Source organism: Carassius auratus, chromosome 42, assembly GCF_003368295.1.
Source record: "Carassius auratus strain Wakin chromosome 42, ASM336829v1, whole genome shotgun sequence".
Taxonomy (NCBI): Eukaryota; Metazoa; Chordata; class Actinopteri; order Cypriniformes; family Cyprinidae; genus Carassius; species Carassius auratus.
In genome coordinates this window covers 12,731,781-12,803,869 of record NC_039284.1, presented here as the reverse complement: position 1 = coordinate 12,803,869, position 72,089 = coordinate 12,731,781, and the positions used below count along the sequence as shown (strand labels likewise).

Sequence of the window (72,089 nt, the reverse complement as noted above, 5' to 3'; positions counted from 1 at the left end):
TTCCAAACCCAGCTGTCCAATACTCACGTTCTAAATTAAACTCTGTGCTATATGTTTCCATTGTTTCTAGAGATTTCAATAGTCAACCATTATTCCATGAAAGTTTTAAGACTGTCCCTTGCAGTCCTGTTTTTTAAACCATTAATCAAATCAATGAAAATAGCAATATGGAGAGTGTATTGTTCTCAGAGAGAGGCAGAAAGTGTGGAAAAATAGAAAGAAACATTTCAAGAGTACCTAGAAACGACAAAGCATTCAACATTAACTCTATTTTGGACATTAAGTCTAAGAAAGAATGGAAAGGGGTTCACAGTAACTCTATATCCAGGACACATCCGGTCGATCCTATTTTGATGGTGAGAATATTTCTTTCTGAACACACATGTAATCAGTATCCATCTCCAGTCTCTTTCCATCACCGGCTCTGTCTTCATGTGTATATTTTGTCCGCCGCATTTCTCAAAGGTCACCTGGAACGAATACACCTTAAATCAATGAAACCGAAAACGAATTGAATGCAGGTTACTGAGGACATGGCTTTCAGGAGCAGAAAATATCTGTAAGATTGGACAAAGATTTGTTTATAGTGGTGACAAACAACAATTGCATTTCTTGGAAACGCTTTTCAGTCTTAGGAACACAGCACAGACAAATAAAACATCTGAACACTATCTTTTTGTTCTTCTTAAAGACAATTTGAGAAACCACAACATTTGCATTCATAGACGGGTGGATGCAAAAATCTCAATTCATGATAATCCGCATCCTGTATTTGCAGTTGGGACCTAGAGGGCGCATATGCAGGGACTTATTCTGTCTACACTGCCCGAGGCACAGATCACACACACAATAAAGACACTGTAAGAAAGCAGCAGAAAACATTCTAGGAAGGTATTAGAAATAGTCTTAACCCTGCTTTTCTTTTTCTGGCTCCATCTGTAAGAATCCTTAAAATTAAATTAAACTTTAAAAGTGTTCTACAGAGATACTGACAAAAAAGATATGGAAATAATCATGCATTTGATTCAGTTCAGTACGAATAAAATAAAATAAGAAGGTTTAAAGGTGTGCCAGAGAGATATTGTCAATAAAGACGTCTGAAAATAAACATACATTTGTTTCAGTTACATTCAGAAATAAATAAAATAAATAAAGATACTTTTTTTTGTTTCAGTTCAGTCAAGATCAGTAAAAATATAATAACAACAATAAAAATACATAAACATAAAGATGGTTGTGGCAAATATATTTTATATTCATTTCAGTTCAGTTCAATAAAATTGTGGTGTTTGGTAAAGCAATCATCACTAGTAATATTGCATATAGTTAGTACTAATGACATGAACAGACACACTAAATTGTGAGTCATTGTTTCAGTTAAACTAGCAAGCAACCATAGCAACGAAGTACAAACACTTTAAGCATTTTAGCAACTGTTTTTCTATGATGCTTTGATATGGGGGTTGAGGATAAAAGCTGTCTTGGCATGCATGTCATCTCTGGCTCTGAGGGTCAACAACTGCACTCAAAGCAAACATCTGGAGACATCTGCTTCCCTCAACTTTTTCATCATACAAAATAAAATGGAAATCAGTGCCTTTAATGATGCCAACATAGACATAAAAAAAAAAAAAAAAATAAGACAGCTTATTGAACACTATGTATTTGCACATCTTCAGGCGCTTCGGCAGCAACAATCCTGTTTGCATTTCAGCTCCCAGAAGGAATATGTTTACATGTCTAAACCATTCATGACTGCATAATTGATAATGGAGCATCATCTCCTAAGGTCATCTACAGAAAAACGCAACATTCTCGCTCCACTCCTGATTCTTTATTATGGATATTCCCTGATTCCACCATTACCACAAATCAATGCTTTCTAACTCGCTTGTATTCCTATGGCTGGAACAATGCGGCCATCCTAGACTCGATCTGAGCCAAGGAAACTGTATGTCCATCCATCATCTGATCTGGCAGTGTGAACGCAGCCTGATTTCCATAAACACACACAGACAGCTTCCATCTGGAGCCCTCGACTGGACGCCAAACCTTACGCTGCATAATTAATCTCAGGCCAAGTAAGGAGCCATTAGCAAACACATTGTATTTGCAGTGCAAAAACAACAGAAGAGAATGGATGTCTTAAGAGACTTTTTTTTTTTATGTCTTCACAACCTGATGGAGAATCACTTGGCCAGTGTCCAGAACCCATCCTCCCCAGCGGTTCTCTTATCCATTGAGGCTCCATTAAAACCCCAGAGCGAGATAATCAAACCCCTGCCAGACACCAATTAACATGCATTCAGCCCTGCGGCGCTGGGTGCCCAAACAAACTCTCACATTTGACTAGAAGTTAATAGTCTCATTAAATAAGCCCAACTCCCCATCGGTTCTGAGACACTTGAGCTGTGGAAAATAATGCAATCAGCTTAATGCAATAATATGACTATTTACAAAGGCATTCTTCTAAGTTGCAAATAATTATTCCAGCAATTGACACTAAATAGTTGTGGTAAAACTTTACAAAAAGGCTTGAATCATCAACTTAAATTTCAGAGAATCGTTGAAGTAGGTCAATAGTAGGGGGAGTGAATGTACAGCGCTCTCTATCACATTCAACACCATGACTGAGGTGAGATCCTTGAGCAAGGGACCGATCACCCAACTGCTCCCCGGGTGCACTTGGATGGGTTTCATGCAGAGCACAAATTCTGAGCATTAGACAGAATACTTGGCCACATGTTACTTAACCCACTCATTAAAATACATATAAATTAACATTTATCATAAACGAACATGGAATTTACAAATGAAAAACATTATCTATTTATAAATTAAAATTAACCTAGATTAAGAAATACCATAACAAATGTCCACTGAGAGTTTTTTATACCAAGTGCATTAATATTAACAATCTTAACTTCACCGTTCAAACAAAAATGCATGATGCTAGACTAAACTAAAATTTAGACTTCATAAAAAAAATTATGAGAAATTTAGAGTTCATAACGAAAAACTAAAATACAAATCCTACAATAAAATACCAAGACATAACCAATAGCAGTTCATTTCCACTAGTCAATTTATAAAATAAAATATGACGAAATATAATAAAATGCAATTAAATACATAATCAATTGCAGTTAAATCCCACAAGTAAAATTAGATCGAGCTCATATTAATACTGAAACATATTGCACTCTAAACAGAGGTTATTTATTGGCATCTATGAAGTGGAACCAGTTTGTAGGTGCACACTGAATTCTGAATTCCAACCATCCATCCATCATCTTCCGCTTATCTGGGGCCGGGTTGCGGGGGCAACAGTCTAAGCAGAGACGCCCAGACTTCCCTCTCTTGTCCTTTCGGTCATGACCCACAGCTCATGACCATAGGTGAGAGTAGGAACGTAGATTGACCGGTAAATCGAGAGCTTTGCCTTACAGCTCAGCTCCTTCTTCACCACGACAGACCGGTACAGCGACCGCATTACTGCAGAAGCTGCACTGATCCGTCTGTCAATCTCACGTTCCATCCTTCCCTCAGTCGTGAACAAGACCCCAAGATACCTGAACTCCTCCACTTGAGGCAGGAACTCTTCACCAACCTGAAGTGGGCAATCCACCCTTTTCCGACTGAGAACCATGGCCTCGGACTTGGAGGTGCTGATTCTCATCCCAGCCGATTCACACTCAGCTGCAAACCGTCCCAGTGCACGCTGAAGGTCCTGGTCTGAGGAGGCCAACACGACAACATCATCCGCAAAAAGCAGCGACAAAATCGTATGGTCCCCAAACCGGACACTCTCCAGCCCTTGGCTGTGCCTAGAAATTCTGTCCATAAAAATTATGAACAGAACCGGTGACAAAGGGCAGCCCTGCCGGAGTCCAACATGCACCGGGAACAGGTCTGACTTACTGCCGGCAATGCGAACCAAGCTCTTGCTCCGGTCGTACAGGGACCGAACAGCCCTAAGTAGGGAGCCGCCGACCCCATACTCCCGGAGCACCCTCCACAGGATGTAGCGAGGAACACGGTCGAATGCCTTCTCCAAGTCCACAAAACACATGTGGACTGGTTGGGCAAACTCCCATGAACCCTCCAGCACCCTGGAAAGGGTATAGAGCTGGTCCAGTGTACCACGACCGGGACGAAAACCACACTGTTCCTCCTGAATCCGAGGTTCCACTATCGGCCGAATTCTCCTCTCCAGTACCTTGGCATAGACTTTCCCAGGGAGGCTGAGAAGTGTGATCCCCCTATAGTTGGAACACACTCTCCGGTCCCCCTTCTTGAAAAGAGGGACCACCACCCCGGTCTGCCAGTCCAGATGTACTGTCCCCAACCGCCATGCGATGTTGCAGAAGCGTGTCAGCCAAGACAGCCCCACAACATCCAGAGACAATTCCAACCAAACAAGCCAAACTCTGCCATCAAACAGATGACTATTGTAACGTGATTCTTTATAGAGAAGCCAATTTAAAAATATTAGGAACAAGAAAGAGGTGGACATGACAGTGGGGAGTGTCTCAGCAGGTGGAGGCTTGGAGGTCAGACGTGAAGGAGTGATCTGTTTGGCAGGTGTTCAGTACCGAGGGTCACTGGGGTACAATCCCCACCATCCTGAAGCTTAATAGCAGTAATTCATCACCAGAGGGACCGCAACAAAGCGGTGACACACTCAACTGACCTAAATCTTCCAAGTAATTTATCTTTTAAAACTCCCTGGTCTGAGAGGGCAAGGAGGTTCTTTGTGCTTCTTATCATGACCCCAAACATCATTACTCAAAGCTACCTTGCTCTCATAGTGGAACAAAGCAGGACATTTTTACCAAAGCTGGTCAATGTCACTGATCGCCTATGTCACTGTCACCTACTTTCATCCAGATATGTATCGTTACACTTTTCATTCTACAACTTTAAAGCATCTGTGCTAATGTAACATTCAAATGCTGAGGACTTCAGCTCATTTAAGTCTAGCTTTGAGGCCATATGCATGCTAACGCACTTCTAAAAGGTGAACTTTTACAGCAGTTTCTTTTCCAGCAAATATATTGATAACTCTACCCATTAAAATACTCTGAATGAGAACATTGCCAGTAAACATTATCAATCCATTGTACACTTTGTCATCTGAGGTTAGTTTTTCAATATGTGCACTCACTAGATCCTGTTAAGGTTGCATACATCAACATATGGAGGAAACATGTCTCAAAGTAAAATATAAAAATAAAATGAAATAAAATTCATATGAGTGTCTAAGTGGTATCTCAGAATCAATTAGCTATTCATTTCCCCCACACATAAAACACAAGCATTAGGAGCTCAACATGGAATAAAGAGCCTTGATATATGTGCATAACTGTAATTTATTTTATTATCCCACCCTCAAAATTTCCCAATAAATGCTTTGGAGAACCACACTGCAGCTCTGCATCCTTAATGTGCTCAATAAACTGCTCTTTGAAGGAAAGCGATTACATCTGAAACTGTATCAGGAGCTGGATCACATGAGCTTCACTTCCTGCACTCATACTGGTAATCGTCAAATCTAATTACTGTGCATTAGTATAAAGTTTATCTCTTACTTTAGTCACCTCAATCATAACCTCACTGGTGCTTTGTCGCTGCAAATCACTGTCAGTATGAACAACCCTATAATAGTTTTGACTTTCTTCCTCAGGATATCCTTTACTTCCAAGTGGAATAGTTCGGAAAAATGCAAACAATTCCCGAAAGCATCATCCATCTAAACCCACCATGAATAAATGCACAAAGTGTCACACAAAGCTACTGCATCCAATCACAATTCACAACAGAACTAGCTATTGACATTCCAAACAAATCAGACACTTCGACGTGTGCCGATTTCCACGAGGTTTAAGCATTAGTCTCTGATGGAAACGGTCACTTGATAGATGTAGAGGTGAGGGAAGGAATTTACATGAGTTTTCTCTGTGTTACAGGACATTTCAAGAGGAGAGCGGACAAGGCCATGGTTAATTTCCAGTGGCTTCCTGCCCAACACATCTGGCTTTGATAAACAGCTGGCTAACGGGGGCTTAAAGAGGATTTTTTTGGGGTGGGAGATGTGGGGGTCGGGACTGATATGAGCTGACTGCAAAGTTTGGCCCACAAACCTAATCTTTAGAAATCGCTGGTTTCTGAGGCCTTTACCTCTTTTCTGTGCAATTGGGTCCAGTTGAGCTGGCGGTTCTCTAGCGTATTCATTATAATGCAATCAAACTGACCTCAGCTCTCGGATGCATTAGAGTGAGGTCGATCATTTAGTGTTTGGACACACACAGCTGCTTATTTAGTTAGTACAGAAGCTACATATCATTAGCTCAACTGAAAGATTAAATCACAAGAGCAATAATATACATGTAATAATGTTTTATACAGTGCCAGCCACTAATATTGGCAGTGATATATTTACAGTGATTGTACTACGCTTGCTGTTTCTTTAGTATCAAAAATAAAATGTATGTTCAAGAAATCTTGGTAACGTTTTTTTTCGTTTATTAATTCAAAGTCAAGTCAAGTCAAATTTTAAGTCAGTTTAATATAATTTAATTTTTAATTATGAGTTTAGCCAATTTGATTATTCTTAAAAATTTAAGGCAGAAACTGAACTTTTTTAAGCTGAAGTAGTTGATTTTTTTAGTTCATGCAAATGAGCACAAAAGAGCACATTCCACTTAATACTCTATTTCATAAATAATTTTTTTTTACCTTTTCATTTTACCATCAGCCATTTAAAAAAAAAGTAACTAAAAACGAACAATCTGCCACCATAACTAGATGCCAATTACATGCAATCTGATGAGGTAATTTTGCATAATAATGCTTGAAAAACTAATTATTGAATATATGCTATTTAAAAAAAAAAGACTTCATAGTACAGTGTATACTTATATTTAATAATAAGCTAGTATTCTATTCTGACAATGCCAATTTCAGCAAATACCTTCTGCAAAAGTTACACAAATATATGATTTAGATAATTAATTTAAAGAATTACATTTTTTTTATAATTATAATAATAATACATTTTAAATTAAATAATTTATGCCTATTTTAACTGTAATGGACAGCATGCCACAAATGCATATACAGTATACATGAATTGCAACTAACCACGAGTAACTGAAAAACTACTTATCGTCTCTGGTCAGCATCACATCTTACCACTAGCTTCTTCTTTCCAGCCCTGCTCTGGCTGCTCTTATCATCTGCACATATCACTCCATTAGCTGCTCTAAAGCTAACATTTTCACAGATGAGCTCTTTATATATAGATTCCAGTCCTTCTTACAAGGTTCCTCTTCTTATACCTGCAGAAAAACCAGAGAAAAGTGGATTATTTGGTACCTTAGTGCTCAGACACGAGCCTGAAAACAATATTTTCAACTATCTTTTTTTTCTTGCACACAATCTGTTGGGAGTTCTTCCACCAAGGTCAAGCTGGATTAAGATTCATCCATTAAAATCTCAGATTGTATGCTGGCAGACCACATACAGTCTGTCTGATGCATACTGTAGACAAAACTGAAACGGTTTTGTAAAATTTCTCATCTTCAATCCGATTGGCTGGATTTATGCAATTTTGCAGGATTTTATTGAACTGTTGGGAAACAAAATGACATTTACAAGTTACCAGGCTGCTGCATGGAATACATCTTATGATTATTATTAAGTCACTTATGATTATCATAGAAAATAAATCATCTCTACATTGGTAAAAACAATATAATTACAGTACTTTCAATGGTAGTCTATGGAGTACTGAACCAGAATAAACATTAAACAGCAGCAAGATGTAAACATTATTATAAGTGTTATTATGAGACAAGTTTAAGAAAATGGCTTACTTACCTTGTCTGTGCAAAAATTATATCCACATTTTCAACTCAGGATCATGGAAAGCTGATAAACCCTGTAACATTCACACAACACACAAATAAACCAGAGAGACAGTGTGCATGGAGCAAACTATAGGAATTAAAGCTGCAAGTCAGCAATGTACAATGTATGTTTATTTTATTTTTATATTTGAATATTGGCCTGTTGTTAACCAAAACTGTAGGTGACTCTAGACCAGAATGAGCTGTTAAATGGACCAGACTTTATGGCAATAGAAGTCTAGTTCTGCGAGACTGCCTTGATTCATTCTCTCAGACTTTATCATGTCTTGAGAACTGAAAAGGAAACAGGATGCTTATTAGACAGGCATCATCAGTGCAAAGCAGCATCTGATAGCGGCTATCTCTCTCTATCTCCCCCTGTAATGGGAGAAACAGCAGTCTGAGACTAATGATGTGAAAACCCTCTCTTCATGAAGTAATGCACTGCGCTGCCATTACCATGACAGAGAACAGCCCCGTTTGGACAGAAAGAACCCGACAAACGAAAACTGATGAAAAAATGAAATGTTTAAAATTATGGAAAGGTGTAAAAACAAAGAAAGATATTTATATTTATATTTTATTTATTTGTATAAAAATGTACCATTATAGTCGCACAGCATACAACAGCACATATGGATTTAATTAACAGCAATGCAAGAAACATTAGAGAGAGTTCATTATATATCTTACACTGACTCTCATCCAAAAATGTAGTTTCTGTGATGTGAATAATTTAAGGCTGAGAACATCTCCTTCCTTTCGGGCACTTAGCAGTTTCCTGTCAGAGGTTTCACAGGGTCATCACTGTTAAAACACTTCATTAGCAGAAGACTCTGTATCTCCTTCAACAGAGCTCAGGCTGACAGACTCTTGATCTTGTTTGACAGAGCGCAGCCTCGCTGACATCACTCTGACATCACTTCCTCCTCCTTCTGTGTGCAGAAAAACATCTTCAACTGTGGGAAAACAGATGAGTCAACATTTGAATAGTGGCAGATGAAACAACAAGCTTATAACAATGCAAAAACATGAACAAGATATTGATTATATAACTTATTTGGGGTAAAGTTTAGGGCGTTTTTGAATGAAATGAATATTTATATAATATATATATATATGTGTGTGTCATATGTCAGAATATATATATATATATATATATATATATACAGTATATATATTGTGTAAATATACATTAATTTATACATTTTATATATCTATTAAAAAAATTACACTTGCATATTAAGTTATTTAGTAAATATAAGTCATATTTTGGAAAGAACACATTCCAAATGCTACATTTGTAAAAAAAATATTAAAAAATAATAATGTGACACTTCAATGCAGTTAAGTCCTATTAAGCCCAAATAATGAAGGCTTTGAATTGGACCGTGAACTCATCATCAGAACACACTGGCATCAGCTGCTTATTAGGATGTTTTTTTATAACGGTCACACTGGCCTGGCGGTGACACACTTACACACACAAACAAACATTCATCAGTCATTTCCTCTGCAGGCAGAATGCAGAGGCTGGGTGGGCATTTACCCAGATCAATGGGGCGTGTAGGGGAGGAAGTGTGTGTGAACAGAGACCCTCTAGGGACCACCAGGCACACACTGATGGAGATCAGTAGGGAGCTGCGATTCAGGCTCACACACACATACAAAAGAGGAAGATGCTCTTTCTTGTGTGTTTTCTCAAGCTGTTCGACAATTGTCACTGGGGAGGAAAATCAAGCATGGCATAAGGGGATATGTTCTACACAACAGAGTTTCTTACTTTCTTAGTCAAGCTTTCTTGCGCTGTTGTACCTTTAAAACAAATGTGTAAATATATTATATATAGACTGTATTGATATATTTGTTATTATTTAAAATTACGTTTCCTAATACTACTTTCACATACTCTTGTTTCACATTTTCACAATTATCTGTCAAGAATGAGAATGTAAGACATGCTTTAGTAGCATATATATGTGTGTGTTTACATGTCATATGTCAAATGTGTTATTCTAAACAATATATATTTATATTATTATATTCATATTTAAATTATATGTATTTTATCTTTGTCATTTTTTTTTTTTTTACAATTTTATCTTTAATAAATCATTGCATTTTAATTTATCTACATACCGAAAATATTTTTTAAGCCTTTTGCATACTTTTGGCTACAGACAAGAGGCTGAAATAAAAAAAAGATTTTAAAATATATTTAAAATGTCTAATACATTTTTATGACACACAAACACGCATCCTACATACAAATGAACAAAAAACATTTTTATTGTGGTTCATAATATCATTACCTTTTTGTTGTTATGACCAGATTGCATGAAGGCCGTTTTTATAGCTTAGTATATATAAACATTGTGGAGGAAGCATGCTGAAGTACATCTATATAGTAAAAAAAAGGAAAAGAAAGAAAAGATTACGATGTTTTCCATGGAATGTCTCCTTTAAAAATTCCTTCCAGTATGCTTTGATCCACAAGACATCAATTTGAACTGCAAAACATTAGGAGACCTAAAGAGATTTTCTTTTTACATGAACCTCTCCCAAAATTTCCCTCCTAAATGTTGAGCTTCATTGGCTTGGACAGACTTAACAGCCTGCACATGGTTTTACTGGAGTTTGTTCAAAGCAAACTGACACAATCAGATTCATTCAATAGATTAATAAAAGCCACTTCACGCCCAACACCCAATCACATACAACATGAATAGAAAACCCCTTCAGATCTAAACTTTTGATATGGATCAAGTATAATGACAAGACCATGTGGTGATGCACTTTCACATGGAAAATATGGATTCATAATTTGGACTATGAATTGTATATTGTTTATTTCTAGGACTGGCAAAATAACCTGAACAAGACAATAAAAAGTCAACAAGCATATATATATATATATATATATATATATATATATATATATATATATATATATATATATATATATAAAACACAATATAGACTTTTTAAAGAACGTTCATCATATTTAAATTCTTTTGAAGCCATACAACAGCTTTGTGTAAGGAAAAGACTAAAATGTAATTTGTTATTTATAGATAACCTTGCTCAACAAACATGGCCAGCATTCACTGCGTGGCAAAAAGCAGCTTGGACATTTTGATATGAACATCCAAAGCTATCTCACAACCAATTCGTACGTATTTTACGAGGTGGATTATTCGTACGAATTTGTACGACCTCACTCGTACGATTTTATACGATTTGTCTAAACCCCAGTGATGGTTAGGTTTAGGCGCGGGGTTAGGTGTAGGTCATTCGTACAAATTCATACGAATTGTGCAACTCGTAAAATACGTACGATTTGGCAACAATCGTATGAATTTGTACGAGTGTGGTCGTACGAATTCGTACGAATAAGTCACCTTGTGATAAATGTACGAATTGCGTGAGATCGGGTTGGAACATCTACTTTTGTGTTTAGAAATTTTGAAAAACATGACGGACTGCTTCATTTTTGGATAAACTGTCCCTTTAAGATGTTGTGAAGTGTCTGAAACTCATTCACATTTGATGTGATGACCTTCATCTTGTACTGTAATGAGAAAGAGGACTGAATAAGTAATGTTATTTCACACAAATATTCAAAGGTTTGCATGCTGTAGTGTGTCTTTATGGCCGTCTGCAGTGAACACAGCCTCTGTGGAGCAGATGGGCTAGGTTTGGCACAGATTCTAGTTGGAAAACCCTGTGGCCTACAAACACTACAGACTGACTACAACACCTCAGGGTGGAGGAAAAGAGAAAATAAAGGCAGTGAAAGGGAAAGAATGAAAACAGAGGAATTGATAGATGAAGAGAGTGGGAGTTTATCCGCCAACATAAACAAAAACTAAGTACATGTAAGCCACTCAGAGCTATTCAGACCCAAGTGAGCGCGATAGTGGATGTCATGAATCAGTAAATAGCATTCAATGAACACCTACTTTTTTTTATAAGCCCTCAAAGAAAATCTAAAAGACTACAGAGACATCAGCGTATTGGGAAAGTCTCGGATTGGTACAATATCGTTGAACAGATATCTTTACAAATCTTCACAAACAACTATGTTCTTTAAACACATAACCTCAAGAAGATAAAAATGTCTTCTAGCGACATTTACATAACTGTTCTCTGCGGCTGGGAGTTTAAAATGGTTTGAGACCAAGCAAATCAAATAATACATTTGCCTAAAATGTTTGCATATCCTTTGAGAATTTAGGATTGGAACAAAAATCAAACCATCACAACAATGGGATAATTGTCTTACTTCAACGCTGACTTTTTGAACGGTGCTGTTGGTCACTGGGATGTCTTTTTGAAATATTTTCTAAGATCTGGGTGTTCCAAGGGTCATATGGGGACATGATTAAAAAAAGAGAAGTTTTTAAGTTTTTAAAGGAGAAGTTCACCCATAAATGAAAGCTGAAAGTAAAGGTTCTTTATTGACATCTACAGTTCCATGGAGAACATTGAGCATCCATGGATCCTTTCCATTCTACAAAATGTTCTTTATAGTGAAAAAGGTTCTTTAGATTATTAAAATGTTCTTCACACTAAGAAAAAATGTTATTTTAAGAAATGTTCTGTCACGAATACGAACCCCGTGAGTCCCTCCAGAGGCCAGCAGAGGGCACCATCGCCCGAATACTGACACCTACAGGCATCCAAACACTCACTTACACTGATACTCACTACATTACCCATCAGCCCCGTACCTTGGACTGATCACTGGCCAGGTGTTCCATATCAGAGACTGCCATATAAGCCAGACCTTGGCGTCACCTCATTGCGAAGTCTTGTTTCTGCCACGGCTAACATTTCTGAGCGTTCTACCCTGTCTTGCTATCCCAGTTGCCAACCCTTGTTGTTTATCGATCCTAGAACCTTTGCTGCCTACCTTTGAACCCAGATTGTTATACGGACTGTGATACTTGCTGGTTACCCCGACCCACTGCTTGGTATTGACTACGATTCTGATATCTCTATTATACTGTGTTTGCTGATCCTGACCCTTCGCCTGTACGACTACGAGTGTTCTAATAAAAGCTTGCATATGGATCCCATGTCGAGTCAGTCATCGTTACAGAAGACTTCGCCAGGACAAGATCCAGCAGCCTATGAACATCTCTGCACCAACCTGGCAGCTCAGGCAAGTCAGATCGCTGCTAATCAGCAACAGTTAAATCATCTTACCGCCGTCACGGAGGAATTGGTGAAGGCTATTCAGAATCTCCATAGTCCTGTTGTCACGACACCCGCGCCACAAGCGGCCGCCATTGCACATGCTGTTCCCACGCCCTCTCAGATTAACCCACGACTGGCTTTTCCTGAGAGATTCGACGGTGACCCTAACAAATGTAAAGGCTTCTTACTACAATGTTCGCTGTTTGTGGAACAACAACCCATGCTCTATTCCACTAACAACAGTAAGGTTGCCTTTGTTTGCTCGTTGTTAACCGGAAGGGCTCTTGACTGGATTACCGCTGTATGGCGCACGGATGGATCATCCTTCTCCTCCTTCAATGATTTCCTCACACGCTTCCGTGAGGTTTTCGATCATCCCAAGGAGGGAAAGAGTGCTGGCGAACGCTTGCTAGAGCTCTCTCAGGGGAGATCTTCAGCTGCTGAGTATGCTATGAACTTCCGCACATTGGCAGCACAAACGACCTGGGTGAGTGACACCTTAAAGGTTCTGTTTCGAAAGGGTTTAAGTCATGAATTACAAGCTGAACTAGCATGTCGAGATGAGGGGAGAAGTTTGAACGATTTCATCGAGTTGACGATAGCAATTGACAATCTGCAGCGTTCACGTAAACCTCGCTCTCATGTCAGTACTGTCATTAAAGCAGCTCAGTCTGTCGAGGACTCTGAACCCATGCAAGTTAATACCTATCATCTCTCATCTGAGGAGAAGAATCGCCGCTTGGCAAATCGTCTATGTCTGTATTGCGGATCCCCTGGTCATCAACGAGCCAACTGTCCTTCACGTCCCTCATCTGTCTCATCCAAATTGGTGAGTGAATCCTTACACTCTCTCCATCCAGTAAACAGTGTGTTTGTACCCCTGAAGCTAACCATTAACAACGTTCAAGTGACCACATTTGCTTTACTGGACTCTGGAGCGGCTGGGAATTTCATGTCAGCTGAGTTTGCAAGAACAAACAACGTATCATTAATACCCTGTGCTAACTCTCTGTCTGTAGCTACCATAGATGGTCGTCCCCTGGGAACTGGTATCATTACTCACCTTACACAAAGTCTATCCGTCACAGCCGGTTTACTGCACCAGGAGGTCATTCAGTTCTACGTTCTGCCCACGTCTAATACACCCATAATTCTGGGACTACCATGGCTGAGACTGCACGATCCGCTAGTATCATGGAGGGAAGGTCAGATATTAAAGTGGAGCACTAAATGTCAAACAAAATGCCTATCTACCGTTTCTCCTCTTCCAGTGCGCTCGTTGGCGATTAACAAGGAGTCATTCGAGGTTCCCAACCTACCAGCGGAATATCACGACCTCAAGGCAGCTTTCAGCAAAACCCAAGCAAACACCTTACCACCTCATCGACCCCATGACTGTGCTGTTGATCTTCTACCAGGTCACAATCCACCCAAGGGTCGTGTGTTCCCACTGTCACTCCCAGAAACCGAAGCCATGACTAAATACATCAAGGAGGAGTTGGAGAAAGGCTTCATACGTCCTTCCACTTCCCCTGCATCCGCTGGTTTCTTCTTCGTCAAAAAGAAGGACGGCAGTTTAAGACCCTGCATTGATTACCGTGGTCTCAACGAGATCACGGTGAAGTACCGTTATCCCCTTCCTCTGGTTCCAGCTGCATTAGAACAACTTCGCACAGCTCAATACTACACCAAGCTTGACTTACGCTGTGCTTACAACCTGATTCGCATCAGAGAGGGTGACGAGTGGAAGACGGCCTTTTCTACAACCAACGGTCACTATGAATACCGGGTTATGCCGTTTGGACTGGTCAATAGTCCGTCCATCTTCCAGGCGTTCATTAATGATGTCTTCAGGGACATGCTGAACAAGTTTGTTGTGGTCTACATTGACGATATTCTCATCTACTCCAACACCCTACAGGATCATATTCAACACGTCAGAACTGTGCTACAGCGCCTCATCGAACATCAACTGTACGCCAAAGCCGAGAAATGTGAGTTTCACACCACATCCACTACCTTCCTGGGTTATGTCATCAGTCCGGGGGGAGTTGCTATGGACGACAGTAAGGTCTCTGCTGTACTCAAGTGGCCAGAGCCTCAGACTCTCAAGGAGCTACAACGGTTCCTGGGATTCGCCAATTTCTACAGACGCTTTATCAGAAATTTCAGTACAGTCGTCAGTCCTCTCACTTCCATGATCAAAAGAGGTACCCATCGTCTCACCTGGGCCGAAGCCTCCCGTCAAGCCTTTAAGGAATTAAAGGAACGCTTTGTCACCGCTCCTATCCTGCATCACCCTGACCCCTCTCTTCCCTTCTTAGTCGAAGTTGACGCTTCCAATACTGGCATTGGGGCCGTTCTCTCACAACGACCAGGCCCTCAGGAGAGACTTCATCCCTGTGCTTTCTACTCACGCAAGCTCAACCCAGCGGAGAGGAATTATGATGTGGGTGATAGAGAACTGTTAGCCATGAAAGCAGCGTTTGAAGAGTGGAGACATTGGCTCGAAGGGGCTATTCATCCTTTCACCGTCTTTACGGATCATAAAAATCTGGAATACCTACGCTCCGCCAAGAGACTCAACCCACGCCAAGCCAGATGGTCCTTGTTCTTCTCCCGGTTCCAGTTCAATGTCACTTATCGCCCAGGTTCCAAGAATACTAAAGCCGATGCTTTGTCACGTATCCATGATGACGACCCTTCCATCTCAGTCCCCGAACGCATATTGCCCTTCCATGTGGTGGTTGCTCCCATCCAGTGGGATATCATGACTCTTATTGAACAACACAATTCACAAGAAGCACCACCAGCCGCCTGTCCACCGGATAAAACCTACGTACCTGCCCCTCACCGTGATCAGGTCCTGAGTCATATTCACTGTCTCCCTGCCTCCGGTCACCCCGGCATCACAGCCACACTCCATCTCCTCAAGAACCGCTTCTGGTGGGAGACCATTAACCCCGACACTATCAAATTCATTCAGAACTGTCAGACGTGTAACATGCACAAAACCCCTCGTCAACTGCCAGCTGGACTCCTTCAACCTCTTCCTATCCCTCAACGACCCTGGTCACACCTTGCCATAGACTTCATCACAGACTTACCCCTATCCCAGGGTAACACGGTCATACTCACGATCATCGATCGATTCTCCAAGGCTTGTCGCCTCATACCTCTACCCAAACTCCCTACTGCTCTTCAGACCGCCGAACTCCTGTGTAATTGGGTGTTCAGGTTTTACGGCATACCTGACGACATCGTTTCGGATAGAGGTCCTCAGTTCACCTCTCGTTTATGGAAGGATTTCTTTCAAGCCCTAGGGGTCAACGTAAGTCTCACGTCTGGCTATCACCCCGAAGCCAATGGTCAAGTGGAACGCCTCAACCAGGAGCTCACTCGGTTCCTCCGCTCCTACTGCAGCTCCCATCAAGAGGACTGGTCTCGTTTTCTCCTATGGGCCGAATATGCTCAGAACTCCCTGATCAAGCCTTCCACTGGAATCACCCCCTTCAAATGCGTTCTAGGGTACCAACCACCCATGTTTCCCTGGTCAGGTGAACCCACCAATGTTCCCGCTGTTACTGATTGGCTTCAACGAAGCGAGGACACATGGAATCAGGCCCATGTACATCTTCAACAAGCTGTACGGCGCCTGAAGGAACAGGCCGACCGTCGTCGACGCCCTGGACACACTTACCAACCTGGTCAATGGGTCTGGCTGTCCACCAGAGACCTTCGGATGAGATTGCCATGCCGAAAGCTAAGTCCTAGGTACGTGGGTCCATTCAAAATCACACAACAAATCACTCCTGTGTCATTCCGCCTTGCTTTGCCTGACACATATCGTATTTCTCCCACTTTCCACATGTCACTGCTCAAGCCCGCTGCTGCCCCTGAGGAGGAGGGTGAGGGGAGGTCCCGTGAGCAGAGTCCCCAACCGGTTCAGGTGGAGAGCGAGGAGACCTATCAGGTGCGAGAGCTGCTTGATTCAAGACGTCGGGGACGAGTTCTCCAATACTTGGTTGACTGGGAGGGGTACGGTCCAGAGGAACATTCCTGGGTCAATGCCGAGGACATTCTTGACCCCAACTTAACCACTGATTTCCATAAAGAACATCCAGAGAAACCGGCCCCTCGACCTCGAGGAAGACCCCGACGTCGCCCTCCACCTCACGCCAGGAGGCGTTCGCAGGGAGGGGGCTCTGTCACGAATACGAACCCCGTGAGTCCCTCCAGAGGCCAGCAGAGGGCACCATCGCCCGAATACTGACACCTACAGGCATCCAAACACTCACTTACACTGATACTCACTACATTACCCATCAGCCCCGTACCTTGGACTGATCACTGGCCAGGTGTTCCATATCAGAGACTGCCATATAAGCCAGACCTTGGCGTCACCTCATTGCGAAGTCTTGTTTCTGCCACGGCTAACATTTCTGAGCGTTCTACCCTGTCTTGCTATCCCAGTTGCCAACCCTTGTTGTTTATCGATCCTAGAACCTTTGCTGCCTACCTTTGAACCCAGATTGTTATACGGACTGTGATACTTGCTGGTTACCCCGACCCACTGCTTGGTATTGACTACGATTCTGATATCTCTATTATACTGTGTTTGCTGATCCTGACCCTTCGCCTGTACGACTACGAGTGTTCTAATAAAAGCTTGCATATGGATCCCATGTCGAGTCAGTCATCGTTACATGTTCACTGAAAAGTACACTGAGGACCAAATAAAAAAGATGAAACCTGGAAGACACAAAAAAGTTTAAACTCAAAATCTGTCTCTTTGGCTTCAGTAAGATAAAGAGCCGATACTTAACTCCATTAAGGCTGGTGTTTCCTTTCAAAATACAAACACCATAATTTCACCAAATTTCGATACTTGCTCAAGACATCTCAGTATGCCATGTCTCTTCAAGGATCTAATTACTCCTCACATGTTAATGACAGGAAAAATATGACAAACCTTTTACAAACTGGGCATCTTATTCAAGAAAAAAAAACATGCAGTCATGCAGGTTTGAAACGACATGGGGTGAGTAAATGACAACAGAACATACATTTTTGGGTGAACTCTCCCTTTAAATCTCAAGGCAGTGCCAGAACTCACAGAGGAGAGATTGGTATCTGTTTTTGCAGAGGACCAGGTGGTAAGGTCAAACCTTCTCCGTCAGTGCTGCTTTAAAATATCACACTATAGACAATGAAAACTCATCTGAAAGAAAATAACTACTGCATGAGCTTCAGAGATAGTGAAAGTAGCCAGGTGCTGCAGAAAGCCAAATCCTTCAAGCAGAGATCCAGAGAAGAGCAAAACAGACAGATAGAGGTGATAAAAGGGGCAAAATCTGAAGCAGTCATTCTGCAGGAATGGAGTATTGGGAAAAAATGACTCATAAGTGTACAGTATGTTCAATGTCTGAATGTATTAAAGTTTCAAACCTCCTCTAAGAAGACACCTGCAAACACTTAACAGCATTCTCACCCCCATTTGAAGCTCTCGGGATGGACAGATAAGTCAAACTCCTCCCTCTCCTGACCTCTTACATCTACTCTACTTTACTTTGTCTCTTCACTGCTCTCCTCTGACTGCTCGGACGTTTGGGAGTGTCAAGAATGAAGCTGTCTGGCAGTGTTTTATAAAGCCTCTGGAAAGGTTTCTGTGCTGTACTGTGTGCATAACTCAACAATTACAACAAGAAAATAATTTAAATAAGAGCCAATGTGATAAAATGAAACAAATTACAATAATACATATGAAAGCAGTCAAGACATACCAAACTATTTACACTACCTTTATTGTTGTCTACACCAGCAATGATTCATGTGTCACATGGAAGTCTCCTCAGCTGTGGTAACTCTGGGGAAGAAAATGAAATCGCAAAGCTGGCACAAAAGCTGCAGGGACAGAGTTTTCTCTGGAAAAGCTCTTGTATGGTTTTAGATTAATAAATTCTGAATATTATAATGAATAGTCATTTGTATTATAATTATGTTATAATAGAATGTATTACATTTGAATGAAAGATTATGATAGATGTCTTCTTTTAAGAAATACATATATACAGATAACTGTAATTTGAAAGTAAATGGTCAATTTTGATTGCAATAACTGCACCAAAGAGGGGCTCCTCGGCAAATGTCTTCATTTGCATAAAAAAATTGAATGTGTTTTTGTGTTTTGGGTAGAAAACTCAAACCCACTGGCTCTCCTTCAGCATGAGGGGAGAACATCACATGAGCACAGTTGGGCTAGTGCTACAAAATCACACACAAGACTACACTCATACCCTCCACTCAGTTCCCCTAAAGGCATAACAAGTTTAATAACTAAACATGTTTTAAAACCCAAACTTACAGGACTGCACTGGAAAGCATAAAACAAGAAGACAGTGCATGGGGATATTTTAGGAAAATGCTGTGTGAAATGTTTTTTATCCTCAAGCAAGGAACACAATGATCTTGTGAATTAAAATCACAACCTTGTTCATCCATGAAAATGGCAGAACAGCATAACACAAACAAATAACTTCTAAATGGTTTCTTTTTAAAATCAAAACAGAGCAGAAATAGTATTAAAAGAGGTACAAACAAATTACTATATACTATATATTTCCAACTGAATTGACGTCTAACTGAACTGGAACTTAATCTGGAAATCCAAGATTAATGACGGGACACGACAAAGAATAAATACAAAGATAAGGCTGTTCATGACCCGACTGGGGTCGAACCAAATGAGACAGATGATGTTCTTTAATGTAAAGGAAGTGCTGACTACAGTGCTACAGTGTTAACAGCACTTAGCATTCCTTTAGCTTTATGCGTTTTCTTAGAGTGACATCACAGTATCGTTCCCATGCTTTAAGATCAATCATTTTAAGGTATGCAGGTTTAAAACAAGATAAATATCATACAAGGCTAAGAAACAGGGTGCGTGTTTAAAGAGTCGGCTATGTGTTCTTTCATCAAACGCACACACATGAATCACTGTGTCAAAGCCAGACAAATGGTCCATAAATTAATTATACTTAATCTTCCCTGCCTCATTTCTGTGGAATATAGCCAAAGGGTTGATCCTTGGGATAAATGTCAGGTCAGATTTGATTTATAGGGATATTTTCCACAGGTGGAGACCTCCTGACATATCCCCGCTGAGCTGCAAGCCTCCGTTCATGAGGCCAGGTGGAGCTGGGGTCGTCCTCGGAGCATTTAAAATCCCATCAAACTTCCTATCCCCTAAAGACAGATTAAGTCAATCAAAGCCTTCAATGGCTCTTAACTAATCCTTTTCTTTGAGCTTGTTTCTAGCACCGTTTAGGAAAGCCTCATGGGCCACCGATTGAAGCATTGTGTTGCAAAGTGCCGCCCACCACCCATCTCCACTTTTCCATCAGTCCCGACCTCAGAAACAAGAGCAGCGTTGAATACAGAGAGTGCTAATTGAGTGTCAAGAGGTTATGACCTTTGAATAGGTGTCCACGTGACCCCACCCCACACCCCAGAGAGGGTACTATGGCCTGGATTGGGATGGGCTTCGGGTACAGTTGGAAACTGGGGTCCTCTTGGCAGATCTCTTGATAAAGAGTTCTAGCAGCAGGGTTCGGTTGAGTTTGGGGGGAATCTGCATTCGGCCAGAGGAGCTTTCATCCCCCTCAATTGGTTCATCCATTGAGGGTGGCTTGGGGTGATGGGAGGGCCATTCAATGCTCCTTTCTTCTGGATCTGCTGGAGAGGTTGGAGCACAGAGCTGGGCTTAGATAGCAGGCAGGACTCCCATGTGGAGAAGCCTGGCCGTAACCTCACACACAGGGGTCAAGGAGCCGAGAGGAGATAGGGTCAGCGAGGCCACTGCTCAGAGTCGAAGATAGAGAGAGAGAGAGAGAGAGAGAGAGAGAGAGTGAAAGAGAAAGAGAATAGAGAAAGATCTTATCCATCTTCATTCTGAGAAACCTCCCCCGTTTTCCCTCCAAGGCTTCTTTAAAAGCATTGTACAATGTATCAGAGCATCACAAAGACAAGGCCAGTGTTTAAAACAACTGTAGGTCATCAAAATCCTTTAAATGTCACGTTGGCCTATGGGTGAATTTCATGAAACCTTGTCAGTAGCATAAATGGATCGTATTTCTCCCAAAAAAAAAAAAAAAAAAAAATCCTAAAAATACAATGAAGATTGCAGAAAATGTGTCAGGTGATCATAGAAGTTTCTAATGGGTGCAATGGCAAAAATAAATGATTTTGTGTTGTGAAATTATTTTCATGATGATTAAAATCATTTCCTCTTAAGATTGCATTACGATCCTGTAAAACAAAAACAAACAAAAAAACAAAACAAAAAAACATATCGCATTACTGTGATAAAAAAAAAACATGAAATATAAATTAGAGAAAATAAATTCACAGTAATCACAGTAATGAAAATAGCTAAAAGTAACAGATATAAAACTAAGGTAAATAAATAAAATAAAAGCGGCAAACGGCATTTACCTGAACTTGTAATCTGACTATATTACATTGTGCTTAACGATCTTTAGAAGATTTAATATAATACTTGCCACCATCTGCTGGATCGATTATATTAGCCCAGCGTAACTGTAGGGGATAAAGAACTGTAACATAAATCTTCTCAAATACTCTACACCACAGAAGGACAACTAAACTTGGCTAGATAGAGATTTGAGTCAGCTTTCTGGCAACACTGCATTATAATATATTAACACAACTTTTTCTACCAGAAATTATGCATTTCACAATCTTTCAAAAGCATGCCTTATTAAAGCTATAGACAGTGAACTGATGTGGACACTCATTTGGACTGATGGTTATTTTATATTAGTAGGTTTCTTTGTCCCAAGAGAATCCCAGGTACCTTCAGAGACCCAGCCTTAAAAAATGACTGAGAATAAAACAAGACCTCATATGGACCAGTTTCAAAGCAGGTCAAACAGCAAGGTAAAATAACTAAGAAACATCTCTGCTCCCAAAAGAGCTTGGCCAGGTTTGCCTTTCTCTCGCCAAACTCTGATTTAATGAGGTTTCCTTTAACACAAAAGAAAACAACAGATGCTTTTTTTTTCACTCAGTCTATCAATGGTTACGTCTAGAATACTAAATTAAGCCCTATTTTTAAACAACTCTGACAATACTACAATTGGCTAAAGAAAATATGCAACAAACAGCCTTTATATATTGAACTAAAAATTATTTCATAATTTAGCAAAGTGGCTGTAATGGTATAATAGCATGTTTAAATAGTATAATGATAGTAATTTGAATGTATAATGACAAATTAAGTTTGGTGGTAAGCTTTATTTCTCATCATGAGCTATTCTTAAAATGTTCCTAACTATAGTCCTATTTCCACAAACACACATGCGATATAACTCAGCACTCAGGTTAAAAAGGGTCAGATAATTTTTTTTTCCTGCACTAAGGTCCATGTGTGCTATTCAAATTCTTTTCTCTTTTTCTTCACCAAAAACAGTCATAATTCATTTTTACGTTTTCATACATTTCATGGTGGTATGTGCTATATTGCCTTAATTAAAAACGATCATTATATTGTTATTTAAACCATTATATTCTTAAAGTCCCCATGAAATCAAGATGAAAGTTTTTTGGGGTGTTAGTCAGTATGTTAATCTTAAGGTTATCTATACGCCAGTGAGCTTTAAAACAGTGACAAAATTTGGAATTAGAAGATTTAATAATTCAAAGCTTGCAGTTCGTCACTTCCACCAAAACGGATCAATTACTTTTTTGACATCACGTCCTACTTCAGCTTTTTAACAAATTTCTGACCAATCAAATGCTCTCTAGAATCTTAAGCTCCCGCCCCCTGCACTATAAACAGACACTGAAGCTGCGGCTGAGATCAGTCACTTGTTCACAGTATAATATTTTCTGTACAGTGAATGGTATACTATGTAGGCGACAGGGAATGCTTCAGAGAGTGTAAATATGCTTTCTATTGCGGCAAATGAGGTCTGGTTTCACATTGTGTCATGCAAACTGCATCTGATCTGGATTTTGTCTCTGGTCCAGAGACGTGATCCCAAGGCACTTCATGGGACCTTCAAGTTCAATTTAGTTTCAAATTAAATTTTACAGGATCTTGTAAAAAGTATAAATCTGATGCACCAATGAAAACAAAGTTACTTTTGAATTAACAAAAAATAAAAATTTAAACCAAGGAGCAAAAATTGTCCATTTGAAAATTACACTGAATGGTGTAGGATTTATTGGAAAAAAAATTTTTTCTACTGTTAAATTAAAATTTTTGTGACCATATTCCCACCTCTTCCTAGCCTGACTACGTCAGACTTCCTACTTCCGCTCAATTTCATTTCTGTACTCAGTCTGATACAGCGTCAGAGCTTTCTGTTTGCCACCGGTCTGAAAACAGCCGGGCCAATCAACGAGCAGAGGGCGGGCTGAGAGCCGTGACGTAGATGCTAAGCGCCGAGTTTTAAATTGTAGGTTAGAGAATTCCAAAACCGAAACGAACGCGGAAATGGGAAACGAGACACGGGATGCAATTCGCTCTGTTATGGAGAACATTCAACTCTTTTTCAAACTGAAGCCAGAACAAGAAGAGTGTTTAACAACAGGTTTACAGTGGAAGTTCAATCATAGATTTGAGGTCGATGCATGATGTCTGTGCTTCGATGCGGCTGTACAGGCGCATAACATACGTCATAACTAAACGTATCTGATTGGCTTACGGGTAACCAATGATTTTAAACTTTAGACAAGCGCCCCCTAGCGAGAGAGAAAACACTTCTCTATTATGCCATTCCAGACTCTGTCTACGAAGCAAAGTGAAGTAGCAGAGTCTGGTATTACCAGGCTAACCTCTTCCTAAACCAAATTGAGCAGGCATTTTTGCTTCTGTGCCTTTAAAGCTGCAGTAGGTAACTTTTGTAAAAATATATTTTTACATATTTGTTAAACCTGTCATTATGTCCTGACAGTAGAATATGAGACAGATAATCTGTGAAAAAATCAAGCTCCTCTGGCTCCTCCCAGTGGTCCTATTGCCATTTGCAGAAATTCATCCGCTCCCGGTAAGAAACAACCAATCAGAGCTGCGGTCTGTAACTTTGTTTGTGTTCAAAATGTAGAAAAAAGTATATAATAAGCGAGTACACCATGAATCCATTTTCCAAACCATGTTTTTAGCTTGTCCTGAATCACTAGGGTGCACCTATAATAAGTGTTTATATTCTGACTATTTTAGATTGCTTCGGGGGTACCGCGGCGGAGTAACCCAGTACCTTTGTGATTCTTCATAGACATAAACAGAGAGAAGTAGTTCCGGCTACAATGTTCTTCCGCAAGACGCAAGCAGTTCTGTTTATTAACCGCTAGAGCATCAAAGGTTACCGACTGCAGCTTTAAGTCAAAGTGAATGTATGAAATCAATTTACTGTATGCAACTAGCTGCAATACATTGACTCTTTCTGAGTGATATTTTTTTCAGTACATCCTACTTCATTTTGTGTGTGTGTGTGTGTGTGTGTGTGTGTGTTATTTTCAATTGGGATTTTTTTGCATTATTTTTTATAACATTTTTTTAGCCATTTTGTTTTCATGGTGCATCAAACTCATACTTTTTTATAAGATCACGTAAAATGAAACCTTTCATGATATGATCTCTTTAAATATCCCAAAGGACCATTTAGAAACTCTCTCATGGCTTGCACTGAGTCAGATAAACATAATTTAGAGCAAAAATATGAGAAATCCCATAAAGCTTCTTTTAAAGATTTTTGATCATCCACACACTCTCTTGATGTTTCTGCCAGCTGTTCGTTAGATCTGTGTTCTCATACAGTGCATTTCCACAGACCGATTCAACTCAGTAATGGCGACCTGAAATCAAGCAGACTTCTCGAGGTCACATGGCCTTTTACCTGAAAACGATTTACCATCTGTCCAACCAGCAAAGCATTATATTGGTTTTGCACACCTTCAGATCTGGTCATTAACAGGCATGCCTTTGAAAAGTAAGCTGTCATCTCCAATCAAGCCGTTTCAGTCTGGAACGCTTCTCTGTTGAAGGCAGCCGAGTGTATCGCAGGTATGTGGGGTCCTCAGCAGTCTCTGAGGGGTGTCGGGTGCGCCTGTGGGTGAGCAGCCTGGACTCTCAGCCATCTGTGAACAGGACAGCATCTCTCTATAGAGCCAAAATTATCTGGAATGAGGAGGAGTGACAGAAAGTCATCTATGTGTGATAGAAACGTACTGTATTGCTGGCAAACGCACACACGGTTCTGTTGCAATGCATGATGGGACATCCTTGTAGGAGAGAAACCTTATGGCTGGTAAAGGTTAAGAATGAGCAGATATATTGTTTGCTGGCAGCACTTGGAAGCGATCCTGAGATCTGTGTTGGAGCAGCATGCTCATGTGACAGCACTGATAGATGCAAGACGCTGGGCTGGTCGTAGGGAATCAAGTGTGAGCCAGGTTGTTCATAGGACACTGGGGTCCATTCCAGTACACCCGCAGGGAGGAGAGGAGAGATGGAAGAAGAAGAGGAAGAGAGAGGTTGACAGGTTGGCAGTGAGAGCAGATCTGACAGGAAACAGATGACTGAGAGAGAGCCTCATGACTGGCTCTAGCCGCAAAAAATCACCTATGAAAGCCTTGTCAAAGTGGTGAAACAAATGAATAAACCAGCATAAAATACAATAAGCAAACAATTCATGAATTACAGCATTAAGCAGAAAGCAGTGCGAAGAAAAATGCCTTATTGCTTATATATATATTCAACTATACAATGACTGTTTTCTTTTCGAATACTAACTAAAATCGAATAAAAATTATAAACAAATAAAATATTAGAATGGATATATACATATAAATACATTATATATTACACAAGCTATAATGTACAATAACACTTTTACATATATGTAAAAAAAATGCATATATTGTATATACCATGACAATGTGATCGTATCTAGAAAAAGACACTTTTATCAATAATTGTTGAACTATTTCTAAAATCCAAATTTACTTCATTATTTGAATATTCATTATTAACTCTTTTTTATTTATTTATTTACTTTATATACAATTACATTTTATTTATAATGTTTTTTTAAATAGTTACCAAAGTTTGAGTTTGACATTTCCTTTGCATTTTTTTGATGAATAGAAAGTTATTCACATCTTCACAATCACTTTTTCCCAATTTAAGGCATCCTTGCTGAGTAAAAGTATTAATCTCTTTAAAAAAAAAAAAAAGAGAAACAAAATAAATTACAATTGACTAGTTGTAAACTGAATGCAGATGATGTCACAGGTTTGTGTATTTTTCAGAGCAAACTCAAATTAGACTTCAGAGTCAGAAGGGTCCACCACAAACTGTTTTCTCCACCTAAATCTCATCCAAAATACTATTCATCTTTGCATCCTCCAACAGCAGGATTACTTAGAAGCCTGTAGTTTCCTGTAAAGTGGCGTGCCTCATACAGGACGACACAAATTTGTCCATCTGCTCAGACAGGACAACTGTAGCTTCCACTCAGCCCAACATCAAACACAATCCCAGGCTGTAACCCCACAAAACCTCAGCGCACTGTAACAAGAGCGCTCCCATGAAAGCCTGCTCTTCCACCTGTGAAAGCAGAGACAGGGCCTTCTGCCGTGTGGCTTAGTGCCTCTGCCTGGCTCGGCTGATCAAAGCGGCCCTGCTCCAGTGATGAGCCCCCCTCTTCACTCCGTCTGGCAGATGAGGAGTCAGGGGTGAAGAGGTGGTGACTATTGGAGCGCACAGCCGCACTCAAACCCGGTTCGTTTTCAAAAGTCTATCGCTCTCATCTCCACTCATCCATCTGTGAGGGGAACCTTATCTCTAGACCTGATCTCACACTTGACAGGATGAGACGGGCTGCACGATACGCCTTCTGCAACATCACCCAAAGCAAAGAAAGAGTGAGCGTTTCCAGCCTGTCAAGGAAAATGTAAGTTTTTTATTTTGATTGATTTTTTTTTTTACAAAATGTATACAACAGTTTATGGCAATGGCTAAAAGCTGCCATTAGTAAGAAAAACAATGAATGAGTTCGAACAGGTTTCCTAAACACTGTCTCATTTGCAATTGGTCTGATAAACAGATAATCTGCCAGAGGGTTTGGGAAATGATGGGAAAGATGGGCAAAAATTGGAAAATTACATTCAATTACAAAGAGTATATAAATTGCAAATATTAATATAAACAATAAGAATATTATAAGAAATAAGATATAAGACATATTTAAGCAATTAATTGTATTTATTTTTTATTTAGCAAAGAAGCATAAGCATAACATTAAAAAGTATTACAAAATATTTCATTTTCAAATAAATGCTGTTCATATACATATTTCTTTTGCAAAATCTTACAGATCCCAAACTTTTAAACAGTAGTGTATAATACTCAAAAACATTTTATATATATAAAAAATTATATAGCAAATAATAATAATAATAATAATTAATATTCAATTAAAAAATATCAATAAATCAGGATTTCAGATGTGGTACAACAATAAAAAATAAGACTACTGTATTTTGCCAGAAACTATTGTTCTAGATAGCATAAGAGTCTGCAATATGACACATTTATGGCTAGTGATGAACACCATTTACCGGAACTGTTCATGCATTTCTGGGCTGCACTTGGCCAGTTGGCTTCAGTGGAAGAGGACTGTTGTAACTGGGGCATGACAAGGAACTTCAAATATGCAGGGTCCTGAACAGACACAATAAAATGATATGAGTGGCCTGAGTGAGCAGGGTGGAATGTCTGCTGCTGCGGAGTCCTTCTGCAGCTGTTCAGAGACACAGACATGTCAGTACAGCTGGACAGACTGACATCAGATTCCCAAGCCTTCCTCAGATTACACTGAACAACTGGACCAGGGTTTTATTCTTAACTAGACATAAACAATTTCCCTGACAGGCATTTGGAACACTGATAAACATACTACAGAAGAAGAAACTCTTAGCGTGCAATGAAATAAAGACAAATCTTGATTCGTTTTCCACATCTTGAAATCTTGAAGTTCTGAAGCTTTTTTTCCAAGAGTTATTCAGTTGTGCGGTTGAAAGATATTGCCATATGAGTCACTGATTTGTCCGGAATTCATTCTGTCCAATTTGGCAACACTGCTACAGAAAACACAGTCTGCTACAGAAAACACACTCTTTTCTCTGAAGTTCAGACTCAAGCATCCATCCATCCATCCAAGATTTGTAAAACACTTTTTGAAACTTTCAAACAAGACTTTATCAAGTCAAAATTCAAAGTTTGTTTTGACAATTCTTGCTTTCAAACTTTAAAACGTTAAAAAAAAAAAACCACAAACAAAAACAAAAATTCACACAAAATTCAAAGTTTGTTTTGACAAAATAAAATAATAAATAATACTGTTATATATATATATATATATATATATATATATATATATATATATATATATAAAATAAATGTTTATTAATTATTATATTATTTATCTCGTTATATATTATTTATTAATTTATATATATATATATATATATATATATATATATATACTTTTTTTTACTTAATGTGCAGAGCTGGCATAAATCATCTGCAGGTTGTTTTTAATAAGTATGAACACACAGTAGATATGTTATGCTTTCAATGAATTGTAAATATGTTTAAAATGCATTATAAATTCAAACTTCAAGTAAGTGTTGTTATACTCCCTCTTTGCAAACGTATGGATGCTCCGTGACTAATGTAATTTTACTGTGAACCATTTCAACATCTAATACCCCATTGCAAAATCCCTGTAACTGAGCAGTAATGAAGCCATAAAAGTGCTCAGCTTTGTCCGCTGAACCCTGAGATGGTTGTGTTACGGCCGCTGTGACTCTGCAGGCTGGCGAGCCATAACTGTGACGTGAAATAGCATCTGCAGCATCTGCAGGTCAGGGGATGGGAAAACTTGATGAAGCATGGCGTTAAACATGAACTTGGCTAGGCGAGTCACTGTCAATTAACTGCAGATAAGTTAGTGTCATGATGCAAAGGCTTTGTGTGGGGAAAAAATGATATTTTAAGAGAAAAAATTATGTAAAGACTTAGCTAATTGAAAGTTACCATACATTTTATTTAACAGGACAAAAGTTAAACTGGAAAAGTTATGGATTTTGGAAGTATGCATTACAATTTACAACTTATGGTGACATTTTCTCAATTAGTTTTTTCCCCCTTCTTTTTTGAAAGACGTTAATACTTTTATTCAGCAAGGATGCATTAAATTGTTTAAAAGTGACAGGAAAGTTGCAATAAAAAATTAATAAAATGCAGCACAACTGTTTTCAAGACAATAATAGTAAGTAATGTTTCTTAAGCACCAAATCAGCATATTATAACGATTTCTGACATATCATGTGATCATTTTTTCTTGGCAGCTTTGTCTCGTCCTCCATGACGTCTCTATTAAACTACAAAGTGTACAAAAATGAAATCCAGCGTTTGGCTTGGTTGAACAATGCCTCCTAAAGTACAGCTGCTCTTAAATGACAGCATCTTTTTATTCTTAAACAGAGGAGTTGACTTTCAGTGTTCAGGTCAAAATTGTCACATAAAACTGTGTAGGAAAGAGCATATCAAAAACCAGTAAACATCACTCTGAGATGCTGTTCTTTTTGTCAGTATTTGTGTGGGAAATGTGAAGTCGACTAGTCACGTGACTACAAATACAGAGCAAATAAACACAGAGTAAATCCAGATAAGCCTGCAGCCCTCGTTTGTTTTGTTTAGAGCAAGATGTTTTCTCCTGCCATTTTCAGTGTTGTTGTAAGTAAAAGGCCAGTGGTCAACCCTTCTCACAGTCATAGAGATCAACACGCGAGCGTTAAGGTTCACAGAAATGACATTTCTGGACCAGACGGGTCTTATTTGCAGCAGAGGGCCGCGTTCAAAAGCTTTCCTGTCATTATGGTCTTGTTCTATTCATTCATCTCTGCATTGAGGGGTTCTGGGTGACTGCAAAACTGAGACCGGCTGTCTTCACTTCAGCTCTTCAGGCTTGTTTATGTAGCATGTTATTCCAGAGCTCTTGGACCATGAGTTTATGCAGAGTACTGCAGGGGGATGGGTCGGTGCGTGTCATCCTAAGGACAAAGAGAGAATCCAACTTTCGCGCTGGTTTGTTATTCTTTCACTGGGTTTGATTGTTATTCCTTAACTTCCTGCTTTAATAGAAAAACATTGCAAAAGCCTAGCATCAATTTCAGGCCTGTTTGTGGCTGGGGTTTTTAAAAGCTAATAAGCTGTCGACAGCACTTAACAGCTGCCACAGATGAACACACCTCATTTATGGCAAATGTTTATATATAATTTAAACTTTTCAGTCAATTAAGTTCTCATTTCGTGTGGCGCCTTTTTCTTTTCTATAGTGTCAAGGCCAAACAACACCACTTTTAATAGACCTATGATGACGCAAAACTGTACACACACATACAAATACGTTATAAATGATCGGCTATCAGCCAACGGGTGAGTTGTTTAAACAAACGCACTCAAGTTGTCATTCTTTCACCACAAACCTGAGAGCAGACATCGGGTAAATGCTCTCCTCTCTTCTCTGTTTAAAGCAGCCACCCCGTGAGGAGCCATACGATGAGATGTGAAAAGCGGAGACAGCGTCTCAGTGTGTGTACTCTTTGTGTTAGACTGCTGTATGAAGAGGAAACACGAGATCACGCCACACAGCAAGCTCAAACTGAAACAAAAAAGATTTAATTCATCCTATATACAAACACTTATTACACAGTATTCTGTGATTGTTAATTTTGTTTTGGGGTCAAATATTTTCTGAATATACCTTAGTCCTTGGCAACCTCTACTAGTAAAAACTAAGCATGCTTTAAGTGCAAAAGTGACTATATAAGTGCAGAAAATATCAACATTCTCACACCAATCAGAATAAGCCCATTAAAATGAGAAAAGAATCACTAGCTCATGGTGACTTCATCGAAGCGTGATTATTCCTGCATGCTTTGCCTAACATCAAGCTCAAATCCTCATCAAAATTCTGCACTACATTCATGCAAGTCACATAGTAGTTAAAACACAGTATTCTATTATCATTTGGCGCATGTTTACTTTGCCTACCCACACATAGCTGTATTTATGTTATCGTTATAGTGAAGAACTGGACATGATGGATGAAGAAAGAGAGCTCACACAGAGCTGGGGTTTAACACAGCTCTCCTGGAAAGCACCGGCTTCTTGAATGATATTTTGATCCCAGTAAAAACAGAACAGCCGAGCAGCTTGGAAACAGTTTATCTGCATAGCCCTCGAGATGCAGGCTGTGTTTGTGTGTGTGTGTGCCCTCACCCACTTCCTGTGCTCCATAGAGGGGCCAATATTTCACACACAAGAGACTAGTGTTCAACGGATGTCCACTTTCACCTCAGGATAGAGATTCTTTTATGGGTTGTGCAACTTTCCATTTCTGTGCATCTCTTTGAAAACACACCACAAAAATGGACAAAAACAATGTATTTTCACATTTGTTTTTGTTAAATAAAATGCAATACAAAAATTTATATTTTAGAATGCTACAAGTGTACTTATACATTATAATTAAATATGATAGTCAAAGTTTAAAATGATAAAAGATGGATTTTCATTTTAATATTTACCATACAGACTAATTAAAAAAGACTAACTTCAAGGGAGCATTAGATTTGCAAAGATTAGAATCTAAATCTAAGAATAGTGAAAATAAACAACTATTTATAAAATAATAATTAAAAAAAGCAAACAAACATGTCAAAACTAGAGCAAATACATCATAAAGGAGGAACATGAGCCTGATTTAAGAAAAATCACAGAAACTTGAGGATGTTTTAACTAAGTAACCACAAGGCAACCACCAGAGCATCTTAGAAACCACGTGGCAATCACTCAAAACACCTTAGCAACTATATACAGATGCCCATGCAACCGCCAAAAAACTTAATGTATAACGTAATGTATAATCAATGGTTTATTAATTACTGAATGATTAAAGATAATATTTAAATGCAATAAGTGAACTTACACTTCACATCAAAGTATGAAACATGGTTTTCAATTTAAGACCGACTAATTACATTTAAGAGTGTTACTTGTTTTGAAAGATTACATTTAAGCGAGCATTAAATGATGGCAAAAATCTAAAAGCAAGGGAAAATAAGACAAGGGAAAACACGAACATTGTGCCAGCCAGTTTTCACTCTCGTTTTTTAGAAAATTTTAGTTCTATATAAATCAATCATTGGTATATTATGTAATGATAAAAAAATATTAGCATAGTGTAAAATACAAATGAAATGTGGCAAACAAATGAAATGGCAGCGGAGTCAAATTATATAAACACCAATTATGAAGACTCCATCTGCCATATCCTCAAGGAGTTTCACCAAGCACCATTATATAAGCATCTTTAAATCTCTTTTCCCCATCAATGTCATGGGTACAAGCTGAACTGGGACGCTTGAACAGAGCAGCCATTCTCTAATAGTCAAATAGAGAGATAGTCATCAAAAGAGAGCAGCTGTATAACCAGAGGATGCTACTCAGGTCATGTCTGAAGCAATCTGGCTGTACAGTACCACACTATGCCTTTTATCAGACAACACAATTGGCCCATCTGTAGATCTTGGCTAAAGCTGTGACTAAAAGGCTTTAATGTTATGTACTTACAGTATAGAATTGCAGTGTGAAGACTTTCATTGCGGTCACCTCCTTTATAAACTCACAAGCGGTTGCTTGTGTGAGCATTGATGAGAATGTGATATAAAAGATCTAACAGAGAGGCTTTTGTCAAGGTATATGGGTTGTTTATTGTAATTAGCTTTATGACCAGAACAAAATATCAGTGTAATTGAGCAAAACATCACCACCACGTCTGCTTTAAAGAAACCTAAAAATGAAAAAAAGAACATATTTTGAAGATGTTTTTGCCCTTTTAATGGACGTCAGTGCTTTCCAAAACAACATGGAACCACATTGGCCTTCCTAATATGGACAAAAAAACTTTTTCAAAATATCTTCTGTGTTTTAAACGACTTGAGGGTGAGTGAATAAACGAATTTTTAATTAAAAGTGAACTATCCCTTTAAATGCACACCAAACAAGGGCTCTCAAATGGATGCATGCATGCACATGTGGACATACGCAATGTCCAGGCAATTTGCAAACTAAGTGCAGGCACTCAAACACAGGTGCACCTCCGGTCTTTCTGTTGTTTCACTGATGCATCAAATTACACACTGAGAAAGAAAGGGAAAACCCTCGGAGCGAATGTAATGACACAGAACGAGCTGACGTTCAAACACTAATCACATCCATTCACCCGTCAGCACACACTGGCTCTCATCACACACTGATCACATGCGACAGGCGGCACTGAAACAGAGCGCTTGGACAAACTATATGTCAGATACATAGGACACAGCAGAAAAATGGAACTAATAGATGAGAGGGGAACAGAAATGAGAAACGAATAAATGAAGGGGTGAAATGGCAGTGGGAAGAAGGAGGGATGCAGAACACAGAATAAAAAAAATAGGAAAAGGCTAATTTTCAAGGTTTACTTGAATGTCACTCAGCATTGGGGCTTATTGTACACATGTATACATATAAAATTATTTTTTGTTAATTATAATTAGAACTAAAAGGAAAATTGGCCAATACTTGAAAAGTTATACTGAAAAGCCAGGAACTTCGTAGGTTGCACAAGCCTTAGTTATCATTCAAAATTGATATAGATAGAACGACAGAACAATAGGCAAGGCAAGTTTATTTATATATCACATTTCGTACACAATGGTAATTCAAAGTGCTTTACATAAAAGAAAGTATAACAATAATGAAGAAAAATGATAACAAGAATAAAACAAGCAATTTAAAAACTTTTAAAATTATTAAAATATTTACTTATTTAAAATGAATTTAAAACAGAAATGATTTTACATAAAAAATAAAAAATGATGATAGATAGATAGATAGACAGAACGACAGAACGATAGATAGATAGATAGATAGATAGATAGATAGATAGATAGATAGATAGATAGAATGACAGAATGACAGAACGAGAGATAGATAGATAGATAGATAGATAGATAGATAGATAGATAGATAGATAGATAGATAGATAGATAGATAGATAGATAGATAGATAGATAGATAGAATGACAGAACGTCAGAACGATAGAACGATAGATAGATAGATAGATAGATAGATAGATAGATAGATAGATAGATAGATAGATAGATAGATAGATAGATAGATAGAATGACAGAATGACAGAAGGATAGATAGATAGATAGATAGATAGATAGATAGATAGATAGATAGATAGATAGATAGATAGATAGATAGATAGATAGATAGATAGATAGATAGATAGATAGATAGATAGATAGAATGACAGAACGATAGATAGATAGATAGATAGATAGATAGATAGATAGATAGATAGATAGATAGATAGATAGATAGATAGATAGATAGAATGACAGAACGTCAGAACGATAGATAGAACGATAGATAGATAGATAGATAGATAGATAGATAGATAGATAGATAGATAGATAGATAGATAGATACATAGATAGATAGATAGATAGATAGATACATAGATACATAGATAGATAGATAGATAGATAGATAGATAGATAGATAGATAGATAGATAGATAGATAGATAGATTCACCACTGGTAAATAAGAGCATCAATTTAGGAAAGAGGGAACACTGGCAGCTGTGGAGACAGAGGTGTGTTTTTTTGTGAGCACACTGGGGTAAATCGTTTAGGACGTGCACTGGAGTTCACAATGTTCTCTTATATAAGACTTAATAAAAAACACTGGGGAGAGAGAGCGCTTTCTCAGCATGGATTTCATTCCGTCTAATCTGCAGCTCTGTCCTGCCTCTGCACACACACAGCACTCATCTCTCTGTCATGGTCCTGTTCACTTATAGTGTTGGTCAAAGTTTCTCGCATCTAGAACCATTTAGAGTTACATGTTTATGTGTTTATGGTTGTGGCATCATAACTATGACAGTTTGTTTTGCATAAATGTATGTATGCAGACACTCAACCAGTCCATATGGGATGCAGGCATTTATCCAAGCTTGTCCTACTTGTTCAGCCCAGCCTTCAAACTAAATGATGAACATGCCATCTCAGCGGCTGCTGTCATAAAGATATTTGTCTTCTGTTGTGCCCCTTCACACCGGACTGAAGTTTAAAAAGCTGACTCCAGCATCTCTGGACCCCTGATGTCCAGACATGAGGATACACAATCAGACACAAGTGGACAATCAGGCTCTGACAAGGACAAAAGAACAATGCAGACAGTGTTGCCCTATAGGTACACTGCCATCTAAAGGCTGCAAATCAAACTGCACAATTTTTAATGAAGAGTGGTTGAGCTACAGTATAGTCTTCCAGAAAGCATTTTGACAAAAAACTAGAAAACGTAAAAAAAACATCCTAGCCACCACTTAACCCTTAACTTTTACTCATTTAACAGGCACCTGGATTAGCAGCCCGTTTAAAGACCCCGGGAAACAGTTTGACTAGTTGCAGTTTTTTCAGCGACTTTTAGGAGCACACAAACTTTTTTCAGACCTCCCTTGACTCCACACATTAAGTACTGTGTGTGTACATGTACTTGTACCTGGTTCCTCTTTTTCTTGGTACTGCCTTGCCAGGATTGGTGCAGGTCTGTGAACCGCCTGTGCCATCTGGGAACTCTAAACAAAAAAAGAGAGGAGATGAGACAAGAACAATAGCGGAGGACAGGGACACTGTATGCAGAGGGATTATTTCAGTCTCCCTCATTCGGGGGGGGGAAATCCCCACACATGGGTGACCTACAGAGAATTCTGGGTTAATGAGGATCTTAGGAGTTTCCACACACTACTAAAGAGACCGCTTTGTTTTTGCGATTAAGAGAAGAGTAGGGACATAGGTCATGCCTGAGCAGATATCACTAAATACTGCATAGAAAACCGGCACTCACATACCACTTTAATAAGTTATAACTTTTAAATAAGTTCATAAATTCACCCAGAAATGGAAATTCTGTCATCATTTACTCACCCTCAAGTTGTTCCAAACCTGTTGAACACAAAAGAAGATATATTTTTCAAATGTTGGTAACCAAACAGCTGCTGGTTCCCATTGACTGATGGATGATTTAATGATGACAAAAGTTTCATTTTTGGGTGAACTATCCCTTTAAGCAATCACAGAAGAGCAATACTGGGTCTCAGTATGTCTGAAAGTTAAAAGTCCCTGTACTGTTAGATTAATATAAACATTCTGGAATGTTGCTCAGCCAATCAGATTTGAGGGGCAGAACCAGCGACTGTATAAAAGCATTCATCTCATACATATATGAATAGAATAAAATCTAAAACATACAAACCTATAAAAATACAGACAATATTTAGCTGAGAATATTTAGCAGCTTTTGAATCTGAGGGTGCAAAAAAATCTGAATACTGACAAAATTGCCTTTGAATTCTTAATTCTTAGTAATGCATATTACTAATTAAAAATTAAGTTTTAACATATTTATGGTAGGAAATTTACTAAATATCTTCATGGAACATGATCTTTAATATCCTAATGATTTTTGGAATAAAAGGAAAATCAATAAATTTGACCCATACAATTTTTTTTTGACTGGTTTTGTGGTCCAGGATCACAAATATGTTATTGAAACATATTTTTAATAAATAGTTATAGAATTTTGTCACTGTCAATTCATCAATATAATATGTATAGAAAGTATATATTTCTGGGGTCAGTTAGATGTAAAAAACAAATAAAATAAAATACTTTTACACAGGAAGGAATCAAGTGACAGTAAACAGTTTTACATATTTAAAAAAGGTTTCCATCTCAACAAATACTTTCTATTCATTACAGAATGCAGGAAAAACTATATCCCAGTTTTTAAATAAATGACATTTTAAAATACATTTAAAGAAAAAAGTTGTTTTGCATTTTAATAATATTTCACAATATTACTTTTTTTTTTTTTTACTGTATTTTGGATTAAATAAATGCAACATTGATGTGCATAAAGACTTTTGATTAATATATGTATAGTGAGTTTCATCACATTTTTAATCATTAGACAATCAACTACACTTTATAATAAATGTCTGTGGTTTCAATAGTAATCTTTGACAAGCAATGACAAGCAATGACTTTCTCTGTGAAGTATAGATGCAGTTTGATAGCAGTAACATGTTAACACATTCAACAATGGTCTCGGCAGGTTGAACGTGATGCTTCGAGCAGCTTAGATTTTTTCCCTGTTATATGGACTGTATTGCAGTTGAGAAGGAAGCTAAATAGCATTCACTTCTTGCTTCGTCAAGGATGAACTCTTGTCCGTGCTGCTGGGGTGTGTGTTTTTTCTTTGGCAACACTAGTCTCTAAGCAGTACTTGCGCTCTTTTTACTGTGAGCAGAGTAATCTTGGCTTAGAGTAAATATTGGTTTAGGCCAACACAGGAAGAGGTTTGGATTCAACACAGGCGTTCTGTTGCCTGGGACTCATAATTTACATGTACCGTCAAACACACTTTTGGACAGAAGCTCTGAGTACACTTAACATCTAACTGCAAACATTTCAAATGCAGATTGGTGTTTTCCAAAACATCTCTGCTTAATAACATTTACTGACTTACAAAAAAAAAAAAAAAAATCAGTGTGGTTTTGGACAGACCAAACTGTGACATTTCACTTTTGAAACACGATACAAAACTAATATTGACTCCAAATAAGCCCAACACAGGTTTTATTCATAAACTAAAATTCAGCGTTTCAAGTCTGAACATGATATGAAACTAATATTTACTCCAAAATAAGCTCAACAAAGATTTTACTCTTCGCTAGAATCCCCCCATAAACCTTTGTGAAATGTACTGCAGTTAGAGCAAGAGATAGTTAGACACAGCCCAAAATAAATATTAAAAATACATTTATGAGTCTTTAGGTTGCAAATCGTAACCATAAATATAATGCAATAAATATTAGAGATTATACATATTTAATTTATAATGTGATGATGATGATAATTATAAGATTATAACCCCCTTCTTGATGTGCTATCTTCTGCTTAACTAAATATAATAATAACTGTGAATGATTTGATATTCCCTAATAATATTAAGAATAATAACAATTATTATTATTATAACTACTATTATTAATGCCGAACTGATACGTAGTAATCATTTTATTTATTTATTTTGCTTTTCAATATAATACCAAGTAAATAACTAATAAATAACCATAAAATTCCATCAATAATAATGTTTCCAGCATTAAATAAAAACCATTATTAGTCGATCTCTACTTTAGATTCATTTGTAACTTCAGCAGAAGGATGCACATTGCGAAGGGAATTAGTGGGGCGAGCGCAGCGTCTTTGCGGTTGTGTTTGGACGCTGTTCACAGGCTGTGTAAGAGGACGCTCAGAGTGATTCCCTGATGAAGTATCCAGAGCGCCTGCCTTCCCCTGTGTCAGCCTCAGCTCGCTCTTTCACACACAGAATCTGAAGCAAAAACAACTTCATTCCCTGTGTCCAAATATCACCGGTAATGTGAGACATGCCCCATTAGATATGACCCACAGAGGGCCAGTTACACTGCCAAAGCCATACAGGAAGAGGACGTGGCCACCCAAATGGCTGCAGGAGTTGATGGGCAAAAAGAGAGATTGATGGCGACAGGAAAAACAATATAAAACAGTGAAATGACGTGTATGTGTTTGTAATACGTAGAAACCTTTAACATATCACACTGGCTTAACTGTTATTGCTTAAGGCAAGTGACGTAAAAAAGGCTATAAATTCTGAGTCAAGTTGACTATTGTAAAAGTGCAGTCCATGCATGTTGATTGCCTGAGTGATGTTTTGATGAGTGTGTGGTGAGATCTCAGCGGTCCTGAGCTGTGTGTATCTCTGCTGATCCATGAGTGAGTTTCCAGTCAGCACAATCTCTGACCCTCACTGACCTCTCCACAGCTCTCCTCCTCCCATCATCTCTGAGAAAGAGAGATCAATTATCACGTGATCATCTGTCCTTTTTTAAACAGCCTCTAGCACCACCTACTGGATAAGAGCAGAAATAGCAATCTGTCCATAAGACGTAAACTAGTGTTTGCAGGAAGCTGAGAGAAAATTTATATACACTTGTTGCTATAATAATTAAAAAGAACAATAATTACAATAATTTTATAAAACATTGACAGCAATTACTTTGTTTTTTCTTCATGTTTAAAAAGAAAATATTTGTGATGTACAATGTGTTGTTTAACAATTATAATCACTGTATGAGGTTTTTTCTACACTTCCACAATCCAAAATGAAATGGAAATACTGATCAGATTTAGCAGTTTTCGCGATCCTAATCATCACAGATGATTGTTATATCAGCTGTCTCCCCAGTTCTCATTGGGATTGGACCTCTAAACTCTGGCTGAAATCTCAAACCCCAAGCTGAAACTGTCAGTTCATGTTTAACCACGACAGTCTTATTATTTCATTCCACTTTTCGCTTAATAAATTACCATATCTTGGACTCCATGCAGGGAACTGTTCAGGCTGGTCATCACATTAGACAGAAGGACTCCTTCCTCATCCATTTTGTCCTTAGAGGGCAGCTGCTTCTGCAGCCCAGTGTGGTTTTGGATCAGTCTGGCTGTGTGAGTGTGTGTTGGACCGATCGTGTACCTCTGACTGCCTCCATCTGGCTGTTAGTGAGCCGCAGCTCTCCCTGAGATGTGTGACTGGCTGGCATCTGTGTCTCCGTGACTGTCTCACTATAGAACTAGACTAACTCTCTTCTGTGTAGTGCGAGGAAGAGAAGGATTCGAGGGGGGCAGAAGGAGGAGGTTCCTGGCTCACAGGAGGAAGAGGAGGTGAGGAAGTCTTGGGTTTGGAGGGGAGAGGTGGAAATGAATGGATGACTGATTCTTCCTCATCACTCTCTTGGGCTACTGACGTCACACTGCGTGTGTGAGAAAAGGAGAGCGTTAGTGAGTGAAACGCTTAGCAAAGGCACATGTTCCTCCATGTCTACACTGACACAGAAGCAAAACATTACTAACCATTGACCATGTAAAAAGAAAACAGTCATTTACATGTAAAAGTCTTAAAGGTGAAGTAGCAGCAACAGCTTTTACTTCTTAGATTCAGAGAGAGGATAGAAAACAGTCATGAAATACTAAATCACAACTGCTTCCTACTAATCAAAATATGTCAGTAATGTAAGGCACAAAAATAATTTTAATGTTAATGTCCACCTACTACAGAAAATGGTCCAAATAAAATTTGACATATCAGACATGAGCTATGTAAGATTTTTTTTTTTTTTTTTTTATAAAATAAGGTAATGTGAAGGTCCTGTTTACATATTTGAATTATATAAAAAGTTGACATCATGTATTTACTGTTGTTAACAGCAGGTGGCACTGTGGGCCTATATATCACATCCTCACAAACGTCATTACTAGAACTACTCTATATTTAGAGACACAAATACTACCTATTTTCTACTACTAACAGAAAGTAAGTAAAAAAAATAAACACTTTCTCTACTGACAGCTCAAACATAATTCTACCAATGCTTGAATGATAGCTTTTAATACCGCCCCTTGCTTCTCTACACAAATAAAATGAATAGTGCATGTGTTATTTACCTTGCTTTAATATTTTTAATGCAAGAATAAAGCAGAATGAAACAACAATATTTAGACGTACACTGATGCTGAAGGCTGTTTCTGCCTCTCGCTGTGCGGTTCTTCCTCCTCCAGGGGGAGCTCTGGTCCTCCCCACGGGTGGTTCTGCAGGCTGGCTGAATCTGGGCTCTGATTGGCTGGAGGAGGTGAGGGTGTGGCCATCGTGGTGTGGGTGGGATTGGTCTGGTAGCCGGTGTGCCCACAGGAAACCTATCTGGACCTGAAACAAATGCAGGATGGTTGAAGCGCTGAGTGATGTCTGTAAACACTTTTACAGATAGATGATGAGTGATTCGGTATGTTCATTAAAATTACTGTCAGACTTGATAAAGCAGATCCCTGATGGTTTTCATTGGAAGAAAAAGCTGAAGAAAGACGCTTGAAAAGATCAGGGGTTCTGACAGCAGCTCTGTCGAGTCTGGCTCAGGAGTGGATGCTGGTGTTGGTACTGTAGACACCAGCTGCAATATTAGCACAATATTACCACATTTAGAGTAGTAAAAGTATTATCATCATCATGGATGAATGAGAGTGTTTAGATGCTAGCACCTGTGTTTAGACAGGGGCATCGGGCGCTATCTGCATCTCTCTCTGTCCCAGCATTACTGCAGCGGTTTCAGCCAGCACTTCATTTACCCACTGTCTTATGAGCTCAGAGTCCACTGGTACCCCTGTGTCCACACACACCTGAAGCCCACTAAACCCTGCGGCCTCCACTCCCACACAAACACACAGAGAGAGAATCAGCTGGTGTATGAGGGACATGGTTTGCCATCTTTTGTTAACAAGATTACAGTAAAAAGTACATAAAAGCGTACAGCTAAAGGTTTTTTTTTTCACTTCTTGTCCTCTGACAGGGCTAATGAATGATTATGGAGCTAGCATGATTTTTTTTTATCACATAACTTTATGGCCCTGATAAATGCTTACTAAATAATTATTTTTTACCACAGTTTTACTGACAAAGAAATGCAATGTGTTTTGAGCAATTTGAGCAAAAGGACACATCCCTGGATTCAAACCTGGATCTAAAACCGCTAGGCCACAGGTCTGACCTATCACCACTTTAAACAAGGTCATTGATATTGTTTAATATCAAAATTCACATCCATTTAAAGAGCTCAACCTTTAATGTGCATCCAAAAAATAACAACGCATGCACTTAATACCTGCACATCTGGCATTCCCACAACATTCAGAAGTTTTCCCATGATGCTCTTCTGGCAAGTTGAGTTTGCCAGCAAAGTAATTTTAAATAACCAATTTGAGATCCGCTTTACCTCTCATCCAACCTACTCTTGAATTCTCGCACCCGTAAGCATTTTGGGCCGGTGGTATTAAAAAACTAATATACAGAACTGACATTCTTGGCAGGGCCTCATTTCCTTTTGTTTGCGTTTAAACACATATACATTTCCTCTACAGGAGGAAGAGTCCAGTTAGTCTGGGAATATGCTGACAACAGTTTGCTGCGAGCCTCCTCTGCAAATTTGATACATCATTGATCTTCCTATTAAATGAAAGCGAGAATTAATGAGGCAGGACCTCCTCGCCGACTGAGCAGAAGTGACGCGAAGGAGATGGAAGGATCGAGCGGAGGAGGAGTAGAGAGGATGAGCACAAGCAATCGTGTTTTAATGAGGAAATACAATCTTGATGCGTGCTGACACTCTTGACAAATGCACTGCTCTCATTCATAAACACTATGAATCAAAATGATGAGCTTATAGATTGGAACCTGGTGCAGCTCGACCATTCTTGCTGGTTTATGTCATGCATTATTTGATTTTGAACATTGACCAGACACACTTGTAAATTGGTGATGATGTATGATGGTTAAACCGCAGACAGACAAACTTCATAGCTACTAAACTGGGAGCTTTCAAATATGTTTAACGCCAAATTCATAGAGTTTAAAATAAGACAAAGTCTCATTGTGAGGCCTAAAGTCACAATTATAAACATAGAAATAAACCATTCTCAGCAATGCCTGATGTCACACTATTCTCTGTCTCTGATTGGCTGGCTGCCGGATCAGTCTGGACGGGCTGAGGGAATATTCCAGTGATCATTCTGGCCATGAGCTGTTGCTCCAACCTAAGAGAGGGATGAAAACACATTATGCTATGCTATGTTATGCTATGATGATGAAAACATGATATTAGCAATCCAACCAATCAATACTTCGACTGATGCAACAAAAAATATAACCAAATTTAGGTCTGAACATTCAATTAGTAAGCAAAAAGTCAATTAGTAGATCCAATGCTTTATCTAAAGTGACTTACAAAACATACATTTCAAATGGGAGATAAGTGCTCAATAAGGCTACATTTATTTCATTAAATACAGTAATATTGTAAAATAAAAAATAAATAAAAAAAAACTCATTCAAATCTAATTTATTCCTATGATGCAAAGCAGATTTTTTTTTGCATCATTACTCCAGTCTTCAGTGTCACACATTTTCCTTTAGAAATCATTCTAATATGATGATTTGAAACATTTCCTATTATTATTAATGTTGAAAAGAGTTGTGCTGCCTAATATTTTGGTGTAAACCATGAGATATTTGTTGTTGTATCTGTGCGGCAGATGACATCTGCACAGATAGTGGAGTCTCACCAATCTGCCAGCCTGTTCTCCAGGGTTTCTCTCTGCCGGATGGTGCTCGGTCAGAGGGGTGCACTGGGAAGGCTGTGGAGGAAACGCCAGGCCGTGATACCGAGCAGCTGGAGGAGACGGCTGCCCGTTGAGCTCCATAGGAGAGTCTAGAAGTCCTCTGTTTGTTTCCTGAATTCAGAGTCTCAGCGGTTTTATGATATATATACTAAAACATATGGCTTTCTGAGAGACTTACTGACAATCCATTACAGCAAAAATATCCCTGACAGCTTACTGGATCAGACATTGCATTTTCAACACAAATGACAGCAAATAAAAGCGCACACCGTGTACTGTGCGGTAATGACAAACATATGTTAGTCTGTGTGCAGTTTCACAGCGGTCATTACAGTCTTAACAGAAAGGGTGGCTGGAGAGAAAGGGGGATGTTTGTCTTGTATAATTCCATCTCTGGATCCGCGAGCCAGCTTTCAACATTTCGGTCATTGGTTTGGATAATGTTCAGATTCCTTTGGCCAGGACTCAGGGAGGTCTGTGTAAGGAGCGATTAGCTCACTTCCAGTGGCCGGCCGCCAGAGGAAAAAGAGAGAGAAATGCATTCTGCCAGTCGGGCGCTGAGCCCGTTTGAAGTTTATGGTTCCATCAGAACTGACCGAGCCAAAGCTGAGGCACTGGAGACTTAGAGGAATGACATTTTAGGAGCTGGCGATGATCCGTGCCTGCAGTCCAAGAGAGAGAGAGCTTGTTCATCAGGGTCTAGACTTAAGTAGCTGTGGCCTTTATTTGATCACTGGGAACACTACAAGTGTGCCGAACACATGCCAGTCCTCGAAAAACTGCTTAACTATATGCAGCGCGCTTGAATTTTTATTGCTTGCAGTATTTGGAAAATGTTTGTGTTTCTGGACTCATAACTTTAATCTTAATTGCCATTTGAACAATTACAGAGTCAAAATAAAAAGAGTCAGAAGGACTTTTTATAGTCACACTACTGCCAGGAGACACAAGACACTAGATTTTGACATAATCTGAAGTAAATAGGAGTAATGTTTGCTCATGAAAAGCTCTCTTGCTGGGGTATTCTGGCAGGTTGCAAGTCTTTTCGATATTTCTGGTCTCTACATATACCGTAGCTCAGGTCCCTCCTTCAGTGAAAGGTTTTTTCAACCTTTGTGTCATCCTCCAGGTAAAAAACACTTATTTAACAAGACACATCTGTAGCACAAATGGTGCAAGATAATGTTCAATACTTAGTGCTAGTGCACGGGTTTGTTCAAATCTCGAACTTTAAGTATGAGCACTAATAATCAGTGACGCTTGCCTTTATACAATCACATAGAGCAGGGGTTATCCACCAGGGGGCTGCAAGATGACTTCAAATTATTTCAAATAAGACAAAACCAGCTTTAAAATAAGCTAAAATAGATATTCAAGATGACAAATCAAGACGTAAAATGACAATATTTATTTTAATTTGCTCTGTCAGCAATTGTAGTTGTTAGTATGGTCTTGGAAAATCTAGATCTAGAAATGTTATGGGAATTTTTATGTCAAGCTCTAAAATATTTCATCAGGTAGAAACTCCTGAGAAATTGCTAACTGTGATTAAAAACGATTTATTTATTAAAATCTCAATCACAAACGACTGAAAAAATCATGTAAAGTCATTACTTATAAAGACAGTGAACACTGGAAAACATTCAGTATTCGTTCACAATAATACATTCTATAATTATTGCAATTTTCATTATTTATATTCAATGTTTTCTTTTTATTATTTTAATATATTGCCAACACTAGCAATTTTTATATTTGATTATTTTAATATATTGCCAATACTAGCTATTATTATATTTTATCATTTTAATATATTACCATAACTAGTTTGGGTAAATAAAAAAAGTTACCACAGAAATGAATATCACTTGAACTGAATATGGTCTTGGACAATATTCATTAGTCAAAAACACTGACATAGAGCCTAAGTATTAAGCAAAAATGCACATAAGCTTTTTCCCAAACTTTTTTTTTTTATCAAAGTATCTCTGAGAAAAACCTCACATAATCCAACCAGTCAGATTCTAATTCCAAATATCTAAGAAAAATGAACACTTCTGGCTCATTGCTGCAAATATAATTTTTTCTGCCATCACAAAACCCCTGTTAACCAGAGGCTTCATCTGTGGATGATGTTCCCTTACAGACCAGAAGGGGGCACTGTGGAACAGCTCATGTGATTTGGAGCGCAAGCCCCCTCCATAATTCCTTATTCTCATTATAAAAACTATTTTTCCCAGTGCCTTCCATAAAAGCCTGTGAGAACAGCACAGATTTGCCTGCCTCCACCTCCCGCCTAATGACTGCTTTGCTATTTTGGTGTTAACTGACGCCTTGCCCTTGTACGACCGAGCGACAGAATCGGCCTAATGCCCAATACGCCTGGCGTCCTGTGCTTCTTGTTAGCGATAAATATAAGGGGCTTATGTCTCTGTGTGTATGCTTGAGCGAGCCGTGATGTGAGCAGAATTCCTGAACGGAACAAAGACTGATATCGGCAATACAGCACCAAACCCCCACGATATCAATTCACTGAAAGGCCAATTTAGCCGTGTGTATTGTAATTAGATTTTTTCCCAACCCATGAATGATATTTTAAACTCTCATTCATTCTCTGATCTTCGTTAATTAAAGAAAACGTTATTCTCCTTCACCCTCTGGCTCAGAAAATCTCATTATTGGAGCACTCAGCCATTGATGGCCAATATTTCTGTGTAGGAGAAGACGTGGAGAATGGGCATTTGTAGCTGGGTCAAAATGCAAATGGAAATGAAGTAGGAAACCGGGGATGATACCCTCAGGGTGGACACCAGGTTGTGAAATGACCTTTACATTACGAGTGAGTGTGTGGGTTGAAATGTGCTTTTAATTGAATGTACCTGGCTGATGTCGGCTTCAGCTGAGAAACTGGTTCTGGGAAAGATATTTTCCTCCTGATCTTCACCAGGATGCAGTTCTTCGGCGGCCTGGGAGGCAATGATATGGAGACAGAGGTCAGGAAGCAATGCAGTGTCTGGAAATGACAAAATTCGTCAATGGCTGGGGAGATTAGAAAGTTGTATGTGTATGAGTTAATAAGGATAATAATGACAGGCTGAGACATATGTGATACTTGACCACAAAGTAGGTTAGAGTGGATTTAAAGTCACCACGAAATGGAAATTCATCCGTTATAGATCATAATGTTATTGATCAAATTTACTCGGATGTACGTCAGTACTAAAGAAAATATGTTGTTTTCTTTAAAGTTGTCATGAAATGAAAGTACAGTTCCCTCAAAAATAAAAATTCTATCATCAACCGCAGGCTTTTCTATGAGACCTTTGAGAAATGACAGAAGAATTACAGTCCAGATAAAGCTATCGAATGACCACGCACAAGTCATGGGGATTACTTTCATGGTGCCAGTATGGTGTTTTTTTGGACCTTGACAGCCCACAATCATTTTAGGCTTCCATTTGTATGGAAAAGAGGAGCATGGACATTCTTCAAAACATCTCCTTTTGTGCTCAACTGAAGAAAGAGAGTCATACAAGTTTGGGATGAGGGTATGAAAATGTTAACAGAAATTGTCCTTTATAAGTGAACTACTGTAAAAAAAATTATTATAATAATTCCTTCATGTCCTAAAATAGCTTGAATGAATCCTCAAACGGCAGTGGTCGCAGACATGACACTGATCACACACAAACACACACACACACACACACAATAAAACCCTGTCTCATCAACCGATGTGATTTTCTCTGATCTTACAAGAGACATTCAAGGGTGTCCTTACAGGGTATCCTTACAAATATTCAATTAATCATTCAGTGCAAGGACAAAAACTGCAACTGTTTAAGAGGTGTGTGTGTGTGTGTGTGTGCTCTTGTTTTTGTGACGTATCAGGACACAACTCTGTATAATGACATGGGTATGATACAGGTATTACAAGGAGAGGATGACTTATGAGGATATAACCCATGTCCCCACTTTTCAAAATGCTTATAAATCATACAGAATGAGTTTTTTTTTGAGAAAGTATGCACAAAATGCACAAAGTTTCCTGTGAGGGTTAGGTTTAGGGGTAGGGTTGGTGTAGGGCCATAGAATATACAGTTTGTACAGTATAAAAACCATTATGCTTATGGGATGAACCCACTTTTCACAAAAACAAGTGTGTGTGTGTGCGTGCATGTGTGAGAGAGAAAATCACGCATCAGTTTTCCAGGTCTTTGTCTCATGCAGCTCAGCCTCGTCTCCATGGTAACAGTGAGAGTTGGTCTGATCATGTGAATGAGAGTACAAGTGCTGAGTACAAGATACAGATAGCGTTATAAACCACGTTTCTATTGAAATGTCCTGCTAAAGATAAAAAAGTGAAACAACATACCCTGAAACAACATATAGAACTACCAAATTTAGCTACAAGTGTGAGTGCATCATATAATAATTGCTGTTAATAGAATTCATCGTCTGTTTGGATAAGTCTTTAATTAATTTTTTCCGAAAATTTCTGACATATGCACATAAACTGACAATCACCTCTGATAAGCTACTGCAAAATATTATAGAAACTTTTTTTTTTAATGTAAAGTTGCTTTGCAATGATTTGTACCATAAAAATATAATACAAATAAACTTGAATTGAATAAACTTTCGTAACCAATATAATTTATAGAGTTGAATTATATGGTTTTATCCTGGAGAGTCAATGAAGAAATTTTTGTTGCATCCAATTATTACACAACTCTCTGAGATACTTGTTTCTGAACGGACAATCAAAACATTGTTTTTTTTTTTTGGTTTGGTCTGAATATCGTTACACCCCTATCTTTAACATTAAAATAGAAATTTTATTGTAACAATATTTCACAGTATATATATATATATATATAAATCTGTATTTTAGTCACATAAATGCAGCCTTAGTGAACATAAGAAGCTTCTAATTTTTCAACAACAAAAAAATTATGATCCTAAAATTTGTAATGTAGCTGTGTTAGTTTAACGGTTTAATGTCTCTCATAGAAAAAATATAATATAATATAATATAATATAATATAATATAATATAATATAATATAATATAATATAATATAATATAATATAATATAATATAATATAATATAATATAATATATGACTTTAGAGGGCTTGAAATACTGTGCATGAATCCACTTTTATTATATTTTTATGGTGCTTTTTGGGTCCTTCACAGTCCCTGTCCTTATTCACATTTCGTGTCCCACATATAAAATAAAGTCCTACAGGTTTGGAAGGACATGAGGGTGAGTAAATGATAGAATTGTATTAAATTGTTTGGTGAACTATTAATTTATGTCTGTAAGGTCTACAATAATCATTCTACCACAATATTTTCTCAAAGAACAACATTGGGTTCTGTAAAAATATGAGGCAGTGGTGACTGCAATGCACTCGAAAAGTTTACAAAGAACACGAACACTGTGAGACTTAGTCATGTTTAATTCCCTCTGTTTGACAGGCCTCAGGCCTGGTGGGAGTAATGTGTATGATTCAAAGTGTGTCGGTAGGATCTGTAGGTTTGTGTTAGGGATGCACGATATTGGATTTTGGCCGATATTCGATATGCCGATATTTTCAAAATAATTTTGGCCGATGCCGATACCGATATCGATATATATATAAATATATACTGATATATTTAAACTTTAATTTTACTGAAGAGAAATCCATGTATCTCTTCTGTACTGATTCTACCATAAATGTATTATTTTACAAATGTAGACAGACATTCACATCTGAAAAACAGGTCAATTATTTCACTTGGAGAATATCGGTTTGGCTCATCGGCAGAAATATTCATATCGGCCGATACCGATAATGGTCATTTTAAGCTTTTATCGACCGATACCGATATTGTGCCGATATTATCGTGCATCCCTAGTTTGTGTGTCTGTCCTTGCCCGTGTCTTTGTGTAGAATCTGGGGTCTGCCAGTCTGATGAGTCATGGGCATTAACTGGGTACAGACAGAGTGCTGAACGCAGCCATGTTGAGCTGGCAGACCAGAACACATCCATCCATCCATCCATCCATCCATCCATCCATCCATCTATCATTCAAATTAGAATTGCAATTAATTCTCAATTAATTTCTGAATTATGCACAACCCTGTACACACACAAGCTATATTAAACATGATAGTTTATTTCCTTACAATATTCTAAAAACAGTCTAAAGCTTTATTAACATTTTTTTAAATAAAAACATATATTTATGTATATAGAAATGCATTAAGTTTTAAAATGTGTTCATTTTTATTTTAAAATTGTATTTTTGATGTGATTAATTGTGAACTCAACCTCAATGCACAGTCAGAAGGAAACCACAAATTAATTTCACAGATTCTAGTCTGAATATAGATGCGTATCTATACTTACTTCCAGAGAGCTGTAACGACTGCTCTGATGCTAACATCAGCAGGCAGACCACAGAGAAGCTTTGTCCTCCCAGACGCTTGCTCAGAATCTGCTAACGAACCCACAGAAAAGCAACGGAGCTGCATCTGTTGCCTAGCAACCAGATGTGAATGGCTGAGGTTGGGATTGGAGGAGTACGAGTACGAGCGGAAAACGTTGCCGGCAAAAGCCCCCCCTGAAACATTATACATTCAGCTCCATACACACACGCAAACGCATACACCTCATCCATCTTCATCCGCTCGAGCAGGTTCTGAGAGCACAAACGCAAAAGCATGCATGGCTTGGCAAAAATCAATGGCAGTTCGATGAGAAATGGAAAACTGGAACAAAACCAACCCTTATAGCAGTACAACACACTGGAGCACAGCCAACATCTAATGGCATAATATCCATCCAAGGCCAGCTGGTGTATGAACACACACAAGCAAATGTGCATGTTACATGACGTATTTTCTGGATGTATGATAAATCTAAAGGTCTGCAGAAGTATTAGCCATTGCTTTAGTACAAAACTGAGACTGAAATAGGGAGAAGTGCTACTAAGGCCAACATAACTTTTTCATTTTCAAATAATAAGGTTGGGTTTAACATAGGTTGAAGGTGGAGGAAGGATGGTTTCGGCTGGAATCAGGGACATACACCGAGCACGCTCAATGTTCACACCAACCTGGACCTGCAAACAAAACACAAATCTATTTTATTAAAAACAGCATGTTGAACAATACACATTGAGCTTGCAATAGGAAAGTGAAAATCTGACTCACAAAATATATATTTGTTGTATTATATGATTTTTGCACATATGACATTTCATTGTGGGCAGAGTGGTTCAGCATCATGCAACAAACATACAGTACACTATCATCCAATAGTCTGTGGTTGGTGAGATTTTTTATTGTTTGAAAGAAGTCTCTTATGCTCACCAAGCTTTAAAAATGTATTATTTATTTGTTTATTTTTAAAATGCATTTAAATTAAATTAACTTATACTGCATTTATTTTCATTTTAAAATTAAATTAATTCTTAGTATATATCGGGGCCTCATCATTCACTCTGGGCTTCCCTACAGAGATACATGGAGAAGTGGTTGATGATCTGGAAAAGTGACAAAACAGTTATAGTTTTTCTTAAAACACGCATTTACATTGCATCATGAAATGCATTTCAGAAAGTACTGGCATGTAAAAAATACAAGTTGCATTGCCTGAAGTCAGGGGTCTCCAAACTCGTCGTGGAAGGCCAGTGTCTTTCAGAGTTTAGCACCAGCTTGTCTCAACACATCTGCCTGGATGGTTCTAGTATGCCTAATAAGACCATGATTAGCTGGTTCAGGTGTGTTTAATTAAGGTCGGAGCTAAACTCTGCAGGAAAACAGACATCCGAGACAGAATTTGGACACCTATGCCTGATGTACAATTTGCTTTAAATAAAATTATCTATTCAATGATTGCTTATTTACTTACCTACAGACTCAAAAATGAAAAAAGTCACCTTTTTATTCAGGCATTGAGGGTACGTGAACATGTCTGCAGGGTGAAATATTATTAGAACAACCAGAAGTGACATTAAACACAAATTCTCCATCAGCCATTTTCCACTGGATGTGTGAGTACACAGGGAATAAACTCTGGCATCTTAAACGCGCCTCTGCCAAACCTCTAAAGTCTGCACATCCATCGTCCTGATGCAGCGTAGATAACATCGACACGCTGTTTACAGGCAAGGGCACAACGTGACCCTAATACTCACGCAAGAGGGATATTAAAGACAGACGCACTCCTGCAGATGGAGCCCACACACACACACCTATTCATTACTTCATCTCTCAACACACCGCAGAGCGATTGCAAAGGACATCCACGGTACTTTAAAGTGCTGTGTCAGCCCAAAACACACATTTGCACACATCTGGCTGAACAGGATGCCAACATGTTTGGCATCTGTTCTGCAGGGTGGCCGTGAGACTTTCAGGTTCAGCCAGAGTGCTGTAGAGAGGGTTTGCATCATCCCCGTTTGCAGGAAGGCAAGTTATAGACACACATGCCCCATTACATAGACGTGAGTCTGGCCTCGGCACATTAAAGGTGAACGAGGAGGATGACATTAGCATAAATCTGCTGCGAGCTCCAAAATCTGTTTTTCCCAGCCTTCCATGCAAAGCAGGGGAAACGTTAGCTTTACGATTTCCATAATGTTGCTGAAGGGCATCCAAACAGTGGCTCGGGAGCAAGAAGCACTGACTCATCTGGAATGCACAAATACTTCTGATAGCAAACATGTGGGTTCTGCTGAAGGAAAGCTTGAAAAGAGGCATTTGTATTCCAGAACCTCAAGAGAGTGTGCGCTCTGAAATGTGAAACCAGATCGGACTGATTAGCACAGTGATGGACAGTAAGGGATGATATTATGGGCTATTCACAAACCAGAGAAGCCACAAGGCGTGCAAGGAAACAAAGACCCGAATGAAGGGACAGAATTCACAGCCTATAAACTGCTTGGGAAAACATCCAAGAACATGTAAATCACTGACTTTCCTGGATCTGAGGACACTGCAGCAGAAGACCGGGGAAAGAAGATGGAGAGAGCGATGATGAGATGATTCAAACTAAATAAATGAACTTAAATATGTGCGCACCCCCCCCCCCCCCCCGCTTCTGCAACCACATCAATTTAAAGCAACAAATGAAGTCACATCTTCACCACTGTGGCTAATACCAGAGCAATTTCGTATACAATCAATAAAGTATAGGAATTCACCTCAGAGCCATCAAAGCATCTCCATTCCTTTTTTTTTTTTTTTTTTTTTATCAATAACACATTTGGAGAAGAAAATAAAAAGATGGTTCATTATACATGGTTGTGCATAATTCAGAAATGAATTGAGAATTAATTGCAATTCAAATTTGAATGAAAGGAAGAGGAATTAAACTGACAGATGGATGGATGGATGGATGGATGGATGGATGGATGGATGGATGGATGGATGGATGGATGGATGGATGGATGGATGGATGGATGGATGGATGGATGGATAGATAGATAGATAGATAGATAGATAGATAGATAGATAGATAGATAGATAGATAGATAGATAGATAGAACAAGGGATGGATGGATAGACAGACGGAATGACGGATGGAAAGAGATATAATGATAGATAGAACGATAGGTAAATCAAAGCTAGAACAATGGATGGATGGACTGATGAATGGATTGACAGAATGATGGATGGATGGATGAACAGAAAGAAAGACAACAATGAACAGATGGATAGATATAGACAGAACAACCCTGTTATTATTTAAAAAAAGAAAAAGTATCATAAATACATTTAGGATTGATTTTAAAGTACTTTTACTCGTATATAAGTCACTAAATGACCTAGGACTGAAATATATTGCAGATATGTTCGCTGAATATAAATCTAACAGCACTCAGATCATTAGGATGGAGTCAGTTAGAAATACCAAGGGTTCACACAAAACAAGGGGAGTCCTCCTTTAGTTACTATGCCTCCCGCAGCTGGAATCAGCTTCCAGAAGAGATCTGATGTGCTAAAACACTAGTCACATTTAAATCTAGAATCAAAACCCATCTGTTTGGCTGTGCATTTATTGAATGAGCACTGGACGATGCCCGAACCAATTGCACTGTATTTTACGTATTCACTGTATTTTATGTAAAATCATTTTTTTTATTTTTAACTGTTTTAAATTTGTTTTAAATAAGTCCATTTCTAAATAATTTCCAAAGTTTTAAAATTGCTTGTTTTTATTTTTGTTTTATTTTTCTTCATGGCTATTTTGCTTTCTTTTGTGTTAAGCACTTTGAATTACCATTGTGTATGAAAAGTACTATATAAATAAACTTGCCTTGCCATAAAAGCTCCTGAGTTAGACTGAAAATGGGAATGCTGCTGTAAACTGTATAAACTCTGACTTCTCTTGATCGCTGCTGTAATGATTTGACTGTCACTTTCTACTCTCGGAGTGCAGAACTTGTTAAGCAGATTTGCAGAGAGCTCCTGCTGTCGTTTGCGTGTAACGGAAACTCGGGGGCCGTCTGTGGATGAGCCGCACTGAACATCTGCAGCAGATGAAAGGCTCTCTCACCATTCCCATGGGGCGCTCCGCAATTCCCACTGGTGTTCCCGGAGTCACGGAAGAGAGGGAAATTAAGCCAGCTCTAATCTACAGCCCCCCAGAGACCCAGTCTGAGCCTTGGCGAGTCAATCCAATCCATCCTGGCCCGATCTGGACTCTCTCCTTCACAGATACTAATATAGAAGTGGCTGGGAGGTTTCTAATGAGAGTCTGGAACTTTCCCGCTTGGGTTTCATTCACACATTCAGTGTGACGGCAAATAGAACAGCCACACGGATGACACTGGTCTAGTTAGTAGGTTGTCATACTCTAAGTCTAAGGGTCCGCACTTCTTGTCACTTCAGGAACAATTCTGCAGTAGCTGTCTGTTTCAGACACATGCACTAACATCAGTGTTACATAAATGTGAAAAAAGGCCAATGTTTAATTCTAATATTTTAAAAACATTACAACAGCACAGTAGCTGCAGTTATTCCTTAGAAGAATTCCAATAATGCATCTAGTAGTGAAAAGAAACTTCAGTATGACCATGAAGGGAGTTCAGTGTCTATGACAGCGATCAGGGCCACTGCATTGCAGATGCGATTAGCGAGTCTTTGTTCACTCTAGCGTAGCTCGGACCAGAGGTCAGTCCAGCATACAGGCAACAGCCCACAAAATGCCCACCTGCCTTTTCAAACATTACTAGGCCATTTTCTGCTAGTTCATTTCATTCGCAATACCCTGAGCCACAATTTGGGAAACATCTGAATACTGTAAACAGTTTTAATAAAATAACGACAGCAATTCAGCTGTTAGCAAACTAATGCTAATCGTTTTGGTGCCAGGAGGTCATAATCCTCAAAAGGAAGAGGGGACAGGATATAAGTAACTAATCAACTCATGATATGAACGCTTTCAAGAATATTTCAATTGGCTATTTGCAATTACTGCTCTAAAAAGTGCCCTTGTAAAGCATGACGGTGTTTTCATTCATACGGCTGTTCAGGCTAATAAACAGAATTACCTCCAACTGCACAAGGTCGGACCTGAGACGAAGCTCGCAGTGATTGGAAGTGGGAAAATGAGAGTGTAATAGAAAGGCATTAAAAGTCCCTGACAGACAGTGCAGTGATTAAACGAGAGCGGCATAGGAAGGCTTTTAACGAGTGGAGAGGCAGCCGTAATTAAGAGCTAAACTCACACCGCTGAAATGTCTGCCTAATTAAGTCCATTCTTTAATGCTGGCGTGTGCTCAGAGCCAGCCGGAGGAGAGGCGCTTTATGACTGCAGCATGTGGAGGCTGTCGCAACCATTCATGCAGTGTCAGACGTCTTTGTTTCAGAAGTCAGAGGTTTACATGGCGTCATCAATTGTGTGTGTATTTTAAGGATTTTTTGGCATCACAGACAAAATCCTGATGCAAAATCATAAGGTCATATACAACTCCCATTACATCCAATTTAGCTGCACCCCTGCAGTATATAAGAAAAGGCATAGCAATGAATAGGGCTGCATGATTATTTGAAATGCAACCAAAATTGCGATTTGGCATAGTGTAATTATCAAATCACAAAGGTTGCGATTTTATCAAATAAATATGATACTCTCTGCATCTGCTCTGAGTCTGGGTCATGCATTTGAGAACACAACATGCCCCAACCATCTTCCCATACTTGTGATGAAAAGCGTTTATCACCAAAAGAGAAGCATAAAGGGCTTTCTGCGGTTTTTCATCAAAATAAAGGTTCAAAGGTTAAACATCTGAAAATGAAGTTAAGACTAAATATTTTATTAGTGAAATTAAGTATTATGATGTTATTTTTCTTATTATTATATATATATATAGATATATTGTTTTTATTTAGCAATAATTACATTTTTGTTTAATAATAATAATGATGATCATGATGATGGTTATTATTATTATTTAGCCATATTGACATTTAATCACAAAATTTACAAACACAGCAAATATGCATTTTAAATGTTTTTTTTTTTTTTTTTTTATGAGAAAAATCACAATTAGATTTTTTTCTAATCATGCAGACCTAGCAGTGATTCTGAGTGATTGCTACTCTTACTAATGGTGGCTTACCTAAAGGGATGGCCATGGGAATGAGGTAACCTCGCACTGGAGAGCCAGGCTGCTGCGGTTGGGCAGGATCAGTGGAGCTGAACAGGAAATGGAGCTCAGAGACTGAAGACTGAGGGCAGGACCATCATCCACAAACTGACTAGTTTGGGTTTTAGATGACTTCATCTTCACCCCTGTTTGAGAGAATGAAAAGGGAGGGACAAGTAACATTCAAGAACCTGTACAGAAAATGCAAAAATAGGGGAGGTCTGTTGTTTATTAAAGAGTTTTTTACGAGTTGCTAGGCAGTACATCCAAACAAATTCCCCTATTAAAAATATAGTACTATAATGTAAGAAAACATAAAAGAAAAGAATGACTTAATCATTTCTAACTGAGGACCTTTCCCTCACCTTTGACAGTCTACTAATTTAGGTCGTTGCGGATTAGATTTTGGTGTGGGGGAGTTGAATCGAAGGTAAGGGTTTTTTTAAGTGTTCGTCGATGGCCATCATAAAGGGCTTTTCCATATGATACTCCTGATCATCCAGAGATTTTATCCCAACCGTCTGAGCCTGAAAGAATAATGTACACCCCTCAAGTTTTAGCAAACATGGCATTTTATACTGTGAAATATTATACTGTATGCATGGTAAACATGACACAATATACTATGGTACAGAACACTCTATAGTGTATATAGTATATAACTATCTATAGTTAAAAAGGTAAACTATATTATGAATTCATTACATTGATGGTAAACATAGTAAAATATATAATGTTATCCAACATCTATGGTATAACAATTACTTCATGTTTTAGAAAGAAGCCACTTCCATTCACCAAAGCTGCATTTATTAGAACAAAATTACAGTAAAAACAACAACAACAACAAAACAATATCATGACATTTTATTACAGTTTAAAATAACGGGTTTCACAACCACAAACACTCATATCTACAGTATGTTTGAAAAGTAGAAAATGATAACTTCGCTTATGTAAAGTGAGGTATTGCCATATGGATTTCATCTAGTTTCATCTAAAGCTCATGACAAACCTGAGAGTGTCTCCAGCAAAATAACACTCAACCTTTTGTAAGCAATTAAATGCTTGAACGGCCTCCACACACAGTAACCTTCAGATAACCACTGGAAGTGTTGCTAGGTTAGAAACATCCACACAAACACCAGGCAACATGGACGGCCATTAACAGGACCAGGCTTGTGCCAAACACAGATAACACAGGCCTGCCTCTCGTCTTCTCGCTCTTTATATTTAGCAAATTAGTGTCCTGGCAACATATGGGTACTCAAAGCGGCTCATTTAGAGGAAATGCCACTGAGACACAGAGATGTATTGAGCTACAGTGTTTACATCCAGATGGGCCATATTGGGAGTGTTGTGAGCTTGTCAGGTCACGGTGCTAAGTCAACAACACATACAGGAATAAACACTGCAAACAAACAGGTTAGCAGATCCTACAGTTCACATCAGTTTCAATAGAACAGACAGATGATTTGGACCACAGCCAAATAGCCAATTATAAAGCTCTAGTGTATTATAATCATAATCTACTGCCTACATAGGCAGCATCCAAACCAAAATGAGGCCTCATACAGCAAGTCTGTTTTTTTTTGTTTTTTTTTTTTACTTTTTAATGCCATGATCTTATATTTTTATTGTTCTTATATTCTTATTTTTATATGGTATCAGCAAATAATAGCTGTCTGTTGTAAAGCTGAAAGGAATTCAACAATTTATTATTATATTTAATAATAAATATGCTTAAATTTAAGTGATTATGACAATCTGGTTTATTTCTAATGTTCATGTTTTAGCTAACAATAGTGAAAGTGACATGACATTCAGCCAAGTATGGTGACCCATACTCAGAAATCGTGCTCTGCATTTACCCCATCCGAAGTGCGTGCGTGCGTACACACACACACACACACGGAGCAGTGTGCAGCGGCGCCCAAGGAGCAGTTGGGGGTTCAATGCCTTGCTCAAAGGCACCCAAGTCGTGGTATTGAGGGTGGAGAAAACTGTACATGCACTCCACCACCTACAATTCCTGCCGGCCCGAGACTCGAACTCACAACCCTTCAATATATACACACACACACACACATATATAATCTGTCTCTCTGTCTGTCTATCTATCATTTAATACTTCTATTCTAGTTAATCGCAATAATTAATTGTTAATAATAAATTGAAAATTAAATATACAGTAGATTCTTAGATGCATGCATGCATAGTAAATTAAAAGCAAAAAAATCTAATAAATAAATAAATGTTTTATGTATTAAATAATACATACATACATTTATTGGAACTATATTTATCTTATGTCTTAAGTGTATTTTTTTTCTATCCACTATTAGAGCGATATGTTTTAACCAAATAAAAATCATGGTTCATTGCATTTAATTTTTTCCCAATAGTGTTCCTAAACCATACATTTTGTGTATTTGTTTTTCCTTCAAATTTTCCACAGACATCCTAAATCCCTTACAAGCAACATTTTTAAACATGCTTTGTCAAGTAAAACAGTCTGAAGACACTGCCATCTTTTAGAGGGGCAGATGTGGTCTAATGGTTAGAGAGCCAGACTAGTTACCAGAAGGTTGAGTCGCGGTGCGAGCAGGAGTTGTAGGTGGGAGGGAGTGAATGAAAAGCTCTCTCTTCCACCCTCAGTACCCATGACTGAAGTCCCTTGAGCAAGGCACTGAACCCCCAGTTACTCCCCGGGTGCTGGATCTATAACTGACCACTGCTCCAGGTGTGTGTTCACGGTGTGTTTACTTCACACTGCTGTATGTGTGCACCTGGATGGGTTAAATGCAGAGCACCAGTTCTGAGTATGGGTAACCATACTTGGCAAATGTCACGACTTTTTCTTTTTTCTTCCATCCATCAGCGCTGTGGATAAATTTTGAATTTGATCAAAATGAGGTATCTTATTTCACAGCCTACTATCTGGAGTAGTCAGGAGTATGATGTCTATGTAGGCAGCTCATTAGGTATTAAAACAGATCATCAGAGGAGTTTACTGTTCATCGTTTGAACACATTTGGCACTGCATTAGATAACACTGATATAATCCAGCTCACGACTCTGGCTTCCCTTCAGGTCTGCTTCTGACAGACAGAGCGGGTTGTTTGCAGTGTGCCAGTGTGTTTGCTGCTTGCGCTCTAACTGAGCCTCTCAGAGAGGTTTTCTTATCTGCTGCAGAGGTTTCACTTCCCCCTCTTCCTCTCGGACCAGCCACACGTCCGCTCCTGCTCCCCTGGCCCTGCTGCACCACTTTAGAGACTGCAGCATCGCTCCTCTCCACAATCCTCATCCTGCCAAGACAAAGAGAAGGAGAAAGAGACAGATGACCTTGTGGTCAGAAACACTTGAATGTGTGCTCAGTGGATTGTGCATTGTAATATAAGCTAAAAAAAAAAAAGCAAAAACGTTCGAAGTGTTATGTGGTGAGTTTTTGGTCCGTTTTATTGTCTGCCAGGGAAATGATCACAAACGATAATTGGAAAAGTAATAGCAGACCTCTGTTCAATGCCAAGCATTATCAAAGGCAGAAAGCACTAATGACTATTCAAATATTTTCTCTTTTAAAACAGTATTTTGGAGAACAAAGAATATGAACAGACTGTGCAGAAACACCAGATTGTATTTGAAGGCTGAAAAAGAAACTAAATCTTTCAGTTCAACTCACCTGAATCTCCTTGCTGAGTGTATTGATCCAGGCATCAACTGTCTTCTTTATCCTCTGCTCTTCATGGACGTCTCTACAGGACGAGACACATGACAGGCCGTCAACGTCTTCAAAGACATGACAGAAAAAACACTATTCATCTATAAAATCGAGCAACAGAGCTACTTTTTCTGATGGGAAACCTTGGTGTGCTGCTGCAGGCACGTTTACTCATTCTAGTGCTTTCAGGGTCAATTTTCAGCTACTTTTAGAGATGAATTTACAGTACCTCAAGCTGTGAATTTCATTTAGTATTTGGAAGGGAATGAATCAACATGAATCTTCAATCATGAATTGCTAAATAAAGTCAAGCTAAATGAAGAGAATTTAAATGGATTGATGGTGTGCAGTTCATTCAAAAAGGCCGGGTTTATTTTAATAATTTGTTTATTTAGTTATAAAAAAATTTATTAATACTTTTATTTAACAAGAATGCACTAATATGCTCAAAAGTGATAACAAAAATATTTATTTTACAAAACATTTCTATTTCAAATAAGTGCTGTCCTCTTAACTTTCTATTAATAAAAAAATTCTACAAAAAAATGTTTCTCTCAAAACGTGAACAAAAAGTGTGCATCCAACGATCAACCATAAGATTAATTTCTACATCTTCTAAATTAACTGAATGGAAACCAGATTTGCCTTATTTGCATATAATGCCATAAACAGGGACAAAAACAAACACAGTTAGCCAGACTTCGGTTAGCATGCTTTTTCTTATTTTCATATCCCAAATGTCTGAGATTCCCAATGCCAATGAAGGAAGCCATCTGCAGGCAGAGCTTATCTAAATGTGGCATATTGTGTTTAAAGACGCAACAGTCTTCCAGCGTTTCTCCGCTGCACACATTATGCTAATGCCCTGCTGTCTATTGGCCTGTTAGCCCAACTCTGCATCACTTATTTCACTGTATAAATCATAGAGATGAGGAGACGAGTGACAATCCCAGCATGCCGTCCAACTGCTGCTTTGAACCGACAAACAGCTCATGTATCTAATGCTTGCTTCCTTTTTCCTCTTTTCATCTTTGAATTTCTGTGCAGAGAGTTTATTAGAGCTGAAAAATGCCTGTGCCTGTGCTTAAGTGGGTTTGTGTTTAAGGGCACACTAGAGTTCATGCTACGTCAAAAATAAAATAAAATTAATAAACAGTGTTCCTGTGGGTGTGGGTTCAATTCCCAGGGAACACACCTACTGGTAAAAAATAAAAAGGTATATATATATATATATATATATATATATATATATATATATATGTGTGTGTGTGTGTGTGTGTGTGTGTGTGTGTTTGTGTGTGTGTAAAATACAAATAAAACACACAATAATTAAATAACTGAATGCACAACAATAAGAATAACATTAGAATTGTTGTGGTTATTATTAATATTTATATTAAAATAGATATAGAACATAAAAAAATTGAAGACTAGAAAAAGATATTTAAAAAAAAAAAAATTCAACTGTTTAAAAAAGTATCAAGACATAATAATAAGTATTATTACTAACAAACTTCCTTTTAAATAAAAATATACATAATATTAAAAGAAAAATGTTTTAAATAACTTAAAAATTAAAATAAATAAAAATAAAAGTAGTGTAAAAATATATTCTAATATAATGATTTGAAAAAAGATAATTATTCTTATTCTTATTAACATTTTTATTAAAACAGATAAAAATATACAGAAAATTATTAGAAATAAAAAAAGATGATTAAAAAAAGATAAGATTTATTAAATAATAATAATTATTATTATTATTATTTATATGAAATGATAATAAAACAAAAAAATATTTAATAACTTAACTAGAAATAAACATGTGTGTGTTTGTATATATATATATATATATATATATATATATATATATATATATATATATATATATATATATATATGGTAGAAAGTGGCACAGCAGTGCAGATTCTGCCTGGGCTGAGACCTACAACAGCTGGCCATGGCAACAAAAAAAGCACAAGAGAATGAAGCTCTACTGATCTTTACCCAACATCCAATGGACCCTGTCCACAAACATACACACAAACAGTTAGCCATAAAAAAACAAAGGACACAAGGACTCACTGATCCACGGACACACACAGCTGCCCGCAGAATCTCACAAGCCGCTCTCGACACAAACCGGCTCTCAGATGAAGGCCCTGGCTGCCCATAAAAGCCCTGTCACAGCGCCGATGCCTCCTGAGTGTCTACCATGTGATGGATTCACCTAATCAGATGATGCTCGAAGACACTTGTGATTCCAATTGGAGCACAATTGATTCAAGAGGCGAGAATGACCTTCAATTAACCTCTTTAGACTACCTGCCATTTTCTTCACTGTTCTTCAACTGAGCCCCTGTAAACTCCTTATTATCCAGTAAATTTAGGCTTCTCGGTAGGAGAAAAAGTGGAAAATGAGCCGTAAAGACTATTTAGCACCTTGCTTTATTCACATTCTCTCCACAAAAAAGTGATAAATTCACGAGAGATCTGGAGAGAATGAAATGAGTGCAAGTAAAAACTCTTGGAGGCTCCAGAAATTGATAAAAGAAGCCTCAATTACTGCTGATCGGCAAATATAAGAACAAGAATAGAATATTTAAAAATCAGGTTTGAGCATGCATTTGCAACACAAATTTATAACCAATGGCAATTCAAATGATGATGACTGAATTTACATTTCTGGGTGAAATTTTTTTGTTTTTATATGACGGGTACTGTATTGCTAAAGTACAGCAAGATCAAAAGCAAGTAAAACAGAAGAGAAATGAGAAATACTCGACACAATATCAGGAGCGTAACAGTCTAGAAATCAGTGACTTCAGCAGACGTCAGACCCAAACACTTAATCCCTGATGAACAATAATAGCACATAATCTCTGAGGTTAATAACGGATGTAATTCTCAGGGTAATTACCAGAATCATCAAGTGCTCTTTGAGGAGCAGTTGACACAACTACCAATTACATAACTCGATAATAAGCCGGTCTTTTCATCAGAAAGTTATGATGCAAGTCGACGGGAAACTTGAATGTAATACAGGTCGAACTCAGAGCCTCAGCTACTAACGGAAAGGAGTCATAACTATTATGAGCCGAGAGACGGCAGGAAACATCAAGAAAGCCAGTTTCGAAAGCAGCGAGAGGAGTGATAAATCTCACTACTGACTCCAAAACCCGAAGTCTCCGCCATCTGTTGAATTATGCAACACCCTTCATGAGATTTTCAGCACATGGGATAATTACAATTACAAAGCCATTGAAACTCAAACTGAGAAAATATTGCCTTTACCCAAGTGTGAGGTGTAACTTTTTCGGAGGGGGGCCGTGGTGTATAATGAAGAAGAATAAAAAAACATCTGAAAGTTCCACATTTGCAAATTCCCTCATTAATATTTCATCACGATGGATGGCGGGAATAAAATCGAACTTCAGACTCGTTTTGCAGTGTCACTTCCTCAAATGAATGGATCCATCAAGCCCTGCATATAAAGCACGGCACGGGCGAAACCGGTGAACAGAGGAGAGCAGAACAGCATCTGGCACCTCAATCCCTGCGACCTTTCAGCAGAGGAAAAGATCAAAGCCATTAGAGCAGGGAGAGACATCCGCATCTATCAGCGAGTTTGTGTTTTCATGCACACGCCGGGCTGATTGCGCCTGCCATTTTGGAGACAATTAACATTGAGGCTGACATTTTGGTTGAGATGTTTGGATACTGAGACGGGTTTGAGAGGTGGGCTGTGGTGAAGCTTTCAGTGTAAAACAAAGGCACGATGTCAACAAAACAAACAGTCACAAAATAATTTCATGTAAATATTAAATACAGAACACATTTCACATCAGTGTTATGTATTCTATATTTAAAATGATATTAAAATATTAAAGGGTTAGTTCACCCAAAAATGAAAGTTAAATAAAAAAATGTATTTGATCTTTCAAGCAGTTTAATGGTGTTGCATTGCATCAATCCAAAAGAAGTTAAATTAAAAGCGCCCATCCATAAAAAAAAGTGAGGGTGAACAAAGGCCTCCTGTTGTGAATCGTCGCATTTTTGTAAGAAAAATAATCATATTCAAAACGTAATAATCACTTTTATCTAGCTTGCGCTCACGGTTGTAAAACGCAAGCAGTTCCGGGTGAATGACGTATGGAGGACAGCATTGCGCATGCACCGGTGAGTCTCGTGAAAACCAATGTTTGTTTACAGGAACAAAGAAGCAAAGTTTCCTTACTTTAGCAAAGGAAAACCAGTCTCCAGTTTATATCAAATCCTCGTTTCATACTTCTAATTAGCGACTGCTGCGCTTTCGCGTTTCTCACTTCTGGGCGGCGCATGGCAAAGCTGACCTCATACGTCATTTCCCAAGAACTGCTTCATTTACAACTGTGAGCACAAGCTAGATTCAAGTGACTTTTACATTACACCCCTCTCAGTTCTAAAATATAATCATCATCATTATCAACAACAAACATTTCCATTATTATTATTAGCAAGTGAGACAAAAGCAAAATTATGAGCAAATGCTACGGATTATACAATACCAATAGCAACAACAACAACCAATGTTGTTATTATAATTAGCACATGAAACAACCAAAAAAGTTATTATTATTGTTAAGGTTTAATTATTATAACTGTAACTGTATTTCATTAGCAATTTGCTATAATTATTAGCAAATTAGATATCCAAAATTGCTGATATTAAACTAGCATCAATTATTATTATCATTATTATTATTATTATTATTATTATTTATCTGTATTATTATTGTCATCAGTAACAACACTCATTGCTGTTGATAAAATAATAATAATAATAATAATAAACATTATTATAATCTATTAAAACAGAAAACCTGGGTTTCAAAAACTAATTTAAATTTGGAAACCAGGTTTTGATCATGTCGGCTTGAATGTTGATGTTGTTAAAACAACAGGAGTCACAAATTAAACTTTCTACTAAATTTGTTACGTTGTTAATTTAATTTGGAATGATCAAAGTTGTACTAAATTATAAAAGAGGCTCACTATAGTGACCTCAGACTTTTGTAGCCCAGTGTGAATCAGTCGGCTGCTAATTGCAATATTTGTGCATCAAAAACGGTTTCCTGGGATCTTTCCAGCACTGAAATTGCAATGAGCCTGAGGTAAGAGTAGGAAGACTGCTGTCCATTCAGTTCTCACAGTCTCCGCTTCATATAACAGACAGCAGTCCTGGGGCGGCCTTCTCCATTTCAGTTTTTAAACTGCTGCTTTAGCACTCTGCTGTTGTCACGTCTCTATATCTCTGTATCTCTGGAAATGTGCATGATGTGGGCAGCGACTATGGCTCATGGGTGTATCACAAGCCATTAGCTGCTCTGTGCCTGAGGGATCTGGGGTAATGTCAAATTGAGAGCAGGCAGAATGGGAAGATTGAGTCTGACCTCCTGCTATAAAGCGTTACTCCTCTCTACATCCAAAAAAACATCCCTCTAACAGCTTCGTCTGGCTCTAAGCGTTATACGATTTAAAAGCTGCAAACAAAAAAGCGAACTATAATTCACTGTGACATAATCTGGAGGTGAGTCTGTACCGACGACACCATACTGTGACCGGGATTCACATCTGACTTGACTGACCTGAATATGAAAGTGGCATACCTAAACTAATTCCAATTAACAAATGAGTACAAAATATCAGAATTTGTGTGAAATGAATGACACATTTTTATAGTTTCTTTTTTTTATTAGCTATTATAATTATAGGTTAATTTCACTTATTCATTTTGTCTTATTTGCTAATAATTTCAGTAATCATGATTGTTATTTTTATCAAGAACAACTACTATAATAATTATAATTATTTTTGTTAATTATTAAATGATTAATTATGAAACATTCTTATGATCAACACTACAACTACTACGAATAATAATAATAATTATCTATAATATAGATAATTTTAAAAGAGTTGGAATAAGAAAAAAATACAATGCACATCATTTTTTGGTCCTTTTTTCACATTTATCGGTTGCTCTGTGAAACTGTTGCATAAAAATTCTTCCAAAAATTACACTTTTAATTAAACTTTTCCATTAATTGTATTATGACTAGAACTGATGGACGACTCACATTAACAACAAAGAAGAAAAATGGTTGATGGAAAGGTGATTTTGAATCGTGAACACACTGCCTAAAGATTAATAGTTCATAAAAGCTATAATTGTGATAATCTTTGCAGAATGGCAAGCAGTCAAATTTGATTAAAACCCCACACGTTAATATAATATTCTGTGTGGAGTTTAATGCGATGCCAGAGCTATTAACCTCAGTCGGTAGCATGCCCTGCTCTCAGATGTGATGTTACAGGGGGAATATATTGAGATGGGGTGCCACTTTGGCAGCATCTGAGTAGAGGCCTCCACTGACAGATGCCAATCACGGTGATGGTTCCGTTTGGCTTAGCCCTTTCCTGCCTGGAGTGTGCTCTGAGGCCAGCTGTCAATCAAAATCGCATTCCGGTTCACCGCCTCAGCATAGCCAAACTTTCAGAAGCATGAAAACATGCAGAAGTTAACCAGCAGCGCTCTCAGAGGCACGGGGAAATTTGTTACAGCGCTACACTTTACAACTAGCAATTTGTTGTGCTGGATTTTCCCCTGATGTTAACACTGATACTCATGAAAAAAAAAAAAAAAAATACAACCCTTTACAGAGAAAGCACAGTGGCTGTTCCAAGTTTCAGTGATGCTATCTGATCACTGTATTCTTATACTACAGTTTTTAAATGAAGTGGTAAAGAAAAATGAGGGGGGGGGGGGGTTGTGTACATACTGTGTTATACTATTGCACTTTTCTGTGCATGGACACATCATACCAGTTTTTCGACAGTGCCACTAACTGCGTGTGAAGCACCTCTCCATCTGTGGCTGTCAGAATGCTTTCCAGGTTTTCTTCCAGAACGTTCTTGCTCTGCCTGACCTGCCTCAGGACCAGTCCTGCATCCTCAAACATGGATGGAAACAATGGTAATCGCATCAACCCGCTCTGGGGGCTGTGAGAGAGGAGGAAAGATACTGAAAGATATTTGATGCATTTAAATGACTGTATATTATGAGGGGGAAAACAAACTGTCTTTGTAAGGGAGATGCTCCAGAGAATAAATATGATAAATATGTTTTATGGAATGCTGCTATGAGCCATTAGGGTGAGCACTGTTGTTTTTTTCTGAAAGGTATTCAGAAGCACTTTCAGGCCTCAGCAATCAGGAGTTTTTTTTGCTGACTGGCCAGTAGTTGAGATATTTATTTGCTTTGGCAATATTTTCATCTGTCTCACTACAAAACTGATTTTATTCTTCTTAAAAAGCAGACTGGTGACATATATATTATTTGTATATAAGGGATAATTTGTATTAAATGTTGTCAGGTTTTTGAAATACAGCATTAATTTGATGAAAAATAGTCAAAACTGAAATACAGTGAAATGTTGTTACTATTCAAAATAACTGTGTTCTATTTAAATATATTTTAAAATGCAAGTTATTTTCTGTGATGCAAAACTGAATTTTCTGCATCATTGCTACAGTCTTGAGAGTCACATGATCCTTCATAAATCATTCTTATATGCTGATATTATAATGCTGCACAAGCAACATTTCCCATATACTGCTAAATATGTTTTGTGGAAACAGTGATATGTATTGTTTAAGAATAGAAGTCAACAGAACAGCAATTATTTGAAATATAAATATTTTGTAATGTATTTACTGTCACTATTGATTAAATTAATGGATGCCTTTTGAATAAAACTATGAATAATTTTTTTAAAATGAGTTCAAGATCAAATACAGGTGACTGTTCCACTAGCCCAGTGTAAATCTCGCCTGAACTGCTGCATATTTCCCTGTAGTATACGTGTCACGTTCCTTCTCGGGAAGCACGAAGTGGGCAACCGAGGGTCCTTGGCTGTCTCTCCCTCTCATCCTCTCCTGAAAATAAATCTGTCGGAGAGCTCCATAAATCCATTCCATGGGCCGGCAGATGCTGCTCTGGCAGGCTCGCCTTGACGAGGGACTCTCTAAACTCAAACCTCTGCTCCTGTCAAACATTCAGCCGCTAGAATACTATTAATCAGGCGCTTCGATTGATTTTCTTACAGTAATACTTTCTGTTCTTATGATAAACTGAGCGTTATTAAGCAAAGGAGGGCATGGGGGCACATCCACAAGATGTTTACAAGATCATCTGCAAAATCTAGTACAGAGTGAATTTAATTATATCTATATATCTATCTATCTGCAAAGGGGTATGGAACAACTGTTTTTTTTTTTTTTTTTTTACAACAGGGACTGCATTTTAACTTAAATATTTTTGTAACAAGAGACAATAAAAACAATTTTTTTCATTGAAACCACTTTCCTTTTAAAAAATGTACTTGATTTTGAAAAGTCAACAAAATTTGTGACAACTTGACAAGCCAATCATGTCAGCTTCTGAGAGACATGTACTTTATTTAAGCCACAAAATAATAGTATAATGATCACCAAAAATATTTAAGCATTCATATTCATTCATATTCATTCATATTCAAGCATTTAGAATGTCTCCAGCACGTATAACTACAAAAATCAAACATAATTCCCTCTTACGCACATTATAACGTCTGTCAAAAACTAGCTGGCTGTCGGTTGGAATATAAACATCGCCATAACACACTCATGAGCATCAATTAACACACTAAATATTGGTTTGCTAGAAATAAATGACCATTACCTTATGATCAAATCCACATTATTTGAATATCACGTAATTGATGTCTGTCAAAAAATAACATGCACAATACATGGCAGTTTTTTATAATACATGGCATATTAATGAGAAGTACGGGCAAGACAGTATACACATTTTCTGGAAAACTCACTACATGTCTACATCATCGGATTCAGAGGAGGAGAAAACAGCAGCCTGAATGGCTTCAACACGCTGTCTACATAACACGGACAGACGGATAGGTTGAAGTACATAGTGTGATCATTTTTATAGTTCAACATTTTAGTTCAACGCATAGAAACTGGAACCAAAATTGGTGGATGCAATTACTGACTCTTGACAAAAAAAAAAAAAAAAAAAAAACAGAAACAATCCTAAAAATGTTTTTGCCGTGGCTGCATTTGGGTGGGGTGCCGCACATTTTATTCTGAAGCCCAGGTGTAAACGAGTGATAACACTGATTTATCGGAGCAGTCTCTGAATAACAGCAGGGCTGAAATTGCAGGATACAAAAGGTACAATTGTGTCATTTTGTTGCTGTGGATAGAAACTGAACAGAAGAGAGGGCTCGTAAACCTGGAACTGCAGAGGATGGGGTTGCCATGGGAACCTACCATGGAGATGGGGGTTGTGGAAGGAGGCGGGGCCGTGGCGGAGGGGGCGAGATGCTGCTCCTGCTGTTCTGGGTCGACTTGGCATTCTGCACAGGAAACGCATCAGCAGTCTGGAAGGACAAGGACCGTAATGCAGAGTCTTAGCTGCCAACTACAAAATGAAGTTTAGACTTCACATATATGCAAAGCATGCTGGTTAGTGAGTAATTACATGAATCAGAGAAAAATAAATGTACTTGTATAATGCTTTTGTATTCATAAAATGGCCCAAAAATTATGGGATATTGCGAGCAGGCATTTCATAGTGTGCAATGTGAGTGACATTGCATTAAAACAGGCCAGACGGCAAGACTAGTGACTTGGCTGTCTCAGTTCGCAAGAGAGAGAGACAGCGGCCAAAGAGCATTCAAATCCTGCATCCTCAATTATATGCTAATGTGTCATTTGCTGTATGTTACATTATTCTGGGCTGATGGAATTTTTCAGTCGCAAAAGACGTGTCTGGAAACTCAATGGCTTATTGGCAGAGCGAGGGTGACAGTAATGGATGGAAACAGGCAGGGGCACATTTGGTAAGAACGAAGAGGCGCTGTAATTTATTAGTGTGGGAAGCAAAGGGAAGAAACAATTGGAAAAATTGGTGTCGGGTCAATGAGACATGAATGTCTCGGTTCCGTCTCTCAGCTTGATTTCATCAGTTGTTCCTCTTCAATTAGATTAACTCAATGCAGAGCTCAACACGTTGACTGTCATTGGGTCGCTTTAAATTACCAGAAACCTTCTGATCAATGCCAAGAGTTGGACAGGGAGGTATGATCGTGTATATGTACACATATAGTGTGACAGTAGCTCACCAGTGGACATTTTATTATACCATTTATGCCAGTAGACAGTCTATGTCACAGTCTTGATTCTTACTTATTATTGTGAAGCTGTTTTTGACCATTTTGTCATTCATGTGTTATAAATAATCTTACTGTGTGGTTTGCATCGACTAGGGTTGTGCTGACAGACGAGTATCAACAATAATTAGAGATATCACCTGTTGCTGATGCCTTTGATAATATCAAGATGATTGTAATTATAATATTTATTATTATAATTGTTATTATCAGGCTAGTATTATTATCTAATTAATAATAGGGCTTATTTGTTCTGTTATATTTTTTTCTGTGTGTTTTACAGTGTTGCGCATTATAACCAAACACACATGATTCAGTTGAATTTAGGAATGCAACGGCCAATCAGAAGCGTCCAGATGAGTCACCGCTGAAACACCAGAGTTCTGTTGTTCAGTGCGCTCTGGCTGACTGAATTCTGCTCTCACGCAAATTCTCTCATCATAAACAATGAAGTGCAGATGTATGTGCGATGTAAGTTGAAGAGATTTATTCATCATACAGTGTAGATAGCTTCACTGATTTTAACGGAAGTGCATAAACTCGCTCTAGACTGAAGTAAGTGATGATGTTCTTTGATAATGTAAATATTCTTTGATCGTTTTCTGTAGCTTCTGTTTGAATTACTGAGGAAATGTAAGTTTATAATTAGCAACTTGCAAAGTTTCTTTTTTATTATCAAGTTAATACAATAATATTTTTTGACATGATGCACTTCTTGGCTGGAAAGATATAAGTTGTAATTAATAGATCACACGAACATTAGGCTGCTTACAGCATTATCCCAGAGTTTGTTCACTCTCGGGCTATGAAACTAGGTAGGTAAATAATTGAATAAATGATCATAATAATATTGTGTATTGTGATGCTAGCTGATGATAGCATCTACCATGTTGTAAATTAAAAAGAGAATTAAACAATAAATCACATCATTATGAACCTTCCATTTTTAAAGCATAGGAATGGCAACAAATGTATTTAATGTATAAACACACACACACACAGTATAGATACACATTCATATGTATGTATGTTTGTATATCCATGATAAGACAGACAGACAGACAGACAGACAGACAGATAGACAGACAGATAGATAGATAGATAGATAGATAGATAGATAGATAGATAGATAGATAGATAGATAGATAATATAACAAAAGTTGATTATAAAATGTAAATGCGCAAAGCCACTTTTTAGCAATCGACCTGTTTGAGAATATCGACAGATTAGTTGATGCAATTAATGTTTTAATTGGTTTGGCCAATGCCACTGCAGAGATCCATTCTAGTAACTAAACCCAAAGCAGGACTATCAGAGTTTGAAGTGTGAGAGTCAGCATTGATTTCTAAAGCTCTCACATGCAGTGGACTCTTCATCTCATTTTTAAATTGCCCCAGATCCTGCATCAACTCACTGGCTCTTTGCAAAGCCAGGCTGGAACACGCCACATAATATGTTCTGCCTGGTTCTCCCATTCATTCTGTGGCTAAATATAAAAGCTGGTTCTTCAGGTTGTACACTACCAGTAAGACCAACAGATGCTTTAGGTGGCGCCTTGCTTTTCCTGAAATAATAAAGACAGCAAAAGATTCTTACATCAAGTAGATTCATGCACAAAGTCACGTTCAGTATAATTTCTCAGCATGCTTGATCAAACTGGGAGGAAACGTCCAAATCAAATGTGTGTGTAAATAATTTTATGAATTATTCTTATTTAATGATAAATAACCACGTTTTTTAACATTGCTCTGCATAAATAATTTATAAAAACATTTGTACAAAACCTGTCACTTATGCAACGATTTAAGATTTTTTTCATTTTGCTTGTTTCAAAAGTGGATAATG

At 38.1% G+C, this 72,089-nt stretch overlaps 3 long non-coding RNA genes across 3 annotated transcripts; all 3 read right to left on the bottom strand.

Annotated features, from left to right (window-relative positions):
* Positions 1–39,704: 39,704 nt before the first annotated feature.
* Positions 39,705–41,855, bottom strand: LOC113060693 (uncharacterized). Its single transcript, XR_003278280.1, has 4 exons — positions 41,462–41,855; positions 41,228–41,373; positions 40,935–41,132; positions 39,705–40,182 (listed from the first exon to the last, which is right to left on the bottom strand). It is a non-coding gene; the product is annotated as an uncharacterized LOC113060693 (long non-coding RNA).
* A 498-nt stretch (positions 41,856–42,353) lies between these two features.
* LOC113060694 (uncharacterized) lies at positions 42,354–46,561 on the bottom strand. The gene is made up of 3 exons (XR_003278281.1): positions 46,474–46,561; positions 43,538–44,256; positions 42,354–43,009 (listed from the first exon to the last, which is right to left on the bottom strand). It is a non-coding gene; the product is annotated as an uncharacterized LOC113060694 (long non-coding RNA).
* A 12,790-nt stretch (positions 46,562–59,351) lies between these two features.
* Positions 59,352–69,628, bottom strand: LOC113060695 (uncharacterized). Its single transcript, XR_003278282.1, has 3 exons — positions 69,342–69,628; positions 59,931–60,003; positions 59,352–59,556 (listed from the first exon to the last, which is right to left on the bottom strand). It is a non-coding gene; the product is annotated as an uncharacterized LOC113060695 (long non-coding RNA).
* Between the last annotated feature and the right edge of the window lie 2,461 nt (positions 69,629–72,089).